Source organism: Pyrgilauda ruficollis, unplaced genomic scaffold (genome assembly GCF_017590135.1).
Source record: "Pyrgilauda ruficollis isolate IOZ18807 unplaced genomic scaffold, ASM1759013v1 scaffold28, whole genome shotgun sequence".
In the NCBI taxonomy this organism is placed as follows: domain Eukaryota; kingdom Metazoa; phylum Chordata; class Aves; order Passeriformes; family Passeridae; genus Pyrgilauda; species Pyrgilauda ruficollis.
The window spans coordinates 3397117-3468676 of NW_024524155.1; the positions used below are offsets into that span (position 1 = coordinate 3397117).

The 71560-nt window shown below is 42.5% G+C and overlaps 2 protein-coding genes across 5 annotated transcripts; one reads left to right on the plus strand and one right to left on the minus strand.

Moving 5' to 3' along the window:
• The first annotated feature begins 24752 nt into the window (after positions 1-24752).
• Positions 24753-33980, plus strand: CIPC (CLOCK interacting pacemaker). Of its 4 annotated transcripts, none has more exons than XM_041471921.1 (4): positions 24753-24814; positions 26654-26840; positions 27748-27917; positions 31402-33980. In XM_041471921.1, the coding sequence occupies exons 2-4, from the start codon at positions 26762-26764 to the stop codon at positions 32278-32280; spliced, it is 1128 nt and encodes a 375-aa protein (XP_041327855.1). In that variant the 5' UTR covers positions 24753-24814; positions 26654-26761; the 3' UTR covers positions 32281-33980. The 4 variants fall into 4 exon arrangements, with proteins under 4 accessions (XP_041327855.1, XP_041327856.1, XP_041327858.1 ...); XM_041471922.1 differs by having other exon boundaries at positions 24790-24909; XM_041471924.1 differs by lacking the exon at positions 24753-24814 and adding an exon at positions 25265-25286 and having other exon boundaries at positions 27728-27917.
• A 13549-nt stretch (positions 33981-47529) lies between these two features.
• On the minus strand, positions 47530-52526 carry ZDHHC22 (zinc finger DHHC-type palmitoyltransferase 22). Its single transcript, XM_041471926.1, has 2 exons — positions 51968-52526; positions 47530-47795 (listed from the first exon to the last, which is right to left on the minus strand). The coding sequence occupies exons 1-2, from the start codon at positions 52524-52526 to the stop codon at positions 47530-47532; spliced, it is 825 nt and encodes a 274-aa protein (XP_041327860.1).
• Positions 52527-71560: the final 19034 nt, after the last annotated feature.

The following is a 71560-nucleotide window of genomic DNA, read 5'->3' on the forward strand; positions in this document are numbered from 1 at the left end:
TCAACTTTGTCTTTAACTTTGGATATCAGGAGCAATTTTGATTTATTTTAGAAGGGGCAAGAAGAGAGAGAATGGCAAGAGGGGGTTGTTTCTTGCATTCTCTCTTGACTTGGTCTGACAGATTCTTGTTGTCTTTGAAAGTAGCCAGTTTCTAAAAGAGGACTGCTAACTGCTGTTCATCCCAGAACTGGAAAGATTTCCTGCAACATCCCAGTTTCATTCAGGCTCTGAAAACAGGCTGTGAACTCAGTGGCTTTCAGCTCTTCCTAAAAGTTGCCTGCCTTGGGCTGAAGAGATCTCAGTGAATCCAGTTTCTCACATGAACAGAAAAGGCATTCTCACTTCTCTATTTAAGCTCTTATACTAGCCCAGTCTCTGAGATATGAGTCAGGAATGTCTTCTGAGAGAAACCATCATGTCTAAAGGCCATCAGCAGCATAAAATATCAAAGGAACATTGAGGAAATGTTTGGACACTTCCCTAGAATTAATTGAAAAATTCCAGATACTTCGGAACCTGAGAGTCAACCACGAACCACAGTGAGTCTGTCTGGCCACAGCTACTCAATAATTGGCAGCTACAAGTATTGAGAGAGCCAAAGAATAAACCTTTCTCCAAACATGTTCAACTGTTTGGACACGGTCTCTAGGGTCTGATGACACTTCTTTCAGTTTTAGACTTGCAATCTTGCAGCCAAAACCACAACAAGACAGGATAGGATGCAGGAAATAAATCAGATGCCACCCTTTTCTGGAAATTATTTTTCTGCAGCTATTTGGCAACATTTTTGGGTTTGTAGACCGGAAGGTTATTAGACTGAACAATTCAGGAGACAGGGAAAGGAACAAATTTCATCATTGGAATTGCTATGCATTCCTGCCCATCTTCTCCCACCCAGTTTAATATCTATTATCTCTCCTTTAGGGCCTTTTAAAAATTGTCTTTGAAAAAGATATACAAATGGTTGAGTGAGGAGACAGTACTGGATATCTGTGCCACCAAATTTAGATGAATCTATAATGAACAAAATCTTTAATGATTCTTTGTTTAGAATATGAACTAAGATTCCTATTAACATTTTCTTCCCCAAAGTAGTGGTGTGTCTTGTTCTCTCACAAATTCTTTTCTGGTCTGTCCTATCTTCCTTATGTCTGCTTTCTGTCTAAGTTTGACGCAGGCAGCCACAACAATCCTCAATTTGCACAATGCTCCATGAACCAGTCACCAGAAAGTGGTGCCTTAAACAAATCAAAACTAGGAAAAGTCTGTCTAAGAAGAATGCTGAACCTGCCACTTTTCAAAATTAGTCTGTGTGCTGTGACACAAATGAAAGTCACACTCATCCTCTATGCTATTTTTTTCCCCATGGATCCTCATTTTTTTAATTGACAAAGTAAACCAATGAACAAATCAATACAAGGCATGTGGTGCCAGCACGTCAATTCCACCTAATTCTTTCTACTTGTTCACTGTTTTTTGTTTTCTAGAAGGCAAACAGTACCACCTTTTAAAGCTTTAAACAGAATGATTAAACTTAATTGTACACACCTGGTGGACAAAATAAAGACCTTGCTTTGGTTCTTTTTTTCCCTATGTCAAAACTCTTTCCCTCATTTTCTGTATCTAAGGAAAAATGAAAAGGTTTTAATTGATCACTTGCTGTGAAGTATACCTGACTACAAATACACTTGCAAGGCATGTCACAAGCCAGTCTGAAAGTTATCTGTAGAAGTATTCTCCTGAAAGAAGATAATGCCTAAATTTCTATGCACTGACAGCTATAGAAACAAGGTTTCCTGCCAGAGGAATGGGTTATAGATGAGCAGAATCTTAACACCAATAGCCAATGCTACAGAATGCCTGGAAGAAAATTGAAGTCAGAAGGTGAACTCCAGAGCTACCTGAATGATCCGCAATGGCTTCAAAGGTTTTCTCTTGCTTAAACACGATTTTTATTAAGTGAAGTTTCAGAAGCCAGGCCCTCAAGTCTGAGGGGTTTATGACAGCAAGATGGGAACTATCTGTTTCAGAAATTTGGTGACCTAAAGTTGTCTTTGAACTTTGATTTCCCTAACAAAAAGCACTAATTTTCCTGGACTCTCATTTAGTCCAGGGAAAATGCTTCCTAAAGATGATAAGGCAGCAGCAACTAATTATTTGGCATTTCCTTCATAAGTACCTCAAAAGACATCAGCTGATGGTATCTTGACCAGGCCAGGTTAAGTGGCACATTGCTATAGATGAATGATCCAGTCAGTCTAAATGCAAGAAGCCTTTCCTGAGATAGGATCCAAGGTTGTTGACCAAACAGATCAACAGATCCAATAGACCATTGCAGCACCTTCTCTTCCTTTCTTTGCTCCTATTACAGTAGTTACTTTCCTTCATTTCTTCTGACAAAATTAAAACTTCTGCCACCGGAAACCCCTTAACAGTTCAGTGTCAGGGATAACACACATAAACCCCTTCCTTGTTCACTTTGCATTTAAATTCTCCCACTGTGTGAGAATAGGAAAGTAGCTCCTTCATGCTGCTCGAACTAACAGCTGTAACTTGTTAGACTACTAGAAAGAAGAGCTCTTTCTCTTCTTAGCAGGGGAGGCTATAAAATAGCAAATCAGGGGTAGAGGGCAGAAGGAGTACATTCTTCCCAGGGAAGGGAGCAAGAAACTAAAAATGAAACCTATAAGCCAAAGAGGTGGTCATGGCTTCCCTATGGCTTCTTCTAGTCTTTATAAGAGAATTCCTCCTTTGAAAGAGGAGGAAAAACAGTGTAGCCATACCTACATCCCATCTTTTCTAGAATCCTGTGTTTTCAGGTTTAAGTGGAGAGGCTTGAAAGACAAAGATCTTAAGCTAAGAACTGTATCCCTGAATACAATGTATTTTGGATCCCTTAGGGAAAGGTTTTCAACACCATATCCCATTAACAGTTTTTAATGGCATGAAGGCAATATCTGTGTCCTGGAATGACAAACACTGGGAATGCCACACTAAGAAATGTCAAAATGTCAAGAACCTACCCTCAAGTTTGTTGTTTTTATTTTTTTAATAACTTATAATTTCACAAATTTCTTTCTTCTATAAGAAAGATTTCTTCTGAATACCAATGTCCAGTGTGGCTATCTGAAAATAAAGTCTCTGATAAATAAATTGGTTTAATTGCATTTAGATTGTAAATTTTGTATCCTTCATAGCAGCATTAATAAATAGGTACAATATTTATCTCTATGCAAATGTTTGCAATATTGTGGTAACTTATTTCAGATTTTTAAAAATAGACTGAATATTTTATTAGTAGCTCAGTTACTTCAAGAACTCTGTAAAAGCTAGAAAGTGGTAGAAGGCATTTTTGTCCCATTAGAATTGCTCATCTATCCTTTAAATTCTTCCTTACACCTGGTGTTTGGGCTGCATTTTTCTTTTCTGGAGATAAAAATACTCATCTGTCTTAAATTACAATGTGAACTACTTCACTTAATGCTTTCCTTTACTATTTTTCTGGTTTGGAGTTTAATCATTACAACCCCTTCTAAGGCAGGATATGTTTTTATACTTGAGATCATATTTAATAGTAAAGTCATAATAATTTAATAAAAATCTAAGATGATAAATGTTAACGTCTCAGCACAATGTATCTTAGAAACTGCTCTCTGCAAGACAGCATGATAAGGATTATAAATTTATCTGTCCCATAATTTAAATGCATCCAAACCCTCAAATGCAGAAAAGCATCCAGCAGTATTAAACAGCAGTTCAGGGAGTGATGAAGTATATCATGCCTAGTTCAAACTTTAGAGAGAATGCAGTCAGTCAGCTGGTAACTCATCAAAAAGCTGTAGTTAGAAATTCAATTCTTGAGAAAGATGCTACCAAACTGTAATAAAATCAAACAAGAACTTGGTTTTATATTTCATCAATAAAACAGTAGTTTTGAATCATATCAATATCACGCGTCAGTTCAATCCTGGAACGCCGAACGGAGGAGTACACTACAGGCACAAGAACATGCAGTTTCCAGAAGCTGCTTCTGATGCCCCTATAATGACAGGGGTTTTGTTAGCTTGAACTCAAATGACACTAAAGTGAAACACTCTTCATACAAGGAAAGGCACCCTCCACCCCACTCTGCTCCCTCAAGAAGATCTTTGCCAGCTTGACCACTAAAACAATTTTCATTCTGATTTGAAATCAGTGCAGCAAAACTAGAATCCCATCAAAGCTCATCTCATGGTCAATCTCATCAGAGAAAGCTGGGAGAGTGAAAAATGAAATTACACTACCAGAAAGGAGTGAAGAAAACAATACATTTTTCTCCTTTTCCTCAGGCAATGAGTGGAAACTCAGAAGCATGTGATACATTAATTAAATACAACAATTAAATACAATTACTCTGAAAGCTCATGATCCAGCAAGAGATAAAGGACCTTATCGAATAAGTGGGTATGGGTGGGCTCAATCCTCTGTCCCTGCACATATGAGCCATAGAAGCCCTTGGAGCCCATTCTGAAACCTGAGCTTGAACAGTCGCTTTGCTTTTCTGCACGTGCCTGATAGACACAGGACAGAAATCATGCCAGTGCTTAGTTTTTCCTTTTGCCTGTGCTATTGCATCTCATTGCCAGCTTTTCTGGCTTTATTCTCTTTTACTTAATAATTTTACAGCAAAGCTTGTGGCACTAAACACTTCCTGACACAGCTGTACATGGGGAGCAAACCTTCCTTTAGTGCTCTCACAAGAATGACAGAAAACCAAACGCACAAAGCCTCATTTCACAAGCTTTGCTTTTGAACTTCATGACCATCTCTAGCCTGCTCTAAATTTACAAAGCTTCACCTCGTAAGCCATTAAGACTCCTTGCACCCATTACTGTGTCTTGGAGATAGTTCCAGAAGTTCATTTTTCTGATGGCTTGAGAACTTCTTTCAACTTCCTGTCTAAATGCATTATTGATTAATTCATATCCATCTGATCTTATATTTTAACTTTAATTGTTCTTCTCCCTACTTGCTATTTACCTCCAAATGTATTTCTAGAAAGTAATCATACCCTCTTTGAGTCTTCCTCTTGGTCAGCCAAACCGAGCCATGTTCTTGTAATCTCCTCTCAAGACTATTTTACCATTCCATTAAAGGTCCTTGAAGACCTTTCCTGGGTTTGTTCCAGTTAAAATTCACTTTTTTTTTTCCAGTACAGAAAATCAGTCTGATACCAGTAATGCATATGAGATGTAACAGTATTTTGTCTTAATTGTATCAGTATTTTCCAATATCCAAGGAGAAATCTAGGCTTGACAAGTCCTTCTTCATGGCTGAAAAATACTACTAGCATTTATCTTCTTAAACACAGAGGTTTAACTTCTTACATGCCAGCTGACCAGTGAGCCTCCAGCTCACAGCAGAAGGTCCAAAATGCATGACTTGCATTTTAATACATGCAGTATTAAATTTTTTTTCTCGCTGTGGTGATTCCTGCTGTCATGTCATTCTTCCTATCTCATAGGCAGATTCTCATCAATATTATAAATACCTCCTAACTTTCCATTATCTGCAAATTTCATGAGCACAAACTGGGTTTTGAATTAGGGTCATTAATGTGAAATGAGTAAAGAGAATCAGCTTCAAGATGAATTTTGAAAAATACCATAGATCAATCCTCTATGTTTTGCAACATCTCTTTCAAAAAACCTCACTGTAAGTCTTCAGATAGTTTTTTATTCCAAATCGTGTCCTCTTCTGCTTAAATAAAAATTTCCATTAACACAGTTTCAAATGTTTTGCTTAAAGCCAGATATATCGGGTCTACTACACTGCAGTTTTTGAAGAAAACCCTTATTCTATCAGAGCAAGATGAGGTTTGTCTGACATGATCTACTTTTGCTAAAACCACCTCATATTTTACCCCATTCTCTATTTACCTCTACTTCCACGATTTTGATTGCTCCTTCCTTTCAAACGTTTTCTAAGACCTTGCACAACATGAAGGTCAAAACAATAATCCTGTAGCTTTTCCCTCTCTTTTTAAAAACAAACAAATTTTGATATATGCCAATCCCATTGTACCAGCCCAGAACTGAAAGACTAATTTAAAATCCTTGCTAGTGGAGTTGCAATTTCAAGTGCCAGTTCTTTCTGGCACATAATACAGGTTTCCTGTTTTCTCAGGTAAGAACTCTAAATTTTCTATATTCTTACACACTGGCAATAGTAATTTCTATTACCCTATAATTACTCCCATTGAATATACTATCCTTGTCCTCTGAATGTAATTACTTATATTCTCCATTTAATTCTCAAATCATGGAGACCACAATTGCACCTTATAAAACCTCTTTTCATATTTAAATACAGTAGGTCACCAAAACAACAGAAGTACATGTCTTATATTAGCACTATGGTTAATGTGATACAAGAAATGGTCAACATAGTATAAAAGAATATAAATGAAACTCCATGAATATAATTTGGCTCAGTGATATTAGAAAAGTATCACTGAAATCAGGAAAACATTCACAAGAAGATATATTTCCCACCACTGCTTCCTACCAGAAGCACCAAGATTGTTGCAATTTTTTCATGTAGTGTGAATAAAAGGTTATTACATTGGTTTCATTTCTTATTTCATGAAAGGAGGATGAAGAGAAAGATGTTGCAAAGGGAAATGAACATCTAAGTTTTATGCCATGAAATTTTATCAGACAAAAAATGCATACCACATATAAAATGCAAGTTTATAGACTGTAAACAGAAGACCACATGGATTCACTGGTTTGTTACATTTGCTTCTTATTTTGTATCACTTTCTTTTTACTATTACTATTCCACGAGAAAGCCCCATTTAAGTTCTTCCTGAGGCAGCATATGTCAGAAAAAAGCCATCCCTATGCCATTATATGCATCTAAGAACAGGGAAAAATCACTAAAATTAAGTTCTTATTCTCTTTTTATTCAGAGTTATGACATTTCTTCTATCTGCATTTTCAGCCTACAAAAATGTGAAATAAAATGTAGAGTTCTCACAGCTCTTCAGTCATAGTTTTCCATCATCCTTGAGACTGGAGGACCATGTACAAAATTCAGAGAAATGGCTTCTCTTGTCTTTCATTCCAGCATCTCCAGATTTCCATCAATCTCTGCCCAGACAACTTAGTATGCTTAGACAAACAAGGTAACCAATCAATCTGACAACTAGTTAAACATAGTACCCTTTAAGATTTCTTCCAAGTTAACTTAAAACAGAACAAAGGAAAAGAGGAACTGGGTCAAAATAATTCTTTTGAATGCAGAAATAGACCCTAAAAGAAGCATTTTTCTTCCATAATACTTTTAAAGCACTCTATAGACATCTCAGAGAGATCTGCCTTCAGGATACTCTCTTCCTATTTAATTGCCTTGGCCTCTTTCTCATTCCCTTCAATCTCACTGTTCCCATTAAAGGGTCACAGACGTTACAGATACAAGCTTGTAAATGACAGCAGTAGCTTTGTTCATGTACATTCGTTAGATAAGTTTATAATTGCATGGACCACATAGTATTTCCATGGTGCTATTCCACTGCTCTGTCCAGGCAGTGCCTTTTTATGCATTATCCATTTTCCACATGACTTCGAACATCTAAGAACTTGAAATTGGACTATTTCATAATAGTTTGGAGAAAATTTGTTCAGGAAGCCTACATTCTGTTTTGCCTCTTCTGAATGAATGACTTAGAACTTTAAAATTCTTTTGAGGTATTTTTGTTAGTAAAATGGTTTTTTTTCTCTAAAGTCATAGGTCAGAAAAGGCTTTTAAAATCCTTTAGTGGGATCTCTAGCATATTATGACTATTAAATTTTATCTCTCACTAAAGCTACTTATTTATTTTTCACAAATGCAAGAAAATAACCCCCAGTCCTGTTTTGATCTGAAGGTTATTCATATCTTTTTAGAGAAACTTTCAAGTCTTCATTTTAGGGGTTGAAGAATCTCCATCTTCCTCTGTAGTTCAGTCCATCTCAGTCAAAAATTTTTGAGTTTTGTTCCTAATGTGGATTTATTTGGATCCAGGTTCCAAAACAAAAGGATGCTACTGTACTACGCTTTTCTTCCCTAAAGTGAACAGCTCTTTAGAATGTCACATTTTCTCTACAGGAAAGTATTTATACATTGTTATCAAATCACTTCTGAACAATTTCTCTCTCCCTTCTCTTAAAAAAAAAAATGAATTAGGCAGACTGGGCTCTTCAGTTTTCAAACTACAAAGAAATTCTCCACAATTATTTCTGTCGCTGTCTATCCACTCAAAATGCTCACCGTTCTCTTTAAAATGCAAGTCTCATAGTTAGTCGGGATTCCAGCACAAACTTCATATGCAAAATTTAAATGATTTCTCAAGTGGTTCATTTCCAATTCAATTTACCTATTTTTGCCAAACCATTACAGTAGGAACCCATGTTGACTCATTTGTCCACTGTGACCTTGAAATCTTTTTCAGAATCTCTTTTCTAGGAAACAACTCCTCTTCTTACAGACGAACAGACAGCATGTTTTCTGCTCATAAAGATATGATCTTGCTTTTGTCAGTGCTACAATATAACTTCCTTTGAATGGCCATAACTTACTCTACCAGTCCAAGTGATCCTGTAAGACTTCCCTGGCAGCATTCACTATTCACTACTTCTCCTATTTTTATATTATCCACAAATGTTACCAAATGTCCTTAGTACCATTTATTTGTTAAAATAATGGGGAAAATAGGGATTATCATTAGCCGTCCACCAGCCTACTAATAACACATGTCAATCCTTGTGCAAGGTAAACTCCATTCATGATTAACACTAACAAGTCTCAATTAACAACTACTTTTTTGCCTTCCAAGTCCTTCAACCAGAGCAGCGTGTGCTTTGTTAACACTGTATAAGGTTCATTCTTGAATTAGGTTGTTTTTTGTTAGTCACAATTCAGCTGCCTTATAAGAATCTGTACGTATTTTCTCTATAAATTAGTAAACATATAAATGTCAAACAGACTGACTAGACTGATTTTCTGTACATCAGCTTTGACTGGCATTCATTATATTTCCATTATTTAATTTTTTTTTTAAATTCTTAATAACTTTCAATTGTATTGCCATTGATTGATGCCAGGGTAACAGATCTATAATTACATGGGACAGTCTGCTTACCTTCTAGAATGCAAGCATAACCTTATTGCTCCCCCAGTGTCATGGAATAAATAATTAATTAGGGCTGAATGCAAATTCCATCATATGGGCCTATGTTGATATCTGGAATAATAGGATTGTAATCTTTAAATTCTTAGTACATGCTGCTGTCAGAGTCAGACTACACTAATAAAATCCCCAGTATAAATGCAGTATAGGTCAGAGCTTAGAAGTGAGTAAGACGCACTTTGCTAGCCGATATCTGATATATTTTATGATAGCAAAAGAACACCAGGACTCAGGTTTAATTACATGTTCTGCTAATTAAAGAGCTTCCTCCCCTTCTTTTCTGTTTATCGAGTCCAGCTGGTGCTGTGTTTCTTATGTCCTGACAAATATTGTACCTTTATCTGACCCATGACTATCCTTTCTACCTCATTCTGTTTTAAGTCAGGCAGCTTGTCTTATCTACTCTATTCCCACTCTTAGCAAGAGGAAGCAGCTTTAAGATGCAAGGAAAAAGGTTTTACCAGCTTTCCCTCTGGTAACCACGGCACTCCAGAATAACAGTGTCTGGAAAAGTCATGGTCCATGTTCATCTATTCAGAGAGTTTTTGGAAATGGACCATTTGTTCTCTCTTTACAGAGAGGACCCAGCAGGAGGAAAGAAGATGAGTAGAGACAGAATGCTCAGGGTATTTGGCAGCTGGATTCTGACAAGCTATTCCAGAATACTGAAAAACTGTTTTTCAGAGATTAACTGTTCAACCAAATAAATCTGAATCACCAGACACATACTGAGCTTGCTGAACAGAACTGTATATATTTTGCAAAACTGACATCTGTCAGATTATGAGTATCTATTCACTGTGATTCATCTCCCAGATTTCAGTCTTTTGACATAAATTGTGGCATCACTTCTTCCCATACAAGTCATGTACAAAGCCTGTTAGTCTTAAAAGAAGGAAGACAAGTAGGCTTAGAGTCTGCATTCCACATTTCTGCTACTTTTTTCCTAATTTAGACAAAAAAATCAGGCAACTGTATGAATAATCAATGATGCTGGCTAAATAACATTTCTAATAACAAAAAATTTAGAAATAATCAAAGAATTTTTTTTCTCCCTGTGTGGTTCTAGCTGTTAATTAGATGTGCCATTTTTTTTCCCTGTGACCATGGCTGTAGATTTGTCCATAGACATGTCCATAGAATTTCAATCTGCCAAACCCACATTGTAATAGCTTTTGTAAACGTAACATGCCTGTAAAAAAAACACCCAAAAAACAACAGTAAAGTCTGCTGTGTTTTGACTACATGTTGGGCTCAACATGAATTTGAAAGCCTGTGGTATTTCTTATCAAAGTATAGAGAGCTTTTAGATCTGATCTCATTTGACCAAAAAATGACATAGTACTGCTTGGATGCTGCAAAATGGACTTAGAGGTGTTTTTAGGTCACTCTGTGCTATGCAAGTCACCTTTCTGTAAATTAAAATTAGGTCCAAAATTTTGCACAGTTCCTCTGAATGTTGTTGAGAAGGTGCAGCATCAATCCTCTTTTTTAATAAAACAAATATGAGATAGATGGTTGCAGGAAAATCTTTGAACTCCCAAAATATGCCATATGATGGTGTGAAATGCTCCATTATTTCACAACTGTACTATCAATGTATACTGAACACCTACTTTAGAAATGTTTAAAGTGATTTTTAATGTAAATAGCTTTATTCTCCTTATTTCTATCATTAGAACAAACGAAAAGATCCCTCCTCTGTTTTTCTTTTGAACTAGTAGGCAACATCTATACCAGTCTGGACACAATATTATCTGCTTTTCTTTTCAGACACAAAATCAATAACATTAAGTAGGAACTCCTTTTTCTCTATGGATACTTGTATCCACTATTGGATCATTTCTCATGTGCAATGAACCATCTGCCTTAATGTCAAAGTTGATTCTTTTAGTTGTTCCTTTAATTTTTTCCCTCTGCCTCTTCACTTGTAGTATCTAATATGAAACCACAAATTTAAATTTGTCTGAATGAGAGTATTCAGGGCAAAGTGCTTCAAACACTTTCAAATTGCTCATTTTGTGCTACACTGAAGATGATGTTTTTAGAAGAAAAGAGGATTGCAACTTTCTAACAAGTTCAAGACTTTGACTTAATTTCTTTCTTTTCTTCCTTTTTTTTTTTTTTTAAGGTGCAGTCACCAATTGATCTGTCATATTGTGGTTTTCAAAGATGAACTGAGAATGCTCTGAAAGGAATTTGCAGTTGAAGAGCTGTAGGAAGACCTAGGGTAGGGAATTACATTTTCATTGTGGCTAACTTTCAATGACACTGAAGATGTCTCACTTGGAAGATCATCAAACCCATGTTTTCTCTTCTACTTCAACAGACAACGCTTCATTCATTTGATGTAGAAACTCTGAAGAAACTAATTTTCATTTTGAAATAAGTGTGAATTCTTTTTATCTTGAGATTTAACAACTCTTGACAATGCTTACATTTTACTTCAGAAAAATGAGCTGTTTTCATAACTTCAGTCTTTCCAATTACTTTTTCCCACCAAGTATTTTAGTATTCCCTTTCTCAACCCAGGTTAAAATACATGGAATTTTAGTTATTACTACTTCTCAGTTACCTATTTGTTGTATTATTAAAAAAACTATCCATTTACTATAAATAAAATTAAAATAGCCACTTCTTGAAGTTAATACGCTAAAGAATGGAAAAAAGATTTGCTAATCATGATCTTCAGTGATTTCTCTTCCATTAATTCCAGATCAAATCCATCCTTGATTACATGATACTCTTGCCTATTTTCTCCTTCACTATATCTAACATTTAGCTCCATCTCTGCTCTCCTGTGGCTAAGAATATAATAAATTCCACCCATAAGGCTTCCAGTTCCATAACTATGTTTAGTACAAAGATTTTTTTTTTGGTTTACAATATTTATTTCACAAAGATTTAATGTACAAAAATGAAGACAAGAATAAAAGTGAAACAAGGCCTAACTTCTGGAAATGTATATTATTTGGTTCTTTCTTTTTTTAAGAATGCTGATTTTTTTCAAGTCACTGTAGATCTGAAAGTTGTTTTTTATTAAACAGTTGACACACTGTTCTGTGACTTACCATGTTACTGGGCAATAACAATAATGCTCTAAGTTCTTCTTTTGTAAATAGGGCAGTGGTAAGGCCTTCTGATGTCCTTTGGTGAGATGATACTTTATCACAATTTTTACCTGAACTACTGGTACGACTTTCAGAATTTTGTTAGGTGAAGCCAAAAATTTCTAACTGAATTACAAGTCAGTTTGAAGCTCTCAATACAGTATTTTAAAAAACTTGTGGAGGAAAAACATTGGAAAAGGAAAAATGAAGATGGCTTACAGTTGGTGGGTGACTTTTCACTGAAAATGTGTAAGCTATTTTTGGTTTAAATATCAACTGCATATAAGCCTAATAGTTTCTGCCTCCAACTTTACATGGATACAGAGAAGCTCTTTCTGACAGTTGTATTACAAAAATCAGAACCTTACCTCTTTCCTTTCACAAAATGTTATTGAAGTGAATGCAGAAAGTGAATGCTGAAAAGTGCTTGGTTGCCATCACCATTGTCTAAAAGGTGTTGGACACTGACACAAGATTGAGACAGCCAAGGTTGGGGAACGGCAAATTTTTAACATAAGATGATACTGGAAAGTACCTTGAAAGCTCATCTCATCTATCTACTGTCCTGACGCAGGGCCAAAGTATCAGTAACATTTCTGAGCACAGGTAATGTGAACATAACAAACCCCAGTAACAGAAATTTGACATCATCTCTTCACAAAATATGCCTGTGCTTCATTATTTCTACTTATTCCTCCCAATATCTAAACTGAATTTCTCTGGCTGAATTTTAAAACTCTTATTTCTTGTCCTGTCTATGCTGAACATGGAGAAAAATTATTCTCCTTCTTTCCAGGGTAGCTTAGAAGCCTTATCTAAAGACATGTTGCACCTCAGACTTTTCTCATAGACTAAACAACATCAGTTCTTCTGATTTCCTAATAAATCAAGTTTTCCTGCTTTGCTCAGGAAAATGTGGCATATATATGATATGTAAAGATGGTCAGAAAACCTGCTGGGGTCAAGATACAAAACATTTATGATTTCTCTTCTGTTCACAGATCTATTGGCCCAGCACAAGGAAAACAGATTGGTTTGATGTCGGCAGCTTTCAACAGATACATTCTGTATGTCAGCCATTTCTTTGCTATCTTTCAGATGTTTACACAAAATTAATTTTATTATTTGTCCATTTTATTTGTTCTAGCACTTTTTTAGGAATTGCAGTCAAAGTGGCTGATGAAAAATTCCCTGGCTTTTTTTTATCCTTTAAGCACTACATGTTTCCTTTTTCAGTCTCTTAGAGCCTTAGCAAGCATCTCCTGTGTTATCAGAGATGCCTGCTGACAGCTTTAAATAGTTCTGGCCCATGCTCTAAATAAGCTAGAGTCAGTTTCAATAGTCTGTAAGATTATGGTCCTTAGTTTTTCATAATAATTATATTAGCCACATGATTACAGCAGATTTCTGTAGTGAATATTGAAACAAAAAGGCATTAAATTGATCTAAGATATTCCTAGTTTTTTCTCTCTTTTTAGTATGGAATAGTCTTTCTCAGTCTTTCTCTCATTCTTTACAGAATTCAAGTAGAAACTCCATAGTCATAAACTGTGATGTCCTTATAAAAACAGATTTTTTCAGTTGGTCACCTATAAAAGGTTTCTTGCTTCTCCTAATTATAACTTCTTCTGTGCCTTTTTCTTTTTGATTTATGTCTCCACATACTTATGCATTCCTTTATACTAATGCTAGTAATCTCACATAATTTTCATTTCCTGTATGACTCACATGTTTGAGGTCAATGTATATGATTTAACCAGATGACTTCTTGCTATATACTCACTATTCTTTCCTTGCATTTGGATCACTAAATTCCAAGGTGTATGCTTTCTGTCAGGAAGTGCTTAATTCCTTTATTCCTTTAAATTTCTCTTCCATGACATGTGATCTTCCAGTATCCTGAGTTTGCTGAAGTCTGCTTTCTTGAAATCCTTTTCCTCTTACTTTGCTGTTCTCCCTCCTTTCCTTCAAAAGGGTCATGGATACTTTCATTTCATATCCACACAAGTTCTTTCACTCTCATGTTCTCATCCACATCCTATTTAGCATAAAGCTGCTATTCTAACCTCTCTAGTTGCTTCCTCTACTTCTCTGCTTTCTGTATCAAGGCTGACACTATATATAAATATGTATTTATTTATTTATTTGTTTACTTACTTACTCTCTCACTGTAAGCTGTTATATTCCTTTCCGGCTGAAGTCTACATAACTTTACCTCCCTGTTTTTATGAAGCTTCACACCCTACAGCATTTGGCTAGTTTCAAAAACACCCCAAAAAAGTGTGACCCCACAAAATCCAAAACTGAATTCAAGCCTTATACAACAGGTATTTCTGGCTTGGGATTGCAGTGGAAATCTCCCTGTTTTGTCATCAGGTGTATGTTTCCTCTTTCTGGACAAGCCACCATGTGTGCCCTTGTATTTCCATCAAATGAGCCATTTTAACAATCCATTACTATGTTGGTTGAATTGGAGTTCCATATTAAGAATCCCAGCTTTTCTATTTTACTATTTTCTGTTCCCAATTTCTATGTGTGAAGAAACATTTCTACATTTGAAAGGAGACTGATCACTCAGGTTTCAGATTGACTGTGTAGCCTGTCATCAAAGGAAAAACACCCATTCTCATGGAACTGTTTATATTAGTTTTTTTCAATGAAAACCCCAAACTTTTCCCAATGTTCATTCATCATTTGGGTTTTTTTCTGCTGACTCAGTCTGATATTTGGAGTTTGCTTCTATACACTATAAGAAAAAGAGAAGGGAACCTGTACTCCAGATTTAGGAGCATTTGCTATATACAGAAGAAAAATAGGAGGAATATTTGGTCTTAAAACCAGAAAATAGATTAGAAATCTCAAGTTATTTTCTCAGTCTCCTACTTATGCAGACATTGTGTTTATTAAGAAGAACATGCATTTTTCATGTGCTAAATAAAGTACAGGTACAATCCCAGTAAAGACAAGAGAGCTATAGCATGGATCCACATTAGTTGCCTGAAGTAAACTCTAAGATTAAAAACTTTTTCTGATGGTGACAGCTCCCTGGTGTGTGAACTTTGGCAACCCATTTACCTGTCCTTTAATTTTTGGTTCCCCAAGTGCAAAATGGCTATGACAAGAGTTAGCAAATTCATACAGTGTTTGTCTTAGAGTATATTTATAAGCCCAAAAAGGTTCCTACATGATAAATGCTACAGAAAGCAAAGGATTTTTATTAATGATGCCCACTCAGAATGACACTTGTATCTTAGTGATAACTTCATCCCTAAAATCACTAAAAGGAGATTTAAAAGCTTACAGAAAATGTTGAAATGAAGCACATTTTCTCTCATCTCTGTAGAGTAGCAGCACTGAGAGCTCCAGCACACATCTGTCATCTGGAGGCCAAGTAGGCATTCCACAATTCCAGGAAATCAATTCCAAAGACTGTAGATTGTCAGTTGCTTGTACACTGGAGGCCATCCAGGCAGCAGATTAAATTGTATGAGAAAATTGTAGCAGGCTCTAGACTGCATGTAATGGAGACCCTCAATGACCTTTCTGAGGACTTGGGAAATATGCATTGAAATTGCCAGTGGGCCCTTCTGTAGCACCAAAACTGCATACTGAATTTCTCTTACTTATCACACAGGGTCATTCACAATTGAGCTGTTTCTGAAGAGGAAAAACAAATGCAAAACAGAACAAACAGAAAATGTAATCACCATCTTTTCTTCTTTCAGAAAATGTACAAGGTTACCAGAGATCCATTATCTGTATAACCACAAAAAGAAAAAAAAAGTTGGTACTTGTTAAAGCCACAGTCTTTGCCAGCATTTAATTGGGCTACTGCTCCTGAATCTTTCACCCCTGAGAGATTTCGGCAGAATACACAAAACATTGGCTAGAATGATTGCTGATTGTAGAAGATTGATTTAGATGAGTAACAGTTTCAGGTTTTTTTTTAAATTCAGACTGTTAACCACCCCCTAGTTTTTAGGTTTTTTTTTTTTTTTTTCTAGAGTAGACCTCGACCATTCAAACTGCAGATGTGACCCTTTCAGTGCTGCTGACCTGGGGATTCAGGCTACAGTATGCAACTGTCCTTGTCATGAACGGAGAAGCTGCACATACACAGAGAACGTCAACCCCTTAAAGAATATAGATGAGCCACATGAAATCCCGTTTCTTACTTCTGACCAGCCTGTGCTTTCAAAAACTGGAGAGTTAACACCCCTGACTTCTACTTTCTCATTTATGAGTGGCAAGGTGGGCTGGTCATTTTATCTCACTCCTTAACAGTATTTCTACTCTTTAGAAAAGCTGCATGGTTTAACATATATTTGTATTTATTTTCTAATCCATTAAAATATTTTCAGGGCATTTAAAGCAGATGGAATAAGTAGATTTGTTGGTGTGGAGTGCAGTTGTGCTTCTCTGAATAGCTCCTTTACATTCACTATGACATATAAACGTGTCCTTTTGCTTTGCTAGAAGATCATATGGAATCATACCCCAAGCTGCCCATAACTTAAGAGTTTTGTGTTTAGCTTCAAATCAGCTTTTAGGGAATCAGACTAAGCAAGTTTTTGGTCTGACAGCAAGGCTCTACAATCTCTGTAAGGCACATGATCAGAGAGGGAAGTGGTGAACAGAAATTGCCCTTACTATTCTCATGTTTTGTTGACTCTGCCACAGATTTCCTATACGACCTTGACCAAGTTTTTAAAACTATTTCCTAATTCCCTGTACAGTATTCTGGGGTAATAATTCTTCATGTCAGAAGTATCTGAATAAAAATTTACTGCTAAATGTCTTCCATGCTAAGACTTCCAAGTAATATACTCTTTCAAAGAAAATTACCTTTCTGTTAAAGGACCAGTTGCTCTACTGATTATAAACAAACATTGTTTATATTTTTAACCTTGCTTTATCTGAGATCTTGCTCTGATATTTCTCTATGTTGTACCTTATGCTTTCACTTACACATCAGTAATTTTCTGCCTCTTACATTAGATATTTTTACAAACATTTTGATCAGCTATAGCACGTTTGGTGCTAGCTACTGTAGAATTAGATATCCTATTTTCTGGGAAGAAAAGATGGGGAGAAAGGAATGGAGTAGCAATCCTTATACACACACAAAAAGGAAATCTATGGGCTAAATAACTGAAGAATGGAATGAAAGACATATGAATATAAAGAGCAGCCTTTCAAAGACTGTTTTAGCCACAGGCCTTTTAATGTCAAATATCTGGTGTATCCAGGCTGTAAAAAGCAAAGCAGGAATTTCTAGGATTGATTTTCATCCCTTTGACTCATCCCTTTCCCTTGCCCATTTGCTCTCGTAAGACAGGTCCAGAGTGTGCAACAGGAAACCAAGCAAAAACAATACAAGAAAAACGCGTTTTAATTTTAGCCACACAGCTGCTTCTGGGTTCTTTAAATACACTCCTCTCTAAGTGCTTCCATACACCAAGATATCCAAGTGCTCTAGACAGGCTGAGTCTCAACTGCAAACTCATTCCACAACTAATCTCTGTCTGGCATTGTTACAGCAATCAAACCAAGTTGGTCAAATGCCCAGTTGGGGTAAACTGGGTGCTTATCCAAGGGCTCTCTGCTATGTGACTACAGAATCCAAGTTCTTTGGGCAGAGACAAGTTTGTGGACAGGAATTAAACACAATCTCTTTTTTTCCTTATCCTCTCCCTCTCCACATTTATATACAGCATAAGAAACCAAAAATATCTTTTGAAGGAATGCCTGTGAGTGACACTGTGCCCTAGTATAATGTGACAGGTGACCTATTCTCCTTGTTCCAGGCTGCATGTAGCCTTGCTGTCTGGAAAACTATCTGGGGAATTTAAGGCCTACCAAGAGAAAAATGGCAAATCTAAAAGCTCAGTCACATACTCAGTTCTTCATCTTGGGTTATTTTTTTTCTCTATGGCTTTTGAAGGTGAAACAAGCCACCTCTGAATTCCAGAGGTTTTTTACTGCCATCATGTGGAGAATTTCCTTAAACAAAGAGAAAAACTGTCTCCTCTGACAAGATATGATTTTTCCTGCCCTTGGCAAAACTGAAAGAATTTAATTCAGTCTTACATCTACACAGAGCTAGTCCTGCAGCCTCAAATGCCATAACATCTGGTAAATATTCAACTGTTCTTAGTATATTTTGCTTTTGCCCTATTGAAACAGTTTATTTGTTGGCATAGCAGAGCTGGACAATATTGTGACAGCCTGGGTATGCCTGGCATTTCTGATATTCCATTACAGGTTTCTTTCTCTGGTCTGCAGGAACATACAAGCACTGTTTATCAACGCTGTGTCTCTCCATGCAGCAATGTAACAAAGAAAAACAATATTACAGCAGGGTATCACAAATCCAATTACATAAATTATCTTGGGATCAGAAATACACATTTTTCAGACATTCCTATTCCCACTATGCAATCCTCCATTTTATCTGACCACTATAACAATCACACTTGAGAAACCTGATAAACATAAAACTGTTCCAGAAGGTTAGAAGTTTAGAGGGCTATATTAATTTTAACAAAAGAAGAAGAGTATTTCTACATTCCAGGAAAGTCCAAGATTTCAAAAGTTTTCAACAAAAACCAATGACTGTATTTCAGTTAAGAATGTCACCACATTTTATATCTATTTTATTACTTTTTAATTCTGTTCTGTACTGATTAACATTGTATTCACAAGTAAATTATGTAATTTTTCTGTGAGCTTTTCAGAGATATTGACAGATATTCCTTAAAGGTTCTCCTTGTATTACGTCAATGCAATCTGAAAGACAATTACTGTCAGAACATTTCATAGAAACTCTGTTATTTTCCCAAAGACATACAAACAAATGGTCCCATTTTCAAGACTGGTGAGCCCCTAGTAGCTCCTCATAAATTCAGCACAACAGAAATCAGCCTTCCAATTTATATCTTCTGTCCATTCTGCTTTATCACTACAAATAAAAACTGGTTTTTAGTTTCTCCCTGACCACAGCTTGCAAACAGTAACTAGGGACCTCAGCAGGGTCCATAAATGACTCCAGAACAAAAGCACGTTTTAATTGATACTGACATCCTCCTAACAAGACTTCTTCAGAAGACCTACTATACCCACCAAGTTAAAAAAGTTGGTCTGAAGATCTGTGAAGTACTACCACCGTCTTTTTCTAGTGTCATAAAAATCTGTTCAGATTTGGCTACATTATACACAGTCCATTGTAAAAATCAGCATTTTGCATATTTTTCTTGATCTGCTCCCATAAGCCCTCACAATTCCTGTGGCACTGGACACAAACTGTTCAGAGTTTTGCTGTGCTAGTCAGTGCACTGCAGGTTTCTAAGTTAAAGGTAAAATATATCCCACTACTGTTCCCTATAATAGGGGAACATACTTTGCCCTGCAAACCAAGAGGCAGTTCTATATTTGTCTTTCAGATGGTTCTAGTAGTTCTGAATGTTTCACAATCGTACTGTTAGGCAAAGCTTCAACCACTACTAAGAGAACCCCCACACACCAGATTAGCTCAGGCATCTAACATAACAAGCCCACAGGGAAAGCAACTGAGTCACAGCGGCATCTGAGCTTCTCAGAAAGCCTCCGTCCAGTCTATATGCCCGGCTCATCTGTCCATACTGTGAGGCACAGCACAGGGCTGGATCAATGTTACCACATCATATGATCTCCTACTGACTAGTCTGTAGGAAACGTAATCCTTCTATGTGCAACTAATATGGTCGGTCTTTAATCCTCTGCAGCACAGGTCTGTACCGAAGGTTCAACATTCAAGTTCTCTTCTGCATGAAGTGCATTTTTTATCCTTGTATATAAAGTTACAAATTCGTGCCTTTTCATTTGCTTGCAAAAATGATGAAAATAACAGGCCAAAGTCTTTACCAAAATCATAAACTCAGCTGTGCCAAATATAGTTCCCAAAAATTAGGAAAAACTGACTTGAGATTGCCAATTCATCCTTGGTTCTCCTATGTTATACATTTATGATATCAGGATTTCTTTAATTACCTACTGACATCTTAGTGTTTTTCTGCCAAACAAGGTGTCATTCAGTTGAATGACTAAATGCGAATGGGAATAAAACATGTAGAGAATTAGGATGTAGTTTGTAGTATCCCTATCTTGTATTAGTTGTTCTTGGTACATAAATAAAGAATCATAGACTCACAGAATATTCTGAGTTGGTAGGACACCACGAGGATCATCAAAGTCCAGCCACTGTCCCTGCACAGGACAGCCCTAAGAATCACACATTTACCTAAACAAATAGCATTATTTTAAAGTAAGATTTGGGACTCCTTATTGTGATCCTATGTAAACTAGACGAAGGCCTTTTCACTCGGAAAAAAAAAAAGTCTATAGGCAGACCTTGATTGGACTAAATCTGTCCTTCTCGATGTCCGGTAATCCAAAGAGACTCACGACACCCAGTGGTTGTTACAAGTAACGCAGGCAGACAGAAGCCATGCAGAATGTGAAGATGCTTATCTCAATTCTCAGGTTCACAAAATTAAGGTACAACTAGAAAAATGAAGACACTGGACAAGCTACAACCCATATTAAAGAGTCTGTAGAGATGGTCTTAGCAAACTCAACACTTACCAAAAAAAAACCCCCAAAAAACAAACCTCCCCAAACCACCACCAACATCTGAAATACAAACCCAAATCATTTTTGAACTCCAGGAAAACATGACATCTAGCCAGCTTTGGAGCAAATAGTAGCTCTTCCATGACAACAGTTTAAAGCCTGTAGATTCTTCCACCAGAAATAAAACAAACATTATAATGAGGAGATCTCCCTGACAGCATTGCACTGATTAAGTAAAGGTATCCTTCTACACCTTGTAGCTTTCCACACAATGTATTGAAGAGTAGACGAGAGGATGACAGTGCTGGGGAGGTGAGGGAACACAAAAGGGCTTGCTGCTCTCCAGAGCACTCTGGACTGCTGCAATGCTCTGATGCTGCAAGGGTTAAAAGCAGCCACTGGGGCTGCTCTTTTGCACCACTTCCCCAAATCCTGTTGGCCCAAAGGTCTAGAAGTTGCAAAGCGAATATTAAATCCACCTTTGTTCTCCTCCAACATAAAACAGTATAGAAGAGCATAAGAGCATCAAAAGTGCTTTATTCTTGATATGCCATCTCTGTTAATCATTTGTTATTTTTAAATTACCTTCATTCTACCTGGTCTTAAATTGGATACATTTATGGTAAAGATGAAGTTGCAGATGGATATAACAATATGAAAGATGTGTACTTTGAAAAGAATACATACCTAAAGTTGAAATTTAGAAGAAAAGGAGCCATTACTAAAGTACTTTATTTAGAGAAATATCTTGTTAAGTCAACTTCTGGGTGAAATTCTATGATCTGTGACAGACTGCAGGTCAGAGCACATGACCACACAATGTTTCCTGCTTTGATATTTATTAAATAAGATATTAATCATTAACAAAATATATATGTGGAATGTCTTTTCAAATAGATTTTGAGTTGTAATATTGTTACAACGTCCAAATACACACTTTATCTGCATGAATTAATTCTTTTGTTGAGACTAATGAAAACTTATGAGGCATAATTTAAACATTATTCTTCTATTTATGTATTAAAATTACAAAAGTGAATAACAGAAGGAGCAAAGATACCTGTATTAAAATATCATAAAAATTAGACTAGTTCAATGAAGTGAGATGAATAAAGCTATTTATTTGCAAACTAACTTAATACAATATAGTACTTGCTAAATTGTATTTTGTCTGTGATAGCAAAACAAAGCAGTGAGTATATGAAGAAAAAAGATTGAGTACATGGTGTTTTCAGACCTAACCTTTCCAGTTCAGTGTAATATGAGACTACATTCTTCTGACCTCGCTGTGCTTTACTTCCAAAGTTTGCCAAACATTTCTTTCTACCACTGTGTTAGCACAAAAGATTCTTTGTCCCACAAGCATTTATGAAGTTGATGTATCAACACCTTTATTAATTGTTCAGTAAGCACACATTATTTAACCACCTAATTAGATAAAAAGTTGCCTTTGTCACTCTTAAGCCATGAAAGATGATTTCTGCATCTTCTCCTGAAAGAAGATATTCAACACCTTTTTTTAATAAGTGTTGAAACACCTACACTGAATAAACATGCAGTCATACTTCACTCACAATCTTTTCACTCTTTTCCTGTTGTATGACCAGAATAAACAGGGAAGTGAACAAAAAGTTAATTCTTATTTGTCAAAACACTCACCTTTAGGATAAACAAATCAACCACTGTATAACATAAGGAAAAAGGAAAACATCCTGTTGCCACTGACTGTAATCACTGAACTCACACAGTAAATGAGACCAAAGAATCAAATGAAATTAAAAGGGAGAGAAGGGGCAATGACAGAAATATTATTTAAACTACAAAAAGAGCGTATTTGGAGGAGGAAGAATTTAGATGATGTTCAATATAAACGTAAGGTTTAAGTCAACTTAATTCATGGACAATTCAGGTGATTTCATTTATTTAGAATAGAGGTTTACCTTGACTATCCAAGAAAACTTCTCTATTAAACAGCGCAGTGTTTCAGTTATCCTACCTGCTGCCCCTTGGAGGAAGGCCTGGTATCACATATTCCAAATCTGTTCTGAATCACCTGAACTGAACAGCAGGCTGTCTGTCCCAAACACAGGCTACTTGTTCTCTGGTGAGCTGTTTTCACTGAGCACCCACACATACTCCATATCCTGAGACATCCGGCCTCTGGGGAGGACAGTAAGGACTTTTTCTGGGTACAAGGCAACCCAGGACCATGCCTGTACAAATAAGATGATACAACAGCATTCTTAGCATGCTTCTCCTCGGAACTCAAAACTCCTGAACAGTAAGGGATCCAAATCCAGAGTCTAGATCACACATCTCACACTACAGCTTAGATGTAATCAGAGCCAGCTCTGCATTTAAGTGCTCAAAAATACATCCCAAGAATAAGAGTCACTAGTGTTCTCTCACAGCATTTCAGATTGGTAGGACTGGAACCCAACAATGCCACATTTTTTTAAAATGACAGTATCATTTCATGTAACCTCAGACATTTTTGTGTTGCATTTGGCAAGTTGTTCATGAGACTATTCTGAGATTAAAGGTCCTTCTCTTTTTCATCCAAGAATTTCTTAGAACTTGTTGACCTCTTTAATCAGCATATTTCAGGTTCTTCAACAAGACCATCACAACAATGAAAGTGTTTCTTTCCATTTCTATTTAAGGAATTAATTTTGCATTTGCTCAGGTCTTCTACACAACCTTTTCAGTTTTCTCTAATGAAACGGCTTTCATGTCCAAATGCAAAATATTCTGACAGATTTCTGGGTGCTGGTAACATTTATGCAGTTCTCAGAACAAGAACAGCTACTGCAGTTTTTTCATTGAACCAGGGACTCACTTCCTCCTGTTTATTTGCCCGTGGTTTATATGCAGTCCATGTAAACCAAATCCATGTATTTTACACTTCCCAACCATGTAAAAGCTGGTTGGTTTTTTTTTTTTTGTTTTCACTCATGACAGAAAAAAGTGATTCTTCCCCTGTATCTGCACTGGTGAAACCATACCTTGAGTTCTGTGTCCAATTCTGTGTCCCTCCCTTCAGGAAAGGACACTGAGGTGCTGGAGTGAGTCAGGAGAAGGGTGATGAAGGAGGTAAAGGATCTAGAGCACAAGTTCTGTGAGGAGCAGAAGGGGGTGTTCAGCCCAGAAAAAAAAAAGGAGACTCGGGGGGACCTTATCACTCCCACCAGGAGGCTGAAAGGAGGCTGTAGCCATGCGGCGTTTGGCCTCCTCTCCCAGCAGCCAGAGACAGGACAAGAGGACAGCCTCAAGCTGTGCCAGAGGAGGATCAGGTTGGAGATGAGAAGGAATTTCTTCACAAAAAGGAGTATTAGACAATAGAACACGATGCCTGAGGAGGTGATGGAGTCACTGTCTCTGAAAGTGTCTAGGAAAAGACTGGATGTAGCACTTGGTCTAGTTGACATGGTGGTGTTAAGTCATAGGTTGGACTCGATGACCCGAGGTCTTTTTCAACCTAATTGATTCTGTGGTTCCCTTTTTTGCCCTGTTTTCCCTCACTGAGACAAGTTTGAGACCTCTCTGATGCTTTCTTCATATCTCCTCTCTCATTCATGGACTGAGAGAGGCTGCACAAAAGCCTAACTTCCTACGTGAGGAAGAATCGTACTTTTTTGTACAGCATTCGGGAGGCCCAGCAGCATGGCAAGCTCCTGCCTCCGCTCACCCTGCCCGGCTCCCTCACGGGCCCGGGCGCGGCACCGAACGGCCTCACAGCCGCCCCCCTCGCCGGCCGGCTCTGCGCATGCGCGCTCAGTCCGCGGCGGCCGCGCTCCCCCTCGGCGGCCGTGAGGGCGGGGCGCGGCCGGGGCGGGTGCGGCGCATGCGCAGCGCCGCCGAGCTGTGGCGGCCCCGCGCCCAGGTGAGGCGCGGCCCGGCCCGGCCCGGCGGGAGGCGGTGGTCGCGGCCGTGAGCGAGCGGTGGCGGCCCTGGGGCCCCGGGACTGTGCTGTACCTGGTGCGCCTCGCCGTGTGGCGGGGCGGTGGCTCGGGACCGGCAACCGAGTGGCTCGGCCCGCCTGCGCGAGCTCTCCTCGTGCCGCAGGAGCCTGGCGTGTGGGCCCGGGAGGCGGTTGGGTGGGATCAGCGGGAGGGACGGCCCTGGACGACGGTGTGGGCGCCCGGTTGTAAAGGCGGTGCGCGGCGGAGGTCCTGCCCGCCGGGCCCGGCGCTGGCCCGGGCATGAGCTGGTTTCTCACGCCCGTGCCTCGGGGGTGTGGCACTTCTGGTTTGTTTATTTTCGGTTGTGGTTGTGGTGTTTTGCCTTTTTCTGTGAGAGAAGATGATGTGTCAACCCTTCCCAAAGCTTCACTTGATGCAAAGCTGGCAGATGAGGTGTTCTTACTTTATTTCTAGCCTCTTTCTGTTTCTTGTTTTGGTTTGAGATGGTTTTGATTTTTTGGGGTTTTGGGGGTTTATTTTAATTAGCATTTCTGCTTATCACTTTCTTAAAAAATACATTTCTTTTGGAAAGGGTTAAGTGATGAAAGCATGGATCAGGACTTAAACCACTTCTTCCACTGCAAGGATAGCATCTAGGTTGTGCTTGTGTAACCATGTTTGATCCATACCTGTTAGGAGCCAGGCAGGGAGGTGTGACTGAAGATGGAAAGTAAAAGTGATGCAAGCAGCTACTTGAGGAAATTTTCTTCTGCTGACCATAATTCCATCATTCTTGTAATAGTCATATTCCTATTTCAGAACTCAATACTGGTGCTAAGATTCAGTATTTTGGAGCACACTTCTAAAAATGTTGGTAGGACCTGAAGAAGAAACTTGCATTTTGGGGTAGATTATTTCAGAATGTCTGTTGCAGTGTCATTTGAAGCAGCCTGTACTGCATAGTGCTGCTGATGGACTGCTGGCCTGACTACGATGCAGACTCCTGAGTTCCCATTGTTGTAATTCAAATATAAAACTTAACAATGAGACATAACTTCAGTGGGTTGCTTTATAGGAAAATAATTTCTGCACTTAATTCTGTCAGTTTTCTGTTAGCCAATTTCTCAACTGCCTTCTTTAAGAGAAGTAGAAACTTAGTCTTACTGAATGCTGCCTACCTTCAGAAAGCAGCTGAAGGTTGTGTAGTGTGGGAGGCCATAATGTTATTACATTTTTCTGATTTTCATAGCTTTTAGTTTCAGCTTTTCAGTGTTTTCATTCTGGGTGTGGGCATTTCTAAAACTCTTTCTCCCCTAGGAGTGTATTGCAGTGTGTTGCTCTTTCAGCAGCAGATTTCTTTAGCCCCCTGTGTGTTCACTGATCACTCATTCTTTTCTCTGATGACTTACTCTACTCTTGAGAATGAAACAAAACTGTTAGCAAAACCACAGCTTTGCAGGTTCAGCTGTATTTGTTGTAAGAGCTTCACCCAGCACAACTGTCTTATTTTGCAATTCAGCCCTTGGGACAACAAAGCTTTCGTAAGATAAATAATGCCCTGAGTAATTCCAGTTCTTGAAATAAATGTTGTTATGAATAGCCTTTAATTTTTAGTTTGTTTTACCTTTTTGGGATGGAAAGACACGTCCAATACATTAGCTTTTGATGTGAATTTCATTCTTTCAGCATTTTGAGATATTTCTTAAAGTCTGCAGTTAGATCACTGTCAGGATAAAGGGAGATCTGCAGCTATCCTCCGTTGTTGTCTTATACTGATGGAACTTTGTTTCGGTCCTTTTTGTTCTTAACTGTTGTTGTAGTGCCTCAATGGAAAAGGTGCTAAAAGCTGCCCACGGCACTATGGAAACACTCAGACAAAATAGACATCTACTGACACCCGTGAGGAATTGTTGGGCAGAGTGACAGAAATGAAGAGCTTCAACCATCGCTTCAACCATCGCTTCAGTATGGCGGCAGCTGAATCTGACAAAGACTCGGGATATTCAGGTTTAGAAAAACACTGTGTTACCTTTTTTGTGTGTTACCATGCTGAGGCTGTGCTTTAATTGGTGACGTTCAGCAAATCTGAGTAACCCCTTCCAGTTTGTGTCTCATTACCTTGGAGGGCCTTTCTATGCAAGATTGGTTTCACCAGTGATCATCTTACCACCAAAGTTTTTTGAAATGAAACATTACCAAATTACAGAGGTCATCCTGTGAATTTGAATGGCATGGGAATTTAGAATTAATGAAATAATCTTAGACTTTAGAGTCTAGAAGTGGGGATGTCAAAATTATTTTAAAATTAAAAATTGGATTAATTAATGATTGGATTATGCTGCCCAGTGTCTCTTATGAGCTGACCACATTGTCAGTAGAGCCTGATAAACTAGAGGGTGGTGGTTATAACATCAGTAAAATAGTAGTCATGGTGTGCCATTTTGGTACTCAACAAAACTGTGCAAAAATGACCTTTAAACAAGAAAAAAAGCACTTCTATGAAAGATATCTGCTTCGCTGGGTTTTAGATAGAAAATGTCAAGACGCAAAATGCCTGCATCGCAAAACATGGATGTGGCAATGCTGGAATCTGTAGTGCTTTGCTGTATCAGTTTTTAGAATAATGCAACCTTCATGATACTATACAGTCCCTTGGACACTAAGTATGAGAGAAAAGAAAGTAATAGATTTTTGTGGGAGAAAATGTCTTTATAAGAACTGACCTGAAATACAAAGCCTTTTGATTAGTGGCTGTCTGACAGCTGTCACAGCAGCTTTAATTTTGTTGATATTACAGAACTAAACTTTATTGTTCTTTGTGACTTGAATGAAGGAGGCAGAATATTGGAACTGAAATACAGTAGTAAGCATGTTGCATGTGGAACAACTTACAGCTGAATTCTGCATCTGGCAGATGGAAGTTCAGAATGCCCAAGTGCTATGGAGCAGACGGACTCCGAGGATGTGCTGAATGCGCTGTGTTGGAATGCAGAGGATGGGCCTTGGCAATGCCCAAGGACCACAAGCAGCTCCTTTCCTGCACTGTCTTCTATGGTTGTTATGAAAAATGTGTTGGTTAAGCAGGTAGGGAAGAAATAATATCTTGAAAAATATTGCATGTTCTTCAATTTTTTAAAAAACATTTTTCCTTTCAAAAAAGATTTTGCAATGTTGTTGCAGTCCAGAAAAAAAGCCTAGTAATTTAAGAAGTTCTAGTGTGATTCTCTGTTCTTTTGAGAGGCAGCTGGAATCACTAAGATGAAATGTGAAATACAGAAACTCTGCTCCATCTCCTAAACCTCTTTGTCTCAAAGGAATCCTCCCCCAAACATATCTTCAAGAACGTTATGTGAATAGCACCCAACATTAAACAAAAAGGGTGACTTGCTTTTGAAAGCTGCTCTTCTTTTTTTAATCAAAAAAGATGGTGAAGTAGGATGATAGTTTGTTTCCTCATTCTTAGGTTCTAGAAGTGTTTCAATGGGAAACACCAATCCAGAACGTTATAAACGAGGAAGTTAAATCCTTGGCTGAAGTTAGCTGTGGTACTTCTACTTCAATAGTTGTTTTGCTTAATTGCATGTGATGGCTTACCTTGCAACAATTACAGTCCCTATTTATGTTCTCCAGTATTCTTGTAATGTGTAGTTCCTCCAGCACATCTGAGACCTCCGTGAAACACTTTAACAGAAGGTATGAGAAGTCCAAAGTATGGTCGTATTATTAGACCTGCTGCTCTGTACTCACTCATTTTTGGAGCAGAGCAAAAGTTCTTCAATGTTTTTTTACTAGAATACTTCTGAGAATACAGTGGGAAGGGGAAAAAAGAATATAAATCTGGATTCTTTTTCTACTGAACCTGTTATGACAGCAAACAAGACCTAATATTCCCTTTTAGTATTTAGCAGATTATGTAGTTGTGGGGGAGGTGATTCTCCTCTCTGAGCGTTGTGCTGTATCTTGACAAGAGACAATTTTATTTTATAGTCACATTCCTAGATGTGTGGACAAAATACTGTGTAAACAAATGCTGAAGTTTTTATATGTAAAGTCAGGAATAGGCAGGCTTCACCAAAGGCTGATAGCCCTCGGCCCAGAGCACAAAAGTTGAGACAATTCCTGCACTGATTCCAGTGTTAAATTCCAAGATGTGTTGCAAATAAGAAGAAGCAGCAACTAATAATAAGTAGCTGATATATAGAGAGATATAAAAAAATTCAACCACATACACACACACACACACACATATATATATATAAACCCCTGGTAGTGTAGGAGAAAGGAAATTTAGCAGCAAAGAGTTGGACATGGATAAAATGTCCACACTTGTTTCTCTTGAGCAGTGCATCATAATATCTAACTAGGTATGATTAAAGACAATAATATAAAATTGAAAAATGTTTACTACAATAAAGGAAAGCAACAAGTCTAGGTCAGAATAATAATGAAATGTCTTTCTGCCTTTTTTCATTATGCCTAGTTAGCTCAGATGGTCATCTTTTTAAAATGGCCTTTTCGACACAGTGCTCAGTTGGGCTTGCTGGACCAAAAAAAAAAAAAATAGCAGCATTCAGTTAGTGCTGATTATTTCTTCCAGTTTCAGTTTCCATCAGCATCATCCTTCTGTCTTGGAACCAGTGTGATCCTCTACAGTGGTGGTTACCTGCTGGCCCAATTTCAGAATGTAAAGAGCTAACAGTAATGCTGGTAAAAAATATCAAGTGGCGATTAATGCCAGTGCTGATTGTGGTAAGGTTTTTGTAAGTCTTGTGAAAGTCTTTAATAAGTGGGAAGGCTTTTTAGGCAAGTGATCAAAAAGTTAACTTTCATTTAAAAAATGCAGCAAAACACACAATTTGTAGAGTTAGTAAAATCAAAGAGGCCTTCTCTACTCAAAACGAGATTTTGAGTAGGAGAGCTAGAGCGGAGTGCTACATGAGAAGGAAAAGAAAGAACAGAGATAGGAAGAAACCCAAGAGCAGGATAAACAGTTACCACAGCTCTTTCAGCTTCAGTGATTATGGGGCACTGCCGTGCTAGGTGCAGTTCAGCAGTGCAGTGAATGGCTACTTCTGGCTCCAAACCCTCCAAACCTTCTTAAGGCTACATGTTCTATCCTGTGTTTGTATAGCTACAGTATTTATATGCTTCCTCACTCCTTACATCTCCAGTTACTTTTCTTTTGAATGTTCTTTCTTCTGTGTTAAGGTAGTAATATTTATTTTTACAGGTAGCTGTTCTGTACCCCTATTCCATAAGCATCTTGCCCACTGAACCAAAGCTACATTGTGTCAGAGTAGGTAATTGAATCTTATCTCCAAGTCTCAGTGTCCTAATCAGTGGGTAATACCTGCTTTTGGTAAGTTCCAAGTCCTTTACTGGGGGAATGGACTTTAGCAAAGCATGTTAGCGTTTGCCAGTTTAAAACTTATGAGACTGGTGGAAAGGATATGGATTTCAGATGACTTAATATAGACGAAAAAAAATAATATATGTTTGTGGTAGCTAAAAACTGTGCCTTCAGCAGGCCTGCCAGTTGTGTTCCAAGTTGTAAGGAATTGGAAAAGCAGCTGACAATATATTAGTATAATTGTAGCGGTGATGGCTTAAATATATTAAGAAGTGAGATTTTGCGTCAGAAAGAAATAGTGTCCCTTAGTAGACCATTTCTCCATGTCTTTGGAGAAAAGCAATCATGTTTTTGGCCAGAAAATCTCATGAAGATCTGTAGTAAGGTGTTGGAGGAAAAAGAGGTAATGTCTTGTAAAAATTGATGTTTTCCCCTATATTCCAGAGTATGGCTTGTGGGAGGGAATAAAGCCTTGGGCGTTGTTCTTGAAATAAAATGCTTTTAAGGTTTATCAGTGCACACTGTTTCCCCAGAGGTACAAAGTTAAACTCCTCTGGGTTTACCACAGGCTTTTCTCCTTGCATCGGTTGATATTCACCCTTTTTTTTTCTGTTTCATAGTTTTACATTTACTGAAACTGTGTATTGTACTTCAAATTACAAGACTTCCTGAACAGCTGTTGTGTATCTTAAATAACCACTTCAAAATCTCACTATAAGGATACATTTGAGAAGATATGGGTTGCTACCTTTCAACAAAGAGGGAGCCTGAATTGTTCCTAAAATGTCTGTGCAATCTTTCCTTGACTCTTAAGATGTTTCATAATAGAAAGCTTAATTATTTTCCAGCTTTCCTGTGCACTTGTAGTTTGACCCCAAGTCTGGGTCGAACTTTTTAATGAACATTTTACAATATAAGCTTGCACTTAATCCTCACTTAGGAAAGCATATATAAATTCAGATTGAATTGTTTTTAAATATAACTGCTGTTGCATAGTAAAAGGATTATGGATTACAGCTTTATTTCCAGCGTTACACTCCATTGTCAGAGAAAGAGAAGGATGAGTTTGATGGAAAACTCTTCAGAACACATTAATTGGACAGTATATATTAAATGTAGAAAAATGGCACAGTCTACCTGTTTCATTTGAATTTGTTTTTATGGTCTTCTATGACACTTTTGTAAGACTTGTGGTTTTTCCCTGTTTGTGCTTCTCAGGGGAGTTCATCAGAGCTCCAGTCTTGGACTGTGCAGCCATCCTTTGAAGTGATTCCAGCTCAGCCACAGCTAGTGTTTCTTCGTCCATCAATCCCACCTCCCATTAATCCTCACCCTGTTGGGAAAAAGAGAAATGACTCCACTAATTACCTGCCCATCCTGAATTCTTATCCCAAAATAGCACCACAGCCCTGCAAAAGAGATCACTCCTTTGATCAAGAAGAATGTCAGGAAACCGCTTGCCATAAACGACTCTGCACAGAAGCACCCAAGATTGAGACTTCTCCTGGACTGATGAGCACAGGCTTGCCTACTAGTTCTTTTTCCCACCTACCAGTTAGCTTTAAGACCCCTCAGGATTCTAGCCAGCAAAGTCCTTCAGCTCTGGTGACAAGTGGAAAACTGTCAGCTCTTCCTGGTTTTCATCATGTTTCCAGTGATGCTCAGAAAGCGCCAGGTTTGACTCCCCTTTTGCCTTTTGGAACTCTGCAGGCAGCAAAGTGCGCCCTTCATGAGAGCGAGAATGCGTCACAGACTACAATGCCTTCTGCAGTGTGGAGCCCTCCGTTGACACCAGAAGAGATTTGCACTACCCCTGAGCTGCTCTTGCAGCAGCAAAGCAAGTGCAGACGCTTTCAGAATACACTTGTTGTGCTGCGCAGGTCGGGATTGCTGGAGATCACTTTAAAAACCAAGGAGCTCATTCATCAGAACCAGGTCACGCAGGCTGAGCTGGACCAGCTGAAGCACCAAACACAGCTTTTCATAGAGGCAATAAAGAGCAATGCTCCACAGTCATGGGCAGAGCTAGAAGCATCCCTAACAGGATCTGATAAAGCTGATAGCAACCTCGAAGACCCCACTTATCCCAACATGTAGTAAAAATGTGCAGAGCTGTTGGTCAAGTTATTTCTGTGCCTCCTTTTTCCTGTCTCAGACTTCTACTTGAGCATTTTTTGATTCCAAGATTTGTAAAGTTGCATTGCCATTAACAGTTTGTCTTCAGAGCCAGCTGTGGGACTGGAATAGCATGGTGGGTTCCAGGCAGAATGGGTACTTAGTACTGCAGTGTGACCTTGAATTTCATGCTAATTCTGTGTAATTCCTTGGTCTGAAGAAGTTTGTATATGCTCTGCTAGCATGTTCCCATTCTTGAAGTGAAGACAGTCATTTGCAGTATTCTGCAAGCATCTTCTTATTCCCATCTTCATATAGTTGGTTCTGAGAGTGCAGCAACAGAACAGGCCCCACTGTTGGGCCATCATCAGTTCCAAGTAGGTGAAAGGAGTTGGTGTGAGGTGAAATTAAGTCCTTCTCCCATCTCCTTCCTTATTTTTTTATTTAGAGAAATTGAATAGAGAGGAGAATTTGAAGTTCAGAGTATGTATTTTTAGGAAGCGATTGCCCTAGAAAACAAGATGATGGGCTCAGGGTACCTAGAGATGAAAGAGGCAGAAAAAGTGAAGTCCAATCGTAGCTTGAGACCAGGAAAAATGAGTCTACCAGTGACCTTCTCCATTCTATTTCCAATGCTCTAATAGAGTAAAAAGGAATGAAAAACTTGCTTTGCAGGGCAGTACCCTCTGACTTAGGGAGATTTAGCTGGTGGAAATCTCTCATAGTCCATATAGTACCGCATGGACTTTTTCTCTGACAGTATGGAGGTTGGGCTGAAGTGGGTGTGCTTACAGCTAATGGGCCTTTCTGCTGGTGTAATTTGTATAAATATATTTTCAATAAATCTGTGAATAAAGTTCAGCAGCTGGTTAGAAATCTCCTACTGGGCATCAGTCCAGACTTAAATAGTATTTACTGAACTAGAAAAATCCACTCTGGAACTCATACTTAAATCTGGGGCTCCTTAGAAAGCATATCCCTGGATAATGGGAAACCTTAACATCTATACAAAAATAAGGATATTGCAGGTCTCTGGTGATAAATATGTTATCAGGTACCATTCTGTTCAGTTTTCTTAGCTGCCTTTATTCCTGGGAGCCCTGATAAAGCTTTAAAACAACAAGGGCTTTCCTTTCTTGGCTGCAATATAATAAAATAGGTTAGCTTGGAAATGCATTTGGAAAATTAGTTGACTACATCAGGACCAGGATAAGTCCAGATTCTGCGCAGGATCTGAAAGTGGTCCAGTAGATTTGAACAGAAATGTTAGTCTCTGAATGGAAACTGTAAACAGTGAACTCACGGTTTCTTTTGATCGTCAAAGCAGCAAGATTTGGTGTTAACATGTTAGCTGAAGACAGTCTTGGTCTGATCAGTCAGATGGCCTGCTGCAGCTTCAGCTATTGTTGACAACTTACAAGTGGAGTAGCTTGATGGGTCAGACAGACTGGTTTTTGTATTAAGTTTTAATAAATGTTGGTATTTTTGATTACTTTTATTATGTCTTTTTGAAATTCTACTGTTCTAGTTGGAATGTAGGTATTTTCTGTACTTTCAAAGCCCGTTGCTAGCTCTGAATACAGTAGCCTAACACCTCTGTTATAGAACATGACCTTTTTGCTAAAACTTTACAGAAATTGACTGTGAAATATGAATGAAATAAAGTATGTCCTTGAAAAGTTTGTGGATTACTTAGTGCTGTTGAACTGCAAAGTCCCTGGTTCCAAACATGCTTTAAGTACAGCACCACAGCAGCATGTGGGAAAGTGCAGATACAAAAGTGATACTATGCTGTATCTCTCTGAAGAGAGTCATGTGAGCTTTAACAGTATCTATGAATTAAAGGGTCTCTGGGAGGAGCATGCATAGAAATGGGCTGTACAGAACTCTAAAAATATATTGTCGTGGGTGACCACTGCCATGGATCTGTCATGAACAGCGTGGAAGGATTTTTCCATCTCTGAGCTGTTGTCTCCATGATGACTGTACATTATGCTCACCGTCTGTGCAGGGTGAACTCCTACGCTGTGTCAATCCTGTCAGCTGGGTATGCAGAAGTTTGAAATTGTGAAGTAAGAATCTTGGCTACTGAAAGAATTACTGGAGTAAAAAATATTACACTCTTCTCTTGAAGAAAATTCTCCAACTAAATCTATACCAGCTTTTCACCAAAACACATTTCTTCAAAATGTGGCCATCTGCATGGTCTTTCTTTTGTTCAAACATGACTAGCAGGGAGAACTAGGCAGTCATGGTCAAAACATCCAGCAGCCTCATGGCATGAAATCTTGTGTTAAGATACAAAAGATTCTGTTCAAAGTTCTTACTTGACATTAGACAAGACAACTTTGAATCTCATTGCTTTATATCCAAAAAGGAGTGTCGTCAATTGGAGTAATTTTATTTCCTGAAACTAGAAATTCAGTGTTTGAAAACTTTGTATTCACAAAGTATGGATACAATTCAAGCAGGAAATTCTCAGGTTTTTGTCTCTTCTGACTACCTTTTCCTTTATGTGGTTAAGTTTATCTGCAGCATGTCAGGCATCTTCACTTTTATTTCACCAAGGCCAAAAAGGTGAATTTCTTCTTTCAGGTGCATTGCATCTGTCATTTTTTTTTTTCTCATGATAAAAACAGTCTGAAAGAAACAGTACCTCTGTAGGCTTGAGCTGAGCAATCTGGCATGCAAAATTTCTGGCATCCACTAGACTGAACATAGCATGCTGTTCCTGCTTTCATTTTCATAATTTCTATTGCAAAAATGTAGAGTCCCTCCCTACCTACACAATTTTACACACTTGCTGTACCGAGGTGATTCTTCTTTCAGGTTGTGGTGTAATGCAGCCATAGAATCCCAACTGCATTGCATGGTCCTACATGTCCAAAATGTTCATGCCCATTTCTCTTCCCTTTTTAAATCTACCTCCTTTGAGGTATTTCCTTGAGAAAAATTTAACAGTTCCAGTGTAATCTGATTCAGAAGGCAGAAGGAAACACCATGTGTTCAGTCTGCTCTCTTGCTGAGCAGTTTCCAAGACTTCCTCAAATTCTTGTTTGAACTAAAGCTGTTCTTAGAAGTATCCTGCATTGATTTGAAAGCTCCTACAATTAAGAATCCACCCAAATTGTTTAAAGAATAATTACTTACTATTAAACACATGACTCTTACATTGAGCCTGAATTTGTCATCTTTCCATATCCAGCTGTCAGATCTTTTGTCTGTTGTGTGCTAAACTGAAGTGCTTGGTGTGACATTGCTGTTTTCACTGTAGGCATTTTCAAACTGAACAAGTCACTCTTCAGCTTTCTTTTTAAAAATAAGTAAATAGACTCAAGTCTTCTGGATCCTCTGTTTGTGGCACTCTACTTTGGATGCTTTACAATAATTTAAATGCATTTTTAATTGGAACACTAATAGCAAAACAGGACTGCTGAAAGAATTGTACAGCATCAACTCTCCCTACTGCTACTCTACCTCATTTTTATAACAGTCTTGGCCGTGACATCAGAGTTGAAATACAAATAATCCCTGTGCCTGTTGCTTCTGTGGTTGGTGAACCCCTGTATGTTTCAACATTCCTTTGAATGCAGTTTGCAGCCAGAAAACAAAGCAAGCTGGTTGCAGGAAGTGGCCAGTTGTATTCATTAGTTTTCTCTGCTTCTCTCCTTTGAAACCTTTTCATCTTTAGATGAGATTTGAAAGGTAATTTTATCTTCTATTTCAATTACTGAAAATAATATTAAATAAAGTTTTAATAGTAAAGAAAAAATAAAATAATAAAGAACCAATTTTTAAATAAGAACAGATGGTTGTGTTTAATGGATGTCTGTATACAATTCAGAAACCATAGTTGCAACTTATTTCATACCAGACAGTTAATTTTGACTGAAGCCAATCTGGCTTCAGTCTGTCATGTGGCACTTTTAAATGCCCATCAGTAATAGAAATACTACATGTGTGTTGGCTTTGTCTTCAACCAACTTTGAATTCTAGCTGATCAATATAAGGAGTCAGTTTTATCTGACCAGCTCTATTGCTTGTAAGCTTTATTAATTTCAATTAGTTTTGCTTTCTATGTCCTGGAATGATCAAAAATTATGGGTTATTCCATTATTTTCTTTCTGTTTCCTGCTATGTCAATTTAAATCAGTCTACCTACTTACTGAAAAACTGATGCTGTATTAGTTCTTTCCTCACCTAAGTCCTCTGAAATCTTTCCTAGAAGTGGGAAATTCATTTAAATAGTATTGGTGGTCCAGAAAGCTTCTTGATTAGCTCTGTCAAATTTTCAGTCACAACTTATTCAGACTTGCTTAATTTAAAATGTGTAATAACTGTTGTTTGAAATGTTCTGAATTACTTTTTGAAGTAAAAATCAAGCTACTCTTATGATCTGAGGGGAATAATACATCTTTTTTCTAATTGCTCAACAGGAATTTTTGTGAAATGCTTTTGCCATTGTGCACTGCAGCATTATAATTTTTATCTTGAACTGAAGCGCTGCCAGCAAAGATTTCTTCTGCATCTCATACGTATTAAGAAATGGAGGAAATGGACTTTCCAGGGCCAAAAGGGGAGTTTCATCAACTTCTTAATTGTTTTCTTCATGTTCTTATTGTGATTAAATTAATTTTGTTAATGGGAACTGAAATGCTTCTTACCATGCTCAGTTAACACAATCTTACTTTTTTTCCATAGCAGTAGTATGGATTTTTTTTAGGCCATGTACGTAGGCCAGGACTAAGAAATCCAGTAACAGAGAGAAAGCCAATCCTTAGTGGTTTTTAACAAATAGGACTGCTTGAAAAATCTGTATGTTTTCAGCGAAAAACTTGGGTGGATTTTTTTGAAAATGAAAAAGTCTTTTGGCTGAAAGCTTAAGTGTTTTTCAGTGTTACTCGTAGCATTCATTTTTCAGTGAATCTCAAGCACTATGGAAATAGTCTGGAGTGTGGGAAAGGGGGAAGATGTTATTTCTCTAAAGAAATTAGGTAAACCTTCATTTTCTTCACCTGCATTTTGGGTTGCCTGTACAAGAAACAGGACCCTAACTACCCCAACTGTGATGAGTGGTTCCACCACTCATGCCAGTGACGCAGAAGCCCATGTAGCCAGTCAAAACTGCTCAGTTGTTTGCAATGGCAGAGGAGACTAAGATCCCAAGTAAGTGAGGATGAAACAGCATCTCCTGAGAAAATTGCTGTTTAGTGAGTACAATTTTTTCACCTTAAAAATTCTAGCTAAAAAAAAAAAAAAATCAATAGTTTTGTTTGGCATAAGACATCATGGTTCTGGATAGGTCCTGTTGTACATTTGCCAGAGGCAGAGTTCAGTGCAGTGGCTATATTGTGAAATGAGCAGTGTTTAGTGTGCAAAGTGTGAAATATGACTGGGCAGTGGGAAAGTTGTTTTACCCGGGGTGAATGTTAGCAGTGCCTGTTGTTTTGTGTTCTTGCTAAGTATTGTTTCCCATGCAAATGTTATACCTATCCAAACATGCTCAGAAGTCAGAATAGGATAGTCTGCATCAAAGTGAAAATGGTTTTCACTGTTCAACATCCTATCACTAACCATGCTTGTAGAACACTTACACATTAATGCTTTTTTAGAACATTCTGAAAGGGGGTTGCTGAGATTACTTGTGTCATAAATGACCAGAAAGCATTCCAAAACATTTGATTGCAAACTGATCCTTATTGTGCAAGGATGAAAGTCTGAGCTTGATGGTAATCATCTGAATAGTGAAACTCCTCCAGATGTGTGGATGCAGCAGCCTGGTCAGAAAGCGAGAAAATGGGCTTTGTTTTCTCACAGTGGGCTTGTGAGACTTTTTAGGGAGTTGTAGAAACAATGATAACTTGTTAGTATAAACAAACTGCAAGTGGTGTTTTCCTACTCTGTTTTTCTGTTCTTCTCAAGGCTGTTTGTGAGAAAGATGTTTTTGTTAATCAGCCAATCAAGTAGAATGTGTCAAATCTGTCTATAAAAGAGAAGATTTTTCCTATTAAATGCTCTTCTCCTGCAAATCAGCCTTCGAGTGAATTTGTGTCATTTCTGGCTCAAGGGTGACACAGATGCATAATGGGAGCTGCAGCCAACCCAAACTGGGACAGAGCAGAGCAAGTAGCTGCACTGAGGTCTATTGCTGTAGTGCTCCTGGTCCTGTGCAGTAGCAGCATTTGGGTAGAGAATGTTGAGAAACTGTAGTTAAGACAGGTGTTGACATAGTGAGATGTTGGTGCCCAGATATACCAATGGCCCTGACTACCTTCTAGCAGTTCAGAAACAAGCTGGGCAGTCTGAACACGCACCTGACGGCCAAAGCCTCTATTTCTTTGAAAGACTGGGATGCAAAGGTCAAACTTGCCTGCATGTTAAAATTGTTACCTGTTCAATTTTTTCCACAGCCAAACTTAGAGTGGTGTTAGGAGAAGCAGAGTAATGCACTGCCTCTGCCTGATCCTGGAGCCAGTGAAGTTATGGGAAGGGTAATTGCAGTTTCTAAGGCTTTTTGTTTTTCAAATTCCACTGCTTCTTCAGCATCTAAACACTTACCAGCCTGAGACACTACAGCCATCTGATGTGAAATGTGTATCAGTGAGCTTTGTAGGGTGAGTGGAAGAAGATGGATGCCTTCCATTCCAGGGGGCAAGGGATGCCTTGATACCACTTTTCCTGTTTCCACATTATAACATCTGTTCATCTGCAGATGAATGCCTCAGAGAAGTGCCACATTCTTACTTCATCTCACTGCTCTGGCTGCCAGTTCAGTAACAACCAAGTGCTCAGCAGCCATGCAGACATTCACTATTTCATAAAATATAATGACAATAACAAGTCACTGCCTACCTCTCATATTAGTGTGGGGATGGGAGGAAAACACTCCATTGTCCTCCACAGCTTAGATTATCTTTGGGCATGCTTTTGTAATTTCTTTATCACACCCTGATGTGTGATAAATGTGACTGTTCTGATGTAAGATCAGTCCTTAACACATCATTTTTCAGTAAATGGGCTATTGCATCCATCTTATGCCCCTTCAAAATATAAGTATGATTAAAAATAAGTCTCAATTTGCCTGAGATTATTTTCTGTTTGGGATGAGAACAAGTATAGCAGCACTCAGTTCTTCTTGGATCTTCATGCATTTCCATGGCACCCAAGCTCCAGGTGAGAACTTCTCTAACTTAAGCACACATAACAGCATGAAATTGATACTGTCAATTTTGTTCACACTTAATGTCCTACAAGTGCCAAGAGCACTGAGTGTCTAACATATGCTTTTGAACTTCTTCCTTATTTTGAGATTTGCTCCGGTTTCTTTCTTATTAACAAAAAAGATCTTGATTATTATTTCTTATTTACAATGTGTAGCATCAGCTCTCAGTCTTGCTTTAGAGATTACTATTAATGTTCCATGTCTCCTTGGCATGAGAAAGTATTTGTTTTAAATCACACACTGTTGTCAATGCACTGTAATTTTCCATTGCTTTTCTACAGTCTAAATTGTCACATCAGGTAGAAGATAAAATAAGAGAATTTTGAGTGAGGAACTGGTTGCCATATGGCCAACACCTAAAATCTCGGCAATTTGGCAAGAAGAAAGTGGAAAAAAGATGAAGTAAATTCCACAAAATTAATGCCATAAGTAGGTGGCAGCTGTTAAGGAGAAAGAACAAAGGCAAAAGAAAGGAAAATAATACTGAACATCAATGCTACCAAAGATTTTTCTCACAGATGCATGAAAATATATTTGAATGTAACTGTCCACACAGTAGACCAGTTTTCCAGGTTTCTTTTTAAAAATCTATGTTTAAGCACAAAGATTTTTTTCCCTATTTGATTTAGATATATAAGCTGAAATGTATCTTGGTGGTGAAGAGGAACTAACTTGCTGCTTTTATTGAGTGCTCCTTCCTCTCTTCCAGCTAAAAAAATATGCTGTAGTCTTAAATTTGTCACATTAATCCCACAAATCACACCCACCTCAAAAGCACTTGGCACTGGCATTGGTACTGCTGCATGAAATAATTCAAACAATAACATATGGCTGGAATTGAGATGGCCCCAGGCTCAGTTTCTTGTTTCCCCTTGTAGAAGGCTCTTTTATCTTCTCAGCTGTAAAATGAGAAAAACAAAACTTATTCCCTATTAGAAAGTGCTTCAAGCTTCTTGTATAAGAATTGGAACGACAAGTCATGTCTGTGGGCTATCATGGTTCTGGTGCTAGATTTTCTAAAGGCTGAGCATTTGTGTAGTTATACTAACCTACATTTTGTTTCATGTTAATAGATTAAACTACATACTCACTGGCTTAATTTCCCCAATGTAATTCCATAAGCAAGTATAGAGACTGTTTTCTTATGGTTTGGAAAACTGAAAGGAAAAAATATAGCTTACTAAAATCTCTACTTCTATGCCTATGCTGGGAAACTTTTATAAGTATCTCAAGGTTGATAAGGCTAGAGGAAGGGATAGAGTGATAGCTGCTGTGTTGGGACACTAAAAAAACCTTTTGTGGTGTAAACAAACCTCTGTTGTGCCCCTCCACCATGGATTAATTTATGCCCATGCATGTAATTTTCCTTTCCAGCATGTAAACCTCTTCATGTAACTGTAATAATGCAACATATGAAACCGGGGTCAAAAGCCTGGAGACATATCAGAGGTCACATTATTCCATCTAAAAAGATACAATATTTGAAATCAGAAAAATGCCCTCAATACAGTCCTGGAAGTCATTGGTTACTGCAGTCTAACCAGCATACCCAGAAAACACATGAGTAAAATGAAGGGCGTGAGTACTGCAACTGCAGTTATGGGATTATATCTATCTTAGAAGCTCAGAATATGCTCAAATCTTTTCTCCTGGACTGAGATACAGTTCTCTGCTACCTTTAGGACTGAGTGTTTTCATTATTGTCTTCATCTATGAAGCTTCTGTCCTGCTTGCTTTCATGTGTTTGTATAGTTTGCACAATTTTATTAGAGAGATGCTGGGATTTGTCAGAATCTAAGGTAAAAAGGACCAGGACTTCTAAGTACTGACTTTTGGGACAGTGTAAAATTTTAAAATAATCTCAGATGGCTTCTAATCTATAGTAGTTCATTAATAAGTGGAATTTTTTTGTGGCTTGAAGAATCTTTAGGGGCACAGCCTTGCCTCTATTGCCCCCACCTTGCCTCTTGTAAAGTAAACTGATCAACATGCTCCATTTATTGTTAATTGATAGCAACTCTGGAACAGCTATTAAGGTGACTGACAACATGTTAAATGAGGTGCTGTGCAAACAGTGTATGACACTGTATATTGAGTTTGCATGACCAGGTTTTGGTAGTGGAGAGGCTACAGTGAGGCTTCTGTGAGACACTGCCGGAAGCTTCCTCCATGTCCAGCAGAGACAATGCCAAGTGGCTCCAAGATGTATGTGCTGGTGACTAAGGTTGAGCCAATCAGGAATTATAGCAACATCTCTGTGATAACGTGTTTGAGAAGAAAAAAGAGTTGTTGAGCAGATGTAATTGCAGCCAGAGGAGTGTGGGGTGAAAATATATGACAGAAATGACTCTGCAGGACACCAAGTGGAGAGGAGGGAGGAAGCGTTCCAGGTGCCAGAGCCAAGATTGCCCTGTAGCCCATGCGAAGACCATGGTGAGGCAGCTGTCACCCTGCAGCCCACAGAGGACCACAGGGCTATAGGAATCCACCTGCAGCCTGTGGCAGAGACCCACAGCAGAGCAGGTGGATGCCTGGGAGGAAGCTGTGAACCTGTGGGAGGCCTGTGCTGGGCTCCTGGCAGGGACCTGCAGACACATGGAGAGAGGAGCCCACGCTGGAGCGGGTTTCCTGGTAGGACTTGAGACCTCGTGGGGACCCAACTGTAGCAGGCTGTCACTAAAGGACTATATCTCATGGAAGAGTGATCCATGTTGCAGCACTTCATGGAGAACTGTTGCCCATGGGATGGACTTACATTGGAGAAGTTTGTGGGGGATTGTCTCCCATGAGAGGGACCCCACATTGCAGCAGGGGAGGGACTCCTGCCCCTGGTTGGCAACAGAAATAATGAGTGATGAACTGACCATAACCCCCCTTCCCCATCTCCCTGCACTGCTCTGGGGCAGAGGAGGTAGATCTCAGGAAGGAGGGGAAAGAGGGGTGGGGAGAAGGTGTTTTTAAGATTTGTTTTACTTCTTATCATTCTGCTCTGATTTTGTTAGTAATAAATTCAATAAATATCCCCAATTTGAATCTCTTTTACCCAAGACGGTATTTGGTGATTGATCTCTCCCAGTCCTTATCTCAGCCCATGAACCCTTCCTTAGTTATATTTTCTCTCCCCTGTCCAGATGCAGAGGGAAGTAATAGAGGGGCTTTGGTGGGTGCCTAGTGTCTAGCCAGAATCAACCCACTACACACTTGAGAAATTACAATTTTTATTTGGAAACATCTGGGGAGACTAGAAAAATCTGGCTCCAAGAACCTTAAGAGACATGGGACTGGGATGCTGGAGTTCTGGCATCACTTGCCAGTTAGATTCAGTAGGACAACCAATGCTAAAAGCTCTTTGGTGTAATGAAGACAAGGCTGCTGCCAGGGCAGTTCCACAAGAGGACTGAAGCACTCTTTGGTCCATGTTTGCTGACTTTTGATGTAATCTCCAATTTATTCCTCTTTATTCCACTGGCTTTCCAGAAAAGAGCTGGAAAATAAAAAAAACCCACGTCTGGACATGTCATTGTTAAAGACCATCTTGCTGTTTGTTGTCTGACATGTTTCCATAGGTTTAAGTATCAAGCGGACACAGAGACTCCACATAGGTTTAAATTTTCTTCTCCCTTCATTTGTATTGCACAAGTAGGTCATTGCTTTACTCCAACTATGATAGCTCTGTCTAGTCTTTAAATAACTCAAAGAGAACTATATGGGCTCTGCTGTTGTTGCTTATGGTTTCTATCCATGCATCTCCTCCTTGTAACACAATTTGCTGTTCAAGAAAGAAAAACCCTTTTGGTTTTGCTGGGGCTTTGAGGTTTTTTCAGCAGAAAGTGATTACCAATGAGTTTTCTTAACTTTCTTTGTGTCCATTCAGCCAACAATCAATGAAGTTAACTTGAAATTGTCATACCTCATACTGCCTGATGGCTCTCATCATCCCTACGCACATCAAATCACTTCTGCTCTCACTGGGGCCACTTTCTCTGATTGCTTTCGACCTCAGCTTTTCTTTCAGTCCAGGACTGCTTGTCCTCCTCCAGCTATATCCTTACAGTTAATGAGTCTTCTCATTCATTCAGTCTGTCTCCTTGAAAATATTTTTAGACTGTGACCATCTCCCTTGAGCTGGCTATTTCTTAAGATAAATGCTATTTCACGTCATCGTTTCTCCTATGTTCCCTGTGCCTTATTACTTTTATGTTTTAACTCTATATCCTCTGAGGATATCTAATGAAGACCTTCAGGCCTTCAGGGCTGCCCAGTAGGGCAGTATGCAGAGGAACACCATCCACTACTTACTTTTTATGAGATTCTTACTGTACATAAGAACACATTTCTGGTTTACTTCAGAGTTGCATCCCCTCATTTCCTCTATACTGCCATTGCAAAGGCTTCTGAGACCTTAGAGGTGACACCATTTTTTCAGATAGTCACACTTAAAATAGACAAACCACTAAGCAAATATCTGTGGTCTCTGTGCAAGGCATTTAGCAAGAGGGAGCTTTTACTTCAGCCACTAGCATTATCAGAGAAGAAATCTGGTGGTCATCTGATTTTCCAAAGCCAGAGAAGCCTAAGTGCTTTATTTTTAAAACCTTTGCAAATATTTAGACATTGTCACAAGAAATCATGTTCCAAAATATATTTGCTATTGCAGCTGCTATGTAATGAAATGCAAATAGTAAGTAATGACTCTTTAAGTGCAGAAGATGAAAAGCTTTTATTATTTATCCTTAGAAAACTTTAGAGCCAGTGAACAGATTTAGAATTTGCGACATTGCCATTGAGCTCAGCCTTCATTTAATAAATCATAGCTAAGAGCAAAGGTTCTATTCACAGTTGTTGAGCCCTGTTACATTTTCTTGCCAAGGATTTCTGTAGGTATAGAAAGGTATGACAAGGAAGGGATGTCTGGGCAGCTGACTAATTAAAAAAAAACACTCTTAATTGTTCCTGCGGAGCCACTACCCCAAACAGGGCAGTATGCACACTTTGGAATAAGCAGAGAAATAAGCCAATATACAGGGCTGGTCTAATGTTACATTTTTATAGCTCTTTCCATACCAGAAGATATTAACTGTAAAGGCTGTGGCCATCTGAAAGTCCCACCACGACTGCTGAAATCCAGCGGTTTGCTGCAAATGAACCATTTAGCTGCATAAAATGGTGATGCAGCAATTTCCAGCCAGTAACACAGGAGTCTGACAGGAAGAATAGCTGTGCATGACTGTGCTGCAGTGACTCAAACTGGGATCTGTCTGTACTTCTGCAAGGACTGAAATTTTGTGGTAAGGGCAGACAGCTGTAACCCTGACACAGGCCAGGTATGATCCAGCCCTGGTGTGAAGAGGCAGCAGGCTTCATGGGCAACTGATGTTGTAGTGGATGAATTCTGTCCTTGCAGAGTGGCCCACTGAAACTCTGAGCTGTTTTGCCCTTCTCAGTGTGCAGCCCTAAGGAGCTCTAAAGCCTGAGGCACTGTGGCAGCAGGTGCCAAGTGCCATAAGCTGCCCAAGACTGCAGTGTCCCTCAAAAGCCAAAAGCAGAGGGCGAAGATGTCAAACCATAATTTCTGCTGGTGGGAGGTGGCTTCTAGCTGAAATGTTGAAAGCCTATTGTCTTTAAGTCTACAAAAGTGGAGAAGTTGGATCAGCGAGTCTGTGGAACAAGAATAATCCTTCCAAGACAAAGCGTATGGCATGAGGCTCTGGCTCTGGTTCCAGTGTCTAGGTGACTGTCTGCTCACCTTGACACCATTTGCCAGGAAGGAAAAATTTATGTCAAGATGCTGTTTGTGGGTGATGATAATAGCTTAATTTTCCCATAGCTTTGAGTTGACAAGGCATGAGTTTGGTAGTGTAATTTATAAATAGAAATTAGAATGGGTCTGCAAATTGGTTATTAGATCATTTCTAGATTGGTCATTACATTAAAGTAGGGAGGATGAAAGGACTTGTCAAAAATCACATGACGAATTACTGGCAAAGCCAATAAACAAATCCTAATTTCTTCCTTTGACACATCCATGTGTATGCTGTGACAAATGTATAGAGACAGCTAATGACAGCTAACTGTCAAAAAGCACAATACAGCTCAGGTAAAAAATCAGAATACCTTTTATTGTTCAGTGTTAGAGAAAATACATCATATTAGCCATGGAAACAATTGTGTGTTCATGCGAACACACACAGTCTGGAAGGATGCATATCCTCCATGTTTTAGTTATCCAGCTAAGGGTTTTTCCAGTACATTTTCAAGGTTACTCTGCTCATCACAACAGACTTTGTTTGTTATTGGTTCAAACGTGTATTCGAGTGTAAAGTGGTCAAAGATGGTTACAAAGCCTGTAGGAGTGAGTGACTCCATTCTGGCTTGTGAGAAACTCAAGGATAAAAGCAAGGGGCATTCCACTATCGGGAATGCACCAAGAGCCTTTCTGAGGAAGAAATAACATTTTTCATGGCTTGTCAGCGTACTCCCAGCCTATTAAAGAGAAGCAATGGATTCCTACCCAGCCCACATAAGCTGATGCAGTTTGCCAAAACAGAGGCTTTTCTCTTGCAGCTGCCGGGGAATCCAGTGCTACGATCCTGGAAGAGATGTTACGGTATCCTTTGTTAAGACATCTGTAAGCACAGGATCTCAGCACTGATCTAATGGGCTGCTGCTGCAGCTAAAAAACAACGAACACATGAAGTTGATTAATCCCTGTAGTAATTCTATTAACATCCTTAATGGAGATATAACACGGATGATTTTACCCCTCTGCAGCAATGCGAGAGGGAATTGCCCTGGAGAGCTGTAACTAAAGTGTGGCAGGGATGTCTGAGAAAAGCATTTTTCTATTTGTTTAAGTGCAAAATGAAGTGCCCTGATGGGCTGGAAAACCTCCCTGTCTTCTGGAATTTTGAACTCTTCACAGCCTTAATGGTGCAGGTGTTCCCTGTGAGAGAGTGATGCATCAGGGCACAGATACAGCAGCAACGCTCTTGGCACCCTCCCAACTGCTCGCTGTGTGGCCACAGTTCCTTCTCTCTCTCTCACAGGTATCCATAGCCTGTCTCATCACACAGCTTCTCAAACACATCATTTTCATTCACCTTTGTGGTTTCCTCTCCTTGTCCCTCCATCTGACCATGATTTGTCTGCTTGCTGCTCCCTGTCAGAAGGGCAGCTTTGCCTGGACTGTCACTGGACAAAAGATTGCTAAAAATAAGTAGCAGAGCTACAGGCTTGAACTGTCATTGGAACAGATCACGAACAGAAATGAGAAATTCTCAATCTCTTTTAGTTTTCTTCCTGAATTTCTAACCTGTGGAGAGAAGGTTTATCTGATGCATTAACCATGTTCATAACCTGTTCCTAGGACAGCTTGATTGCATTGCAGTTCTGTCATTAAGGTCTTGTCAGTATTGTGAATCAAGAATCATATCTTGAGATGGAAGGGACCCACAAGGATCATTGAAATCCAACCCTTTGCCCTGAATAGGACAATCCCAAGAATGACACCATGTACCTGAGGTCATTGTCCAAACAATCCTGGAATTATGCTCTCATGTGAAGTTACCTCATGTATATAAGTGCCAAAGAGCCACTCCACAAAACCCTCCCAAAGACTAGACACAGTCTTTTTGCAGTCTTCCACAACAGCCCAGGCTCCTGATGCAGTTTTTAAAGACTATATAGGGTGACTAAAAGGGCTGGGGACTGAGGGATTCAGACAGGAAGCCACAGGAGGGTCTGACTAAGTTTTCTGCTAGTTCAAAGACTGTTGCCACCTATGCAGGTGCAGTGATGGAGTGCTACTAAGCTGGAGTATCTCATCTACATGGTTTGTGATTTCCATGTAAATATGCTCAATTTATTCTGTTTGATAGCCCATCCTTTCCTCCCACAGCAGCTGCAATCCCAAAAGATGGAGTAGCCCAGCTCTGTAGTGATCCAGGAGACAGTGGGAGAGGACAGGGAAGGTGTTGTGCGCGTGGGATGCACGCACATGCTTGGGGATTTTATTTCTCTTTCTGCCTATGGTAGCTACTCTCCACATTCTGCACAGGGATGAAAAGTCCAAGCAGCCATTTCTTGCCAAAGATTTCTTGCAGGTTCTCCCTCCAGGGCCGGGCTCTTACCACCATTCCTTTCCGCACCTGGTACCGAGTCTGCCCGCGCAGGATCAGCAGCATCTGGTGGCAGCAGAAGCCGGCGCAGGCCAGTCCGATCCCAAGCCAGAGGTAGAGCATGAGGATGACAAACATCTCAGAGCTAAGGAGAGCTCCTGAAAACCAGGAGGGAGGGAGGACAATAAAAGAAAGAGCTTAGACACAGCCCACATGCAATGTAACACAGCCCCAGGAACCAACAAACCAGCTGCTTTCTCTGGCCACAAGTGCGGAGGTACAGACAAGACAGGCTGGTTGCTCTGACTGAATTAAATTATTTCCTTCATAGTGTCTGATGAATGGACCTGCTGCAGAAATACTAAAATGATAGTGGTCTCTTGTACACTACTCCTTTTGCTGTTTAAGTGAGGATCTAGATTACAGGGACAAATTCAACCAGAAGTAAAGCATATCTGCTTCAGCACTATTCCAAACAATGATTAATTTATTTAAGGATTTACCTGCTCATCAGAGGGAATCTAAGATTTCCAGGATTTTGAAAAGACAAGTGGACCCTACAGCATATAAATCCTTCTAAGAAGCCTTACTCTTTGTATTAACACAAGGCAGAAATATTTCGGATTTCTCTTTTTCTCCATCTCTACTATATGAGTATGTGTGCATATATTTATGTAAATGTTAAAAAAGAAAAATAAATCAATAATGACTTTCCTACCTTTGTAGCAAGGCAGTTTTCAAATGAATGCAAGAAAGAAACAGAAACCTTTCTAAAATACAATCTAAATTCCTTTTATTAGCTGCTGCTAGAATACTCAAAATACTTTGAAGATCTGAAGCTCCTAATTCAACTGGGGGTATTTTAGTATATATTGGTGATAAATATATTTGAATAAAAATATCCTGTAGGCCCTTTCCTCTACAATGATTTTAGAACTCCTTCTTGAAAATATTAGTATAACAGTAGGTGTCACTGAGTGACCTTTCAGTGTGTAAGCAGAGCTAAACCCATTAATATAACATTTTCTGTGTGCCCATATGATGTTTATGCACATGTTTTTTGCATATTGGTGTATTATTAAACACCCATATTTACATGCAGGCATATTTACACAAAGGAAATGAAATGTGTGTCAATACTGGTATAAATAGCTGATATCTTTTCACTGGTTCCTATAAGGTTTAGAAATAACAATGCTCTCACATGCTCTGTTCCTCTGGAAGACCATGGGCCCTACAAGACCAGCTGTGTTAAAGCAGGTATTGCACGGACAATAGAGGTGAGCTGCCTAAAAGAGGTACATGGATGCTTCAGGTTTTAAGTCCAACAGAAGGGTCACTGGATGTGCATCTCTTGCTTCCCTTATGCAGAAGGCTGGATAAGGTGGTATCACCTGGTTTTGCAATCTGTGAATCCCGTCCTTTCCACCTGGCAGTGCTATAAGTGAGAGATTGGGGCAGGCTCCTCTGAGGATAATTTGTAAGGACACTTACTACAGCCTCAAGATTTAAAGACTGTCTTCACTTGAAAAAGGTACAGGAATCATTCTGTTTTCTTCCTAAATGTAATGTCATCTTTCCCTTCTTATTAGATCCCATTCAGCTCAGTGGACTCCGTATGCAACACAGCAAGAGAAGAACAAGCCTCTTAGGATAATGACAAATCCTCATACCAATTCTGTCAGAATAACTTAATCTATCAGGTAAGAAGCCCAGAGCCAAATACTGGATTCTCTGTTCATCTTTTACTGGACTTGAGTGTGGCAGACATTTGTTTTTTTCCTACAACTGATACTGAGATGGGATATGGGGAGAGACCTTTTCTTTAGACCCTTTGCAAGGCACCTGTAGGCTTTATTTATCTGACTTACTGAAATTCATCATTCAGGAAGTAATTATCCTTGCTTCCCCTTGAAAATATTAAGCATCTCTGAGCTATCCTTTGCAGATACATGATTTTTTTAACCTTTTCTTCAGGCTACCTACATTGTGTAGGTAAGCATTTTCTATAATTTACTTTGTGTAGTTCAATATGATGTGTTTACAATAGTGCTCTCCATTTGTCCCTCATCCCCACAGTCTCTTTTAGTCTTGGATTTTTTTTCTCTAAGTGACCCGGTGTGATCTCAAAGTTAGATTGCCATATATTATCCATGCCAGAAAAGCTGTATTGTAGGCTGTAGTTATCGACTTTGGGTCAGATTCTGAAATCCATGCCTGAGTACAGTCTGGGCAGAATGAGCCAGCTGAAAACTTTCCCAGCACGAAAGCAGGGAACACTTAGTTGACATAAAACCAGTAGATTAACCCTTCATCCTCCTTTACTACTTCTGCAGTACAGCAGGCATGATGGAGAAGAAGAAAAATAAAGTTTTTTCCCTGCTATCGCAGTCCCCTGTTTTTTAAGTCCAACTTAAGTAACAGTTACACTAGCTGAAAAATACTGTGTGAGCAACCCTTTCAGGTAACCATTCAAGACTGTGTTTTTTCTTTCCTGAAACGGAGGTTGAATGAGCTGGTAGAAACCCAGTAGGTCCTTCCTCCCAAGTGATCAAGACACCACATGCCTGTATCTTGCTGTGTGAGGCAGCAGTTCTCTTCTCAGCAGAACTAGAGGTTTGGTGGGAGCTGCTGGAAGCTGCTGCCTCTCAAGGGTGTTCTGGCTCTTAGCTCTGCACCCAGGCCCATTGTGTCCCACTCAAACACTGTCCACATGTTGTATTGGCATCACAGTTGCTGCCACCAGAGCTGGGGCTCTTCAGTGTCTCTGCAAATATATGCCAGGACCCACCACTGTGCAGATGAGCCCTCAGAGTCAGAGAGAACTAATTCCTTGATAATCTCCTCCCATATCCCTGCTCCCCCTCCCAGACTGCTGTGCTGAGCAGAGCTTAGGCACAGGGGAAAATCATTCCCAGTGTTTTTAATGCTAGTAAAGCTCATGCAATATTATTTACAAAAATTCTTCTAGTTGGAAAAAATGATTCCATAAAAATGTCATGGCAGGATTTCATGTTTATTGTCTTTCAGTGGTTACCATGAAAAATCTGCAAATTTGCCAAGCAGAGAGATATTTGTTTGTTTTCAGATGGCAGCCCAGCCTGGACTCTGAAAAGCAAGCTAGGGCCTCCCTGGCTCCTGTATTCCCAGCAGTGGAGTCTTCACACTCAGATCTTAATCAACAATTCTGGTGACAATGCACAAGCCAAAACATACTCCCTTCTTACTGAGCTCAGCTGAACCTGCAAAGCTAAAATATATGGGGTACCTATTTTAGTCTAGTAAAAGCTGATGTAAGTGTATGAGGCAGGAGCTCATAGAAGGGAGATGGCAATTTTCTGCAGTCGCTCTCAGGGCAGAGTAGCAGTCTAGGCTGTCTGCATAATCCCTTCTCTGAGGCCAGGATCTGTCTACTCTTGGGTTTGGACAGAGAAAGGGTTGAGGCTGGAGAGGTTAAGGGTGTGTTGAAAGGTGAAGAGGCAAGGCTTCTTGCTCTGCAAGAGCAGAGGATGAGTTATGGGAATAAAATCAGGAGAGAGAGGGAGAAGGGTTGCGAAGATTTACAGAAAGGCGGGGATAGAGGGGAAAGGGGAAGAAGTAATAAGAAGGGTAAGGAATGGAAGCAAGGAGAAGGACGTATTTGTTTTTGGTGTGGAGCTTTTGCAAAGAGCAGCACAGAGAATTTCCCATGGTTCTCTGTGGACTTGTGTCCCAGACTGGGGTCACAAGACAGGTACCTAATCATGTCACATTAACTCTTCTCTCAGTTTCTGTTGCCTGAACCCCAATTCTCCTGTGTTGGAAGGATGAAAAGATCTCAGTAAGTTTGCACTGCCAGGAGGCAGGAGGTGGGTGACAGTGAAGGGAGTGAGTGGACCTGGATAAAATATACCTGCTGGGATATGGGGAATCTGCAGATTTGTAGGGTGCAAAGGCCTACAGGACCACCCCCACCTCTACCTGTAGGACAGGCAAAAGATCCCTCATACCTGCAGTGAAATCCATCTCCTCTGTCTAACTACAACACGTCCTGCACAACAGATAGCTCTATTCTATCACCACCAAGTCGGTTATGGGGCATTTTCCAGAGCCTAATGCATTGGGAATGTAGCTATGGATGTAACCTGGAGTGGGTCCCAGCTTCTATTTCAGGTGAAGCGAAGTCTTTTGGAAAGGCTGGCTGTAGCCTCCAAAGAAGGCCAATTGCCCCTCTAGCCCATTTCCATACCACACCTCTACAGAGATGACTATCCAAGGATGATCAGGTCCCCCCATCCCAGGAGCCCTGGAGGAGGAACACGCCCCTCATCTCTGAGCAAGGAGTCCTTACCTGAGAAGAACTGGCTGATGGAGTGAGGCAGAAGAGTGAGGAAGGCCAGTGGGTCCGCAAAGGACATGGAAAGTGTAGCAGAAATGTAAGCCATGCCTGCCACTAGGGAGTCAAGGCAAGCCAGGGAGGTGTAGAGGCAGAACATGATGAAGTTTCGCATGTTCCTGCTCCCGATGCAGTTCCCTGTGAAGAAACAGTGGTGGTCATGCCTCTGGGTGATTCTGGCACACAGTCTACAGAAGTGAGTGCCGGGCAAGGCTGAGCCAGGGGACCTGCTTCCATCCAGCCAGTCTGCCACTTCAGCTCCTTTGCCCAAGTTTAAGTCCTTGCCCAAGTCCTCGGGGGAGTTCTGGATCACAAGGACGTAGTTTCCCAGGGCATTAGCTGAGAGGAAGAGGAAGAGGGCACCATGCAGCAGAACAGGCGAGAAAAGTGAGGTGGTGGAAGGGTCTCTGAACATGCTGGGGATGAAGACAAAGATCTGGAGGACGAAGGTCACTAGGGAGATGCACAAGAAGTAGGCTGGAGCGACAACATTGAGCAACCTGAGAACTAGCATTGCGGATTACGTTCCTGCGGGGGAAAGCAAGGAGAGAAGGAACATCACCGCTCCGGCTGCACACTTCATCCTTCCATTTCCTGCCGGGTCCCGGCCCCGCTGCCTTCGGGAAATGCCCTCCGGGAGCCGCTCTCCCTCGCCGCCGCCCCACGGCCCCTGCCGGGCCGAGGCACAGGGACAGCCCGCGGGCAGCGACCGCTCCCCGGTTCCCGGAGGAGACACCCCGGCCCCGGCGCCAGCCTCCGGGGAACTTGCAGCAGCGGTGCCCCGGAGGGGCTGCAGCGGCTGGAAGGGGAGAGGCGGCTCCCGCGGTGTGCTGGCGATGCGAGCACTGCTCTGTTCGCCTAGCAGTCTCTCTGCCAGGCAGGGTCAGTTTTGGTATTGCATGAGAGGAAAAAAGGTGGTGCTGGAGGAGGGGGGAGTGAATTGGAAAGGAGGGGTGGGAGGAGGAGAAGGGGAGGGGGGAGAGGTTGCTCTAATCCACTGCAATACGGATCAAATCCAGTGCTCTAATTTATCCCTTAAAGCCACGGATCTACAGATTACCTCTATGATAGCTGCCCTGTTCTGCACGAAATTAGAAAATATACAAAACAGCTGGTCAAGTGCTGTCCGGATGCAACCTGCGGCGCTCGGCTACCGAGCCGGAGCAGAGCCGCAGCTGCAGCAGCAGCAGCTGTGGCCGGGCACGGCGCATCCCCGCCGGAGAGGCGGTCACCCCCGGCCCCGAGGCTCAGCCTGCATCGTCGGGGCACAGGATGGCCCGAGGGGCCACACGCGGCGGGCAGCGAGCTGGGTGGCCGTGTGGGTGCCCCGGCACGCCGAGCACACCCGCGCCGGCAGCCTGAAGGAGTCGCCGGCGCCGGTGTGTGTGGAGCCCCGGCGGCCCCGGAGCCGCCCCGGCCCCGCGGCGCTGCGGGCTGCGCGCTGCCACCTTGCAGTCCCCTTGTCCCCGGGCGCGGCGGGAGCCGCCCGGTACCGGCGTGTCTGGCGCCGGCGGAGCCGCTACTACAGCCGGCCGTGCAGAGACCCCCACGGTAGCCGAGCCGGAGCGCAGCCCGGAGTCTGCCCTGCTCTTCCTCTCCCTTCCTGCTCTTTTCCTGTCCCTCTTTTCTCTGCCCCTGCCCTGTGTCTATCTCTCTCCGTCCAACGGCTCGTGTCTCTCCCTGTTCCTGTCCTTGTCCCTGTGCTTTTCAACCCCAGACTTCTCCTCCTCGCTCCCTCTCCATATGTCCCTCCCGCGTCCTGTTCTTGTCCGGTCGTCTCCCTTCCCGACCCCCTGCACACCCGGCCCGTCTCCGCCGTAGCTGTCCCTTCAGCACCAGCCGCACCTGCAGCAGCTCTGTCCACCTCCCACCGACCCGGTCCAGGAGAAGAGAAAGGTGTTCTTGGGCCTCTGAGGTCCTGACAGCTCCCACGTGGAGAGGAGAAAGGTGGGAAGAGGCGTTCTGCCCCTCCAGCGCGCAGAACACCATTCCTTCCTACAGTGTGGGTGAGAGAGGCAAGGTGAGTTTTCTGTGTGTCCCCGCGCCTCCCCAAAGCTGCCCCTGTTGGAACCAGCTTTGGAGGCAAGGGGAAGTGTGGGGGGAGTCGTTGCAGGTTCAAAGCCTCCCTTAACACAAGCAGGAAAGGCTTTGATCTGGGCAGGTGGTGCCTGGGCAGTAGCCTGGTGCTGGTAGAAGTTTTGCAGACACGTGTTTGCTCTCTGACAGCTACACACCCTCACGCCCCTCTGCCCACCCACACTCTTCTTGTACTGTCTGCACAGGCTCTGTGCATGGCCTCTCCTTCTCCTACACACCTACGTGCTGCACCCTCCCAGCTCTCATGAATAGCATCCCTGTCTCCCTCCACAGATGAGCCACCCGTAACAGGAGAAGGGGACAGAAGAGGGTATTGGGCTGCAGCTGTGTCCCTGGAGACAGTCAGACTCTGCACTGGTGAAAAGTCAAAGAAACATGCATTTTACATAATCTTAGGTCCTAGGTTTACTGGTCAGTCCCTCAGCACAGACTCTGCAACTCCACAAGAGACTCTCCCTTTGCCTGAAGGTGCAGCGCAAAATGAAAGTGTGTTTCATGTCTCAGTTTCTAGGGAGAGAAGACTGGAGGAGAGAGCGGCTGCGCTTGTCTCCTGCACGTGCACTGGCACGGAACGTGATGACAGCAACCAAGTATTCAAGGGCTCTTTATTAGAAATAACTTTTCTCCCAGGTATTTAATGGTTCAACATTTCTGAGAAGAGCAGTGGCAATAACACAAGCAAGTGCAAACCAAGCCTGTAGGCACTGGATCTGCAGTGACGAACAGCTAAGAGACACCTCTGGCAGAACTGAAGGGGAAGCTGCTCAGAGCGGATCTAGTTCTCACTCCCACCTCCCTCATTCTCCTGTCACGACTACTGAGAATAAAATTCCTCCAATATTCCCTCAACTCATCAATTTAAAGTAGACTGAGCCTTGCAATAGAGATACATGACCCAGTCTAGGTTTTATCTTTAGATAATCAGACAGTGTTTTCTCCATATTTTAACAGCTTACATCAAAATAATAAAAAAAAAAAAGAAAATTACAGAGAAATCTTTTCATGTCATGAAAGACTCTCGACTGAGGGGACTGCATCTCATGAAAGATATTAAGCCTGCCTGCATAGGGAACATCAAAGCTGTAGCCAAACTGGGGGGAGGAAGGGGAAGGGAAGGGAAGGGAAGGGAAGGGAAGGGAAGGGAAGGGAAGGGAAGGGAAGGGAAGGGAAGGGAAGGGAAGGGGAAATCTGGTTTCCACTGGAATGGAAGATTGGTGAGGCAGATTATTCCCCACATGCTCATTAAAGTGCTCCTGCACAATGATGCTTATGATTTGTCACTGTCAAAATAGTGGATTCATATTTAACAATACAGAAAAATATCCTCTTTCAGTGCTGTTGTGTTGATATTATGAGCTGTTTGCAGGATGGGGGAGAAGTTGACTGGGAATGAATTTGCCTATGTATATGCATGTGTATATAAGAGAAAGATGGGTAAATAAGGAGATTAGCACAGGAAGTAAGCAAAAAATGGGAACAGTAGTTAATTTGGAGCAAGCATTAAAAAGTAACAACATGTACTGCATGAATTGGGTTTTCTCCTGCTGTAAAATCAACATCATGAGACAACTTGGGTGTGTGACACTCAGAAATATTTTCTCCCTTTTTCTTCTCTGAGTCTGGTTTTGACCCAGGAGATGGAGTATTTCCCCATTCTGCTTTTCAACCATAAGTAAAATCACTTCTCTCATGTGTCAAGATTTTCTTGTCTTTTGAGTATGACAAGGATTATGTTATCTGCCTTTGTCTGGAAGAACTTGGCAGTTGGGCATAAGAAACACAAGTGAGAGGAGTTTATTGCTCTCATTACCTACTATGAAGATGTTCTCCAGAAATTAGCGCAGCATACCACAGCCAGTCCCTCTCTCACCCCAGCCTTGATGATTCTGAGTGTCAGCATTCTACTCTTCCCTGCTGGCCAGTTGTGTGCAGGGACTTTCCTTAGTATGCACTCTTTCCCAATATGTCCCTTTAGCAAGCAGGGTAGGAAACCACTGACAGAATCTATCAGTTGTCAGCCAGCTGGTGATTCCATCCTCCCATTCAATCATCTGGGCTACATTTGATAATGACTGGCAGATGACAGTTTTCGTATCTTCATCCCCAGATCTTCTAATTCTTTGTGCTAAGAGATTTCAAACATAATAAAATACTGTTCCAGTTGATGCTATGCTCTGATACAGCCTGGCCAACGTCTTTGAAGGTTTCACTTTAAATTGCATCCCAAATTATGTATATTTTCATCCTTCTCAAAATGTGCATTGCCTTAGCCCACACCATTTGTTTATTGTTTGAGATACAGTCTGATTGTGATTTTTCTCTGGAATGAGTAATTTAACCTCTGTTATTTGTTGTGACATTTTTAAAGAAATGAATTCTCTCCGTTGTAAACCAGGTGCTGCTTGATTTAAATTGTCACTTAACTACAAGTTTTATGAAGTGGTTTCTGGTTTGGTTTGATTTTTCTTTTTCTGGGTAGTTAGCCTTCAAAATTTGAGCACCCACAATGTCTGGAGAGGTCTCCTGTTTGATTAAGTAAAACTGAATAGCCAAGAAAAGCAACGGGGCAGCATAATGTCTTCAGTTTAGCAACAAAATAAATATAGCATGGCTGAGCTACATGCCTTTATGCTGACCAGCTTCAAATCTGTCTAGGTGGAGGCATGAATACTGAAAGCAAAAGGGTGCTCAGCCTTTCCTCATACAGTTCTAGGTTATACTACACAGGTTGTCAGGATCTGATCTTCCATAAACACAAATCCAATGCTAACATTCTACTTCTAGTAAGAAATGGCCTTCAGAGGCCAACTCAACCATCTTTCCCAATTTTCCATACCCTTGTTTCAAGTTTACCTGTCCTTTGCAGACAAAAGTCTGATAAAGTCCTGCAGAACTCAGGTGATGGAGATTCTCCGCCACCTCCAGGCATTCCATTCAGCTACTTCTTATTCATTCAGAATTTCTTCTTATTCATTTTACACATAATGTGGCGCTCCCTTACAGCAGTCTAAGGTCTTAGTCCATATACCAATGGATTCGGAGAAAGATAAATCCTTTCCTCACTGCAGTCTCTTACATACTTGAAAGTGGCTATCATGTCTTTCCTAGATGAAGCCATCCAAGTGCTTAAATACTCTTTAATTGTGCCTCTTGGATTGTGTTCGAAAACCTCTGAAAGAAAGAGCAAGGGTCCTGGCATATTGTTCCTGTTGTACAAGCACCTGAGAGGGACATCCAGCACTGAGGCCAGGCAGACCAACAGTATGGTTTTAGACAGCTGGGTTTTAAGCTGTGTAGATTGCCCATTGTGCTTCTTCAGTTGTGCTGAGGAGTTTGATGAGGAGGACATTTATTAACAAAGGAAGAGATGGTAACACATTTCCAAGGAGTTGCGATATCACATTGTTCATGATGCTCTGGTCCCATCTAGCTGCCCATGCAATGGAGCAACAGCCTGTGTGAAAAAAGGGCTCTAAGCCACAATTTATGATATGCCCTGCTGTGTCAGGAAAGCTGTTGCAAAAATCAACATTTAATTAGCTGCTTGTTGGTGGTGTCAGGAAACAAATTTTTGCAGTCAAGTAAATTTCAATGTGCCAGAGCACAACAGCAGGAAGAGAAAATGTTGGTGATAGGTGGGAAGGGAGTGTTGTGGGAGGGAAGGCACTCTTGGGCCCAAGCTCAAGACCAGGGTTGTTGTCCCTGGCTGTTGTCCACTCTCTCCTCCATCCCCCTGGCCTTGCAAATGCCCCTGAACTCTGTCCTCATAATGGTGTGGGAATTCTTCCCATAAGAGACCCAAGATTCTTCCCTTCCAGTGCCTATGGCTGCTCCCTTCACCAAACCCTGCCCATAATAAATGTCTCAGCACCAGAGGAATGGCTGAGTGCTGTGGCAAAACCCCCTGCAGAAAAGCTCCAGCAGTGAAAAGAAAAAGAAGGACAAGAGAGGGGAAAGTACCACAGGCATTTTGTTCCTGCAAAGCTCTGAGCATCATCTGCAGGTGCCTGGGTGGTCTTGAATTCCCATCACCTCCAGCAGACCTCAGTAGCGGATGTTATATCCTGACAACAAGGTGTCATGCTGCCACTAGATGGGACTCTTCTTGCTTTCAAGATACTTTAACTATCAGGTAAAGTACACAATAAAACATATATTGAGCTCCTGAGCCATAATGCTCAAGCCAGCTGAGCAGACCCATCACTCCCAGGGGCTATCATGGAAAGTTATTGGAGCGGGGTTCCTGACATTCTGCATCATTTCCAGGCAAGACATTGCAGGAACAGAGCTCTTAAGGAGTAGAAAATTAAACTAATAAATGGAAATGGTGTTCATTGCAAGGGAGGATTAAACCCCAAACTAACAGGCATGAATATGTGAGGATGGTCTTCCAAAGCAATCTTCTGTCAGGAGAAGCAGCTACTGCTCCAGAAATTGTGTGCTGCCCTTTTTCACAGGTCTGACATCTTCCTTCTCACCCCCAGCTGGCTGCCCAACCCTTGTCTGCCATCATTGGATGCTTTCAGCATTGTGTCAAATTTATACTGGGCACAAGAGGCAGGAGCCCTGGTCTTCCTTTCTGCTTGTGAAGTGTCAAGCACACCTAGGGAATCCTATAAATAATAAATAACAATAACACATGCACATATTCATAACCAAGTCATTGTTTAAGTAGTGAATATTCAGCACACACCAGATGGTTCTTCTTTCACTGGCTCCAAAATGGAAATGACCAGTTACTAAAGATAAAATATTCCTTCCCTCTGCTGCTTCCCTAGGGCTCCTACTTGTTGTTCTCTTGTAGAACTGCTACTCCCTAGAGAAAAAAGCCTTTCAGCCTTGGAAACATTGAAATCAGATATGAAATATGAAATGTTTCAGCAGAAGCTGCAGATAAATGAACACAGTGTTAAATCAGCTCCAGAAAATAGACTTGGATTAATCCTCCTGCCTGCTGCAGCAGTGCTCTTGGGAGAAGCAATCTCTCTCCCCACTGTCACATGGCTGCTGCCTCTGCCATCATGATGTCCCTCCACTGGGTCTGTAAAAGCAGTTCCTAAATTATTTTTGCTCTTCAAAAATGGTAGCTAGCAGCAAGTGCACTACATGTACCGCACATGACCACCACCCGACCACACTGCAGGTGGCAACAATTTTAACTCACTGATTTTAACTGTTGCTACACAGAGGGCCAGACTCTGCCTGCTTCGTTTCCACCCATGCCAGTTTTCCCCCAGGGATACTGGCTGCAGTTTTCTTTTATGATCTCTTACATAACATGCACTAAGAGCACCGGGAGCAGAGACCAGGCCCTCAGCCACTCAATGCCAAATCAAACCATCTTGCTTCTTGCCTTTCTTTGTCCCCATGTGCAACACATAAACTTGCCCAGCTCCATTGAAGGAGATGGTGCCATGCCATGCCATGCCATGCCATGCCATGCCATGCCATCAAATACTTAGGTAAGAAAGACTCTGGGCTCAAACTGTGGCAGATTTAGGAGGACCTTGAGCCCAGGCACTTCACTTTCCAAGCGCACATTTAAGCCCCAGATTTGGTGAAGAAGAAGGGCCATTATCTCTGCCAGTCAGGCGCCCATATGGAGGGGATTCCCACACTGCTCCCCTGGTCAAGGTGCATTCTGTGCAGCTCTGAGCTAGACACCTGCTCAGTGCCATCACCAGCCAGGGCATGCTCTGGGCAGCTCTCTGTCCCTGCTGGGGAGGAATAGCATCTTTTCCTGGAGCCAATCTGGCTTGCTTTAAGAGAAGAAATTCAAAGTAGTGTTTAGGAAGAAGAGGCAGAACTATGTCCTCTTCTCAGGAGGCTGGAGGCAGCCCCACGCTCACCTTTTCCCAGCCCCCATGTGACCTGGACTTTCAGGGAACGCAAGTCTTTCTCTGTGACAGAATGATGGGGGTGGGGGTGGGACTGGGCAAGCTATCCCTACAAATACTGGGAGCAAACCCCAGGCCCCTGAGGCCAATATCACCTCTGGGCTAGACAGGGCTGAAGGGTAAATCTTGTTCTAGGAATATCAACCGCCTAGATGAGCCAAGGAAAAATAATTGAGGTGCTACTTTCTTTTCTCAGCTGTAGGAAAATAAAGCCATGGTTTGATCATGGATAGCTGTTTGCCAGTTTTCAGGAATCACCTGATGTATTCAGTATGAAACCAATGAAGACCTCAGCGCTGCTTTGAGTAAGACTGAGGTTAAGCTGATGGCACTGCATCAAGGTCAGCTTCACATGAGTCTGCCAGAAGAAAGAGCACTCGGGATGAGAGGGTCAGGGGCACTGCTTCCCAGGCACCCTGCGGGCACCGACCCTCCTGGCCAAACCTCCTGGGGCACCCCCCCCCGCCCGGCTCCCCAGCTGCTGCTGGCCCCTCTCCCACACAGCCAGGAAGGGCGGCAGGTCCACGCGTGACAGGCGATCTGTCACATCCTGAGGAACGACCGGCGGGGTGCTGGGGACAGACTGGCACATGAAGAGACACAGCGGCCCGGCCCGGCCCGGCCCGGCCCAGCACGGCACGGCACAGCCCGGCACGGCACAGCCCGGCACGGCACGGCTCTGGGCGTGGCAGGGATGCCGGGCCGGGCCGGCAGATGGCGCCGGGAACCCGCCGGGAGCTGCGGGAGGAGGGCGAGGAGGAAGGAGCTGCGGGAAGGGGAGGGGAGGGGTGCGTGGCCTGCCCGCGGTCTCACAGGGCGAGGACGTTTGTGGGTGTGCGGTGGGAGCTGTTCACCTGTTCAGTGCCATCACCAGCCATCCATCACTACCCAAGAGAAATCTCTGCCCTGTCTCCCTCTCCAGCTCCTCTGGGGATCCCCCAGCCCTGCAGCTCTTTCTTCACCAGCAGGACCCACATGCAGAGCAGCATCCCCCAGCCACAGCTCCCCAAATTGCCACTGGTCAGGACTGCAATCCTCAGTACAGGAGGATAAAAGGTACATCAGATGTGAATCCTACCCAGCAGTGGGATGTTCTTTTGCCACATGGCTAAATATGCTCCAAGAGTCCTCCAAGCTTTGCTTGGCAGGTGCAGTGCTTTCTCCTTGTTTGTTATGCCACTTATTACATCGGTCACCAACAGAGAGCAAAAGAGCTGCTGCATGTGCCTTGTCTCAGTATGGTGGAGCTCTCCCTGTGACACTAACAGATCTGCTGAAGCAGTGGCAGAGCTGCCAGTAGCTGAGCTACCTGGGAAGGTGGATGAGGGACCAGATAGATGTAGGGCTGTGATCAGCAGTGACCACCACTGTTCTCCTTGTCGTGGGGTGGCCTTATAAGCCATAAATTGTTTGTCATTCACTCACATTTCCCTTTTGGTTTCAGTTCAGTTGAGCATTCCCAGCTTCACCCAGGTGTAACTCCAGCCTGATAAACTCCATATTTTCTCCACCTGAGTGGTCCCTTCATTTCAGTGCATGTGGAAAGGAAGGGAGGAATAAAAGAGGCGCAAAGAATAGAACCATAGAATCAGAGTGGTTTGGGTTGGAAGGAACTTTCTACATCACCTAGTTCCAATGTCCTGCCATCAGCAGGGACACCTTCCACTACAACGGGTTGGTCAAAGCCGCATCCAGCCTTGGCCTTGAGCATTTTCAGAGATGGGGCCACCACAATTTCTCTGATCAACTACTCTCACAGTAAATAATTTCTTCCTAATATTTCATCTAAACAGTTTTATGTTCAGTTTGAAGCCACTGTCCCTTGTCCTATCACTACATGCCCCTGTAAGAGTCCCTTTCCAGCTCTCTTGTACACTGCCTTTAGGTACTGGAGGGCTGCTGTAGGCTCTCCCTGGAGCCTTATCTTTTCCAGTCTGAACAACCCCAGTTCTCTCAGCCCATCTTCACAGAAGATGAATGAAGTTGCATATGATAAATTATACACACAGTAAAAATATAGGTAAAGCCAGCAGCATGAGCAGGGAAATTAATAAATAATTTTTTGTTGTTGACTAGGCTCAAATGTTGACCACATATTCCAGGCAGAGAGATGGGTGAAAGTAGCTTGTCAGTGGGTCAGAAGAGACACAGGGAGATGTTGTGTACTTCATACAACGTGTGGCTTCACCAGGGAACACCTTGCTGCAAAGTGCTGTGGATGTCCTCATTTTATATGTTTCTGAATCTCTTTCAAGAACAATGTGTTTGCTGGTGAATGGGAGAGGACACTAAAGGAGCATCATCCTGCTCATCATAACCTGCTCTGTTATTATGCTGTTCTCAAGGTGGTTGCTGCCAGCCACTTCCAGAAATAGAATGATAGCTACACAAACAAACCTGTTTTCTGACCTAAACCAGCCACTCTCTTTTTTTTTTTTTTTTTAATTTTTTTTAAATTATTCTGGCACTATTCTTTACATAGAAAATGGCCAATGAGCTACTTAGAAAATATGTTTTTGTGGAATATTTTGTTTATGAGACAGCCTATTTAGAGTTAATGACTTTCACAAAGGACTGTGCCACTGTGCATTAGCTAGCTGTGCTGCTGGCAACTGTTTTAGCCGGGGAGAACATCAGTGCATTGAGTGTTTGCTCCCAGGAAGGCTGGCATGTGGGCAGACACAGCCCGCGTGCAGAGCCCTGCATTCGGCCAGAACAGTATGGTTCATTTCATGATGTGCATCTTCCTCACTGCCTCTCCTAGCCCAGCCTGTTAGCTTACATCTTTCCCAATATTCCACTGCCGTTCTCATTAAAACTACCACCACTTTTCCCTCGTCTATCTGCAATCAGTCTTTCATTGCTCTAAACATCATAAAAATGCCATTTACTGCTTCAGAAGGTCAAGTGCTCAGCCTTGACCTTTTTCTTCTATGTCAGGAATTACCAGTTGCACTTCTTGAAGCAGAGGAGTCATTTCCCTGAGATTTCCAGAAAACATTTCACTCTGACCCATGACCTCCATTTCAAGCTCCATATAACTGTGTATTTATTTTGTTTCTCTCTCATACACCTTTGTCTAAGAGAGGGAGATGTGTTTTACACAGAGTGAATGAACCCATGTTCCTTTCTGCGTCCATCTCCCCAAGGAAGTGACACGGCACGTCCCAGGCTTTGAGAGCAGACGCGAGGGGCCATGCCAGAATGTCTGCTATTGACGGTAGGTGAGCAGCAGGCCTGACCTCTGGGGAAATGCAGACTACATCTTCACAGAATAATGTGAGGATGTTTGATGCACAAAAACTGGATTGGGGCTATCAAGTGCAAGCCTGAATGCCTAGCTCTCCACTGGGCCTTTCTTCAAGGAGGTGAGTGAACTGTTCCATGTTGTTAACGCAGTATCGGGGTAGGGTAAAGCAGAGGAACATTTGATTAGTGGCAGGTTGTTGGGGTGAAGAGAGGAAATCCCCAAGCAAGAAGTTTCACCATTTGCTTGTGGTGATGCAGGGGCAGGTGGGAGCATCCACAGACACTGCTGCAGGCAGAAGTGGCTGAGAGCCGGGAGAGCTGGGGATGGCATTTGTGAAGATGACCATGTTGGGTTTAGGCTGCTGTGGGGACTTGGACAGCTTGAGCTGCCTGTGCTGAGGGTCCAGCTATGGTGTCTTTTGGAGCAGGGCTGGTGGTGTCTGGGCAGCACCATGGGAATATCTTGCTTACCCAGGCCAGCCAAGGAACAGAGATACAGAGTCACAGGGAAATCCTGTGCCTGCAAGTATTGAACCACACTGTCCCACCTGACTGGCAACTAGGGAGAGACAATTAGCATATTTTAATGCAACTGATTAGTGCATGGTCACGTGGCCTGGGTGGTGGGTGATTTTTGAAGCAGATTTGAAATTATAAGCATGCAGACACCAAACCACAAGGGAGCTGGCACGGGGGAAAGACGATTTCCCAACGTAGTAGCTTTGGCCCCAATTTCTCACCTATTCCCAATGGCAAGCTGCCTTCAAAGAGCCCTGAGAAGGTCCGGGGTGAGCACTTGAAAATTAAGAAATTAACTTTTTTTAATTAACGGAACTGAGGTGGGTGGTGTGATGGTGGCTCAGCCTCTGCTGGAGCTCTTCTAGCTCCTCCTTTTGCGCAGCTTAAGTCCCGTTGGAAGGAGAAGCACCTTGCTTGGGGCCCGGGGTGGCCGCCAGGCAGCCCCCAGAGGAGGGCACAGAGCCCTCCCCGGCTGCGCTTGTGCGGCAGCCGCCTCCGCCGCATGTCGGGGGGCTGTGCGGGAGGCGCTGCCCCTCATTCGGGCTCTGGGAGCGGGCTGTGCGGCGTTCCCTGGCCGGGCTGGGGCTGGGGCTGCCTCAGCCCGGGTGGTACCCGCAGCTCCCCCGCCCTCCGATGTGCGCACTGCAAGGAGCTGCTGCCGACAGGAGCTCCGTTTCCTTAGTTACGGCAGGCGGGAGATATTCCGGGAAGGAGGCAGGCAGCGCTAGGAAAGGCCGGCAGCTCTGTGGGGAGACAGCCCTGGCGGCCCGGGCTTCACCAGCCCCTCACACCGTGTCGGAACCGCCTGGGCTCCGTCTCCCGGCTGTCCGCCTGGTGCCCCGCAGTCCAGAGCGAGGGATGCCGGGCGCCCACGGCCGGGACCGGAATGGGCACAGAAGGGCCGTGCCAGGGGGCATCCAACCAGCACCGCGGGGAGAGCGCGCCTCCGACCTCCGCAGGTGCGAGCTTCCGTCTCTTCCCAGGGGGAAAACCCCCACTTGTCCAGGGATGAGAAGAGATTCATTCCTGCTTTTGCAGCAAGAAAATAATGTAATGATTCTATCAGCCCTCCAAGGAAATATTAATTCTCTCCTAGAAGCAGTTTGCAGATAAGAAAGTGTGGCACCACATGCAGGACTGTGCAATGCCATTTTGTGCTTTTGCCCATTTCTAGCCTCATCTCCCAGGTTCTGTATCCAGGCCTGCCCACACTGCAAAGCCCCACGGAGCCCTGCACTGGCTCCCACCCCTGCACCAGGGGGTCAGGGCTCTCTTCGGTGTTTGCCTACAGGCAGCCATTTGCCACGGGCTGGCATGCTGTGCTCACCACACTCCAGCTGGCCCACTCATCCTGGTGAGGCGCAGCCAGCGTGGGGATATCCTGGCAGAGCCATGTGCCATGCCAGGCTGGGCTGCCAACCTGGGACACAAACACAGTCCAGCTGGCTCCAGGTGTAGGGATCAAGGAATAAAGGGTATTTTCATTGCCTGACCCTTCAAGTTTGCCACCGATCTGGGCAAATTGAAGATTTCCAGTTTCACAAGCATCAGCTCCATAAGGGTATTCAAAGGCACATCTCCAGCTAAAGGCCACACCTTTGACAGTATTTAGCTCTGAAGTTCAGAGATACTGATGCTGCCTAAGGGTAAACCAACAGCTTTTTTAAAAAAAAACATAGACACAATAGCCCTTTTCTACAGATGTTATTCTAAGGAACAGTCGAACCATTTTGCTCGAAATGTGTCTAGACAAATTCAGCCTGAGTCCCTCAGTCTGCCTGGAGAAATTCAGCATAAATACTAAAGCCATAAATGACGGGAAAGAGGAATTACAATTGAGAGATTCATACAGACAGCAGAATGCAGTGCTAGAGTCCCAGCTGCCCAACAGCTCCCTGTGCCTCATCCTCCTGCTGCCTCTGGCTGCAGCTCCACATCTCTCCCACACCACTGCAGGGTTCTAAGCAATGCAGGAAGGAGGTATTGTGCTCCTTCTCACACAGAGCTGGAGCTGAGCCACACACCACTTATGGTTCTCAGGCATGTGGAAGACTTAAAAACCATGAGCCCTTGTGAGACTGCACCTGTAAGGTTCTTTTTGGACCAAAATCATTGCCACTGAGGCCCAGTATATAAGAGAAAATGAAGGAATTTTTCTCCCTTTTGGGGCTGGTCTCTATTTCCTTTTTTGTTTATAATTCTATTCTATTCTATTCTATTCTATTCTATTCCAACTAGGCACAGTCTGGGCCAGAGGTAGGAAGAAACAACCATCTCCAGGGAATGACTTACACACAGGCAAGGTTTGTCCAGCTTTGTGTGATCCCTGATGTCTTGGCAGGCCAAAGGAAGGGGAGAGGGTGTTCCTTTGGGACTGGGGCAGCTCACCAGCAGCAAGATTGCCAGATCTGCTCAGAGGTCAATATTTCCCAGCAGTGTTTGCCAATGTAAGTGATCAAACATGTTAGCTTCTAGTTCTGTAAGTCAGAGAAGCCATGCTTCTTCATTGCTCGCAAATAGGAGATCAAATATTGGGGACTCAGTAGCAGATCACAGTCATGAGGCATTCTAGAAAATCCCCATGGATTTGTTTCTTCCACAAGCTCCCATTACTAAGCTTCATGGTGGTCTCTGCTCTCTCCTGAGGTAGACAGTGTCTCCTGATGCACAGCAGCAGTCAAGGTCTCCAAGCTTCCGTGATGCTGTAGGACTGGCACTGGCTTATCTGGAGTGAGAGGGCAAGCTGTGTGGCTTCTGCTCATCATACATATGGCTAAAGAAGATAGCAGTGAAAGAGATTTGGAAATTCATTTTTACTCAGCTTCTCCCTAAAGTTTTAGGCATGTGTTGATTGGGCTATGGTAGCTCCTGGTTGGAGATAAAGGTCTCATTTATATGAAATTCATTTACATGAAACTGAAGTTTTGTCAAAAGTCATCATGTTGTAGCCAACCTGTTCTCTGCACCATGCTCCAGCAGACCAGAAGTCAGCTGAGTGCTACCTCAGCCTTGGAGAGCCTAAAAAAAGAAAGACACTGTAGGGGACACCGGGCTTTCACCCCTTAGTTCCTCATGGTGTGTGAGCTGTGCCAGCCATCTCCACTAGCAGTATGAACGAAGATTCTTTGCTGGCAGCTCTTATATTATATTCATCCCCTGATGCTTCTCCCGGTGATTTTTGTAGCTGTGCTTGTGAGGCTGGAAGGTCCTTTACTTAAATGGCTGGGGTTTAACCACTGGATTGTGCTTCTTCAGCTCAAAACCGATGAAATGAGCCAAAACAAGCTTTCAGAGGATGCTGCAGAAAACAACATTATTTACTCAGCATCTGGAGAAGTCACAGATGTGGGACCCCCAGGTCCCCAGTATGACGTGGGAGCAATGAAACACTTGGCATGTCAGTGAGACTTCTCTTCAGTAACATTCTTGTGACTGCTCCCTGGTAGTCCACTTGCAGATGTGTCTCTGACCACCACTTGGGAACAGTGCTGGCCGTGCAAGACACCCAGTAGTGCAGCCCTGAGGGTGCTGCGGGTGGTTTCTCCAGCACAGAGTGCACTGCCTGCATTCTGACAGATTGGAGAAATGGGGAGCAGGCTGGGATGCTCATGGAAAACAAGGTTCTCAGCATCCCTTTACACTTGGTGGGTCAGGTTCCTCTCTCTCCTGCCTGTCATTCCTGATGAAGGCAGAGACCTTCTGCAGGAACACGACCCATAAGAAGTCTCTTAGCCACCACCCCTGCTGCCACCTCTGCCAAGCATCTGAGCAATGCTTCATTAAGGGGAGAGGTTTTGCAAACGGTGTTGAGGTCTCAGATGTACCCTACCACTGCGGGGCTGATCCCCGTGTGCCCCACTGCCGCGGCTGATGGCCCCTGATGCCCGTTCCGCTCGCCCCGGGGCGCACGCCGGGCATTCATCCCGAGGAGCCCGAGCGCCGCGTGAGCTGCTCGGAGCGGCGGATGCGGCGGGCACAGCCTCACAGCCAGAAATAGCCTGAGACGCGCAGACCCCGCACCCAGGCGTTCTGCCGGCAGCTCCCCGCCCGCTCCCCGCTCCGAGCGCCGGGGCCGCCGCCTCGCCCCCTCCTCCCCGCACGGATGCCAGGGGCGCACGGTACGCAGAGCGGCGGGGGCTGCCCGACCCCGCTCGGGCCGGGAGGCGGCTGCGGCTCCCCACGCGGGTCCCGGAGCTCCGGCAGCGCAGGCCCGGGGCCCAGCACGGTGAGGCGGCGGCAGCAGCCCGAGCACCGCAGCCCGCGGCCCGCGGCCTCTCCGCCGCAGCGGGGCGGGCGGGGGCGGGGCGGCGGCGGCCGTGGCCCCTTCCCCTTCCCCTGCCGGTGCCGGGCCCGGGCCGCTGCCGGGCTGCCCGAGGCCACCGCGGGGAGGGGAGGAGGGAGGCGGCGGGCGCGGGGCTCGGAGCGAGCGGGGCCGGGACCCCCAGCAGGTCAGTGCGGGCGGGAGCGGCGGCAGGACGGGAGCCGCGGTCCGGGCTGCGGGGCTCGGCGGGCAGCGGGGCTCCAGCGAGAGGGACTGGGGTGCAGCACGGAGCCGGGGCGCGACCCGGCGGTGCGGTGGCTGGGGTGGGCAGGGAGCGTGCGTGGGACTGAGCCCGGCCTGCCCACGCCGGGCTGCGCCTGCCGGTGCGACTGCGGCGGGGGATGCTCGCTGGGCGGGTGAGCCAGCATCTCCTCGGGCAGCCCTGGGATAGCTCGCCAGGGCCGTTCTGCGCGTCCGGGGGGCACGGACGGGTTTGGGTCGGTGCTGTGGGAGATTTCTGGATACTTGGCTCTGTTTAGACACTGTTTGCCCGTGGACCATGTACCAAAGTGTTTGCAACTAATGCTTGTGTCTGCTAGCCTGATGGGTGGATAAGGCCCAGCAAGGCACAGGGGCTTCCCTGGGCTGCTGGAACAAGTTGGTGGCAGAAGCAGGGAGCGAGCCCCAGCCCCTCAGTGTCCCTCTCCCAGTGTACTGGCCTATGCCGCTGGCCGGTGATGGGAGATAAAATGTCACCCCACCGCTGTGTCATGTCATGGCTTGTGCTCATCCCCACGTCATCCTGGCCACAGAATTCGCCTTCTGGGAGCTACACCTGAGGGTGTTAGATATGCTTTGTGCTGGCAGGGGAGAGGAGGGGTAACCTCTCCCCATTTCTCCCTCCAGTTTTGTTATACTGATGATTTTGAGAGGGCTGGTATGTCGGGGCAGTCTAATGCTCTTGCCAAAGCTGCTCTCGCCCAAGCTGCTCTCCCCCAGTTTTCAACTTTATCCAGATTTGTCCATGGATGAAGGCCCTGCCTTCTCCCTTGCTTGCTTCCCCATTCTCACTAGCAGCACTGTGGGTTTGCTATTCAGAAACCTCCTGAACAGAAGGAGTGTTTTCCAGGAGAATGAGAGAGACCTTTGTCTGGCTGACAGATGTTATTTCTGCATGAACATCTTTTTCCTTTTAACTGTTTAGCCACCATCTCCAGGCCTGAGGTACATGCCAGCCTTTTCCCCTTTCAGAGAGTTCATGGGGGTGCAGGGTGTGAAGGGAAAACTGGGTGGGGAAACAAGGTATGAGAAAGCACTTTGTCCCATGTGGAGATTTACAGTTCTGTAAAACTGGTCAGGCTGCCTGTCTGAGCAGAAGAGAGACAGCAATATATGCTACTTGAGAGAAAAGGTGCTGTTTTAGTGGTTTGCAGTGTTTATTCAGAGAGGAGATGATAGAAAGTGGGAAAAATAGGGAGCAGAAAGACTGACGCTGATACCAGATCAGAGCCTTGGCCTCGCTGCCTTCCCTGCTGCCCTGCAAAGGGTGGTCAAGGCTGGGCAACAGATGGAGAGGGAAGCAGAAGCAGCTCCTTCAGGAAGGATTTGTCGAAAGTGTCCTGGCGAAGAGCCACTGGCAAACAAATAAGTAATAAATAAAAGCAGGGAGGCCACCAGCACCCCTGCAGCCTCTGACTCCATAGCACATATGGGCTTTTCTGGCTTCCCTGTGAGCTTAAACCTCTGCCTTCTTCCCATGGCTCCTGAAACTCCTTTCCAATACTTTTCAGCTTTGTTTTTTTAATTGCTTTTATTTTTTAAATTTTATTTTATGATAGCATTTGAATTGGTCTATAATGACTCTCCTCTTCAGAGCTTTCCCTGAGGTTAACTATTTCATCTCTGGTTTGGTGGCTGCTGACAATGGTAAGCAAAGGGTGGTCCTGTGCAGGACAGAAATAGTGGTGCTTGCTGGGGATGCTGATCAGGGGTGTGTGTAGGCCCTTGCAGGTAAATACTGTCCTCTTTCCATGCACAGCCTTCTGGCCCATGGGAATATAAGGCAGATTTCAGCACAGCTTCAGAGCCTGCGTCTGCACAGTTGTAAAAGGATGAGTGTCTCTGCTTTAAAATACTCGTTGCAGGAGATACTCTTATCTTAACAGACTTCGAGAGCTTTCTGAAAACACAAAGAAGAGGGAGAAATGCTTCTAGCACCCACAAGTGAATTCAATTGATATTAAACTAATCAATCACCTAAACTCCTTGGCAAACATCAGTATGCTGTGCAAATGCTGGCTCCTCCATGAGTCCTACAAACACCAAAGCCTTCTACTGTTGTCACTCCTGTGTTTTTTACTTACTTTAGTTGCTGTAAATATATTTTGTGTACTTAGCCCTAAGACCAAAGAAAACGTTGCATTGCTGATGTGCTGTGCTCAGAGCAAAAGCGGGTTTGCTTTGAGATTATTTCAGGAGAAGCAGCTCCAGTCCTAATTTCCTTCAGCTATGGCTTGAACGCATTCAGTCCCTAACCAGCTGTCACAAGAGAACTTAGAGCTTTAAAAGATCCCACTTGGCATCTACCTGCACTTTAAGGTGCCTAAATATCCTTTCAAAGCTTGTTTGAAGTTACTGCTTCAAATGTGTCTGAGACTAGTAATTAGACTTTGATCACACCTTGGTATTAGGTGGGGACAATGTCAGCAGTTTGCTCACGCTATTACTGCAACAATGGAACAGACAGAGAGCTGTGCACAGCCCTTCCCATCAGCTGGGCACTATTGTTGCTGGTTAATGGGTGAGAAAGGGCACGGCAAGTCCCCCTGGGTCTCTCTGCAGAGTAGCTTGGAGAGGGGCACAGACTTACCTCTGCCAGCCTGCTGCCCTTGTCCCTATGTCACTCTCACCTAACATAATGTTGTCCAGTCTCTGAGGAGCAGGAACACCATTGCATAGAAGCATTTCAACATTGGAATCAATAATTTCGTTCCAAGTATAGTCCCCATGAGAAGCTGGGGTACCATTTTGACCAAGGAGGGGTTCCTTGTGGTCCTAGTTTGGTCTTATTTATTTGGTAAATAAAGATGTATTTAAAATGGAGTACAGGAGCAGGGAGATTCAATGCTCCTGTTCAGTGGGAGCTGTGTGAAAACTTTGGATGACCTGATCCCCCCTCCCCAGCACCAGTCTTGTGTCTTGTCATCTGCAGATTTGTGGGTGAACAGAGAGGAAGGCAGGATCTGAACAAAGACAAGCTCCACTGCACCCCCAAGTGCTAAAAGGCAGCTTGTGAGAGGTGGAAAAACATGTCATCATGTAATTTTGAGCTCCTCTAACAGAGACAGGAAAGTGCTCTGGCCCTGCTTCACTGGAAAATGCTGGGAGTTGGTAGCAGGAGAGAGCTGGGGCAGGAGGTGATGGAGATTGAGACAATGAGCCCCTTAATGTGCTGTGCTGGATGGGCAAGGGGAGACTGAAATTCAGAGAAGCTGGGGGTGCAGGAGTTATGGAAAACAACAGTTT

What these genes read in the sequence shown, in the direction of transcription:
- CIPC (XM_041471921.1), top strand. Translation starts at nt 26,762, where the DNA reads ATGAAGAGCTTCAACCATCGCTTCAACCATCGCTTCAGTATGGCGGCA. An exon ending in CAAAGACTCGGGATATTCAG is followed by an intron (nt 26,841 to 27,747) that starts GTTTAGAAAAAC and finishes TGCATCTGGCAG; the next exon opens with ATGGAAGTTCAGAATGCCCA. An exon ending in AAAATGTGTTGGTTAAGCAG is followed by an intron (nt 27,918 to 31,401) that starts GTAGGGAAGAAA and finishes TGTGCTTCTCAG; the next exon opens with GGGAGTTCATCAGAGCTCCA.
- ZDHHC22 (XM_041471926.1), bottom strand. Translation starts at nt 52,526, where the DNA reads ATGCTAGTTCTCAGGTTGCTCAATGTTGTCGCTCCAGCCTACTTCTTG. An exon ending in CATCAGCCAGTTCTTCTCAG is followed by an intron (nt 47,796 to 51,967) that starts GTAAGGACTCCT and finishes CCTGGTTTTCAG; the next exon opens with GAGCTCTCCTTAGCTCTGAG.